Here is a 70,920-nt window from a genome sequence, read left to right as displayed (position 1 = left end):
GGCTATAATCAGATAGTGATGGCACCTGAAGACCGGGAAAAGACTGCATTCACCACCCCATGGGGGACTTACTGCTACAGAGTGATGCCGTTTGGGTTAAAGAATGCTGGAGCTACATATCAACAGGCTGCGACCACAATATTGCATGACATGATCCACAAAGAGGTTGAGGTGTACGTAGACGACATGATTGTCAAATCCAAAGAAAGAGAGGGCCACTACACCGCGTTGCAAAAGTTCTTTCAAAGGATCAGAGAATTTCGGTTGCGGCTGAATCCTCAGAAGTGTACGTTTGGTGTTACAGCGGGAAAGATGCTGGGGTTTCTGGTTACACAGAAAGGTATCGAAGTCGACCCTTCCAAAATCAAGGCCATCTTAGAAATGCCACCACCAAGGACTGAAAAGGAGGTGCGAGGCTTTCTAGGTAAAGTGCAATTCATAAGACGGTTTATCTCAAAATTGACCTTGACTTGTGAACCACTTTTTGGTCTCCTGAAGAAAGGAACGAAGTTCCAGTGGGACGGCCGATGCCAAGCTACTTTTGAACAAATCAAAGAATACTTACAGAACCCACCCATGTTGTCACCGCCAGAATCGGGGAGACCGTTGATGTTGTACCTTTCAGTAACAGAGACTACAATGGGTTGTATGCTCGCGCAAGAATCAGAAGACAAAGTGGAGAGAGCCATCTACTATCTGAGCAAGAAGATGCTAGAGTATGAGACTCTCTACACACCGTTGGAGAAAGCTTGCCTAGCTTTGGTATGGGCTACCAGGAAGCTGCGGCACTACCTGTTAGCTCACTCCGTAATGTTGGTTTCACGACTAGATCCCATCAAATATCTTTTCGAGAAGCCAGCGCTTACGGGTAGGCTAGCTCGTTGGTTGCTGTTGCTTTCCGAATTCGATCTGAAATATGTGACGCGCAAGTCAGTCAAGGAAAGGGTAGTAGCAGAATTCTTAGCCGATCACTCGGTGGGAGGGGGTGAAGCAGTTGAGTACTTATTCCTAGATGAGGCCATTTTGCATATCGACGATGAAACTTGGACGATGTACTTTGACGGAGCGTCAAACTAGTATGGGTATGGGATAGGGGTGTTGCTGATAGCACCTGACAATTCTCATATCCCTCTACCCTTCAAACTCCGATTCAAAGTCTCAAACAACGAAGCAGAACATGAGGCGTGCATTGCCGGTTTAGAAGTAACCCTAGAACTAGGGGCAAAACGGTTGGACGTCATCGGGGACTCAAACCTTGTTGTGTCTCAAGCAAAAGGAGATTGGAAAGTCAAAGAAGAAAAGATGATAATGTACCACTAGACCTTGGACTTGTTGATTCCTCAGTTTAAGAAGTTAAACTTTACTCATCTAGTAAGAGAGAACAACAGGTTCGCGGATTCATTAGCAACTCTATCTTCCATGATAGATATCCTGTTTGGAGTCCGGATGCGTCCAGTCATTATTAACCAGAAATTTGCGCCAGCTTACGAGTTGATTGCTTCTATAAATGAGGTTCAGGATGAGAACCCCTGGTATTACGACATTTGGAACTTCTTAGAGAAGGAGGCGTATCCACCAGGGGTAAATGCTAAGGATAAAAGGGCAATCAGAAGAATGGTCGTTCAATTCATCATCTATGTGGGTAAGCTGTATAAGAGAGGTCATCTGGGAATGCATAAGCTGTGCATTGAAGCTGAAGAATCGAAGCGCCTGATGGGGGCCATCCATGGAGAGAAATGCGGTGCACATATGAACAGGGTAATGTTGGCCAGGAAGATCCTCAGACAGGGTTACTACTGGTCCACCATGGAGGAAGATTGTATCGACTTTGTTCGGCGATGCCACAAATGTCAGATCCATGCAAACCGCATGAACATCCCGCCATCAAAGCTGTACAACATGACTTCGCCATGGCCATTTTCAGTTTGGGGAATCGATGTGATCGGGGCTGTCACTCCGAATGGGTCAAACGGGCATGAGTTCATCCTGGTCGCGATAGATTACTTTACAAAGTGGGTTGAGGCCCAATCCTATGCGGTGTTGAAGGCTTCACATGTTGCGAAGTTCATCAAAAACAACATCATCTATCGCTATGGGGTCCCAAATGAGATAATTTCAGCTAACGGTTCTCACTTCAAGAAGGAAGTGATTGACTTGTTGGAGAAATACAATGTGACTTTTCACAAGTCATCCACATACCGGCCTCAGACCAATGGAGCAGTTGAGGCCGCCAACAAGAATGTCAAGCGCATTTTACAGAAGATGGTGGAGACCTACCGAGACTGGCCAGATAAGCTGTCGTTCGCTCTGTGGGGCTACCGGACTTCAATTAGAACTTCTACTAGGGCAACTCCGTACTCATTGGTTTATGGGATGGAGGCTGTTCTACCTATTGAAATTGAGGTTCCGTCTTTGAGAGTGCTAGCTGAGTGTCAGATAGCCGAGGCAGATTGGCAGCAGAGCAGATTTGAAGAACTCATGCTCTTTGATGAGAGAAGACTGAAAGCACTGTACCATGTTCAAAGTTATCAGCGCAGAATTGCCCGGGCTTTCAACAAGAAAGTTAAGTCCATGAATCTAAAAGAAGGAGATTTGGTGCTCAAGGACAACCGAGCTCCCATCCATGACCCAAGGGGCAAGTTCAGGCCCAATTGGACGGGTCCCTACATCATTAAGTCAATCTGATCAGGTGGGGCTGTGGTTTTGATAGATCTAGATGGCCTAGAGTTCTCACAACCGATCAACATGGACAAGTTGAAGAAATATTACCCCTGAGAGGCTCGATAGGCCGAAAACCCAAAAGGGCAACCTAGGCAAAGTTAGAGCACAAAAAATTGGAAATTATAAAAACTGAGCTCGCAAGGTTGAAAACCCGCAAAGGGCGGCCTTGGCAAAAGTTAGAGCGTAAAAGGAGAGTGAAAATACTCGAGTGAACCCAAGCCTGAACTACGTAAGGCTTAATTCCCATCTTTGGGATACGTAGGCAATTTCATCCTGAAGCTCAGCCATAAACACTTCCTCGATAAATTTTGTCCATTTGGTCATCTCGGCCATCTTTGTCTATTCAGCATTCAAGAGTTCAGTTATGATCTCCGGTGCAGTGCTTTTCAGACTAGGGGCAACTTTCCATCGCCATGAAGTGCTGTAGTACTATTCAGACTAGGGGCAATTTTCCAGTTGCTGGGATCTGGGGTTGTGCATCTCAGTGATAGATCTCAGGCGTGTCCTGCTCCGATCCATATCAAAAATGGTTTTGAACAGTTTTGATAAAAGTTGACTTTGTTCAAATTAATCTTTTTACAACTTAGACCATTTTTGGACCAAAGTGGAAAATTTTCAATACCCACAACCTTCAATTTCATTGATTTCAATACAGAGTTCTCCTGCTCTTGCATACAAATTGAAGTTGCTTTTTTTATTACATTCATAAAGAAAACTTAAAAATACCAATAAAGCAATAAATTCGGGGCATAGATAAGTCAGGTGTTCCTGCGCCCCCTCCCAGAGCTGGTCGAAGCCTCTGATGCCAAGCTGGGCCCAATCTGTGCCTCTTCATTGAGCCAATCTATGCACTCATCGGACAAGGTGCAACTGAAAGTGGGAGCAGGGGCCAGGAGCTCTCTGGTCCTCCATGCTGTAGCATACCGGGCAAGTTGTGCGCCTCGGACCAGGAATGAAACTGGGTACTCTATCCCCTCTGGCGGGCAAATCTGATCATGGCCGAATTGGCGCTGGAATCGGAACGGGAAGTAGAAAACACAGTGAGTTAAGCCAATCAACTGAATCCCAGTCTGCCGGGACATGCTGTAACTCATTACCAGTAGATTGAGCCAAGGGCACTGCCAAGCAATGCGGTCTGCGGACAAGCTGCACATCCAATCAAACCACCATCCCTCATCAAGGGCATCAACTAGGCGTTGCCGAAAGAAGTAGCCACAAGCTGAGTATGCTGGGCAAGAGTCCACAACCTACAACTTGACCATCAACCACACCTGGGAAGAGATGAAAAATGAGAGAATAAAGAATAGAGAGATGTATAGAAAAGTGAGAAAAGGGTTTTGTGAGAAAAATCGAGCTTGAGGGCCGAGTGATGTAAGCCATACAAATGTGAGATTGGGTGGGAAACATTACCTACAGCAGTAGTGGACTCCCCGCAAATCTGGTTGTCTTTCGGCAATAAAAGGCATCCAAGCCCATCAGCGTCTCAACCAGAGTCATGGCAATTCAGCCCTTGCCCTCCTTCAAGCCTTAGGCAACCTCAATCAACCGGACGTTAGATCCTCCGGAGCCCGAGGCAAACAAGAAATGGGACAGCATGCACAAACAAAGAGCATGTCGTCGGAAGCCTTGCCAATGATGGTCACCGCGGTCACCGACATCAGAAAATCGGCGAATTAAACTCGGAACATCCAATGCCCCATCACAAATTAAAGAGCGAGCGTCGGGTATTAAAAGCCCACACATTTGTCCTAAGGCTTGGGCGTGGCCGAAGCAAAGTTGGGGCAAGATTTCCTCGTCGCGCTCAGACTCCATTAAAGTTTGGAAATCTTCGAAGGTAGGACATACCTCTTGCCCGCTAAAGCTAAAGACATGTGTTACCGGATTCCAAAACCTTGCCGCGGCGTGAAGAAACGAAAAGTGCAGCGGAGTGCGACTCAGAGTAAATAGTGCATTTATGCCGAAACCCCGGAAGTTCAGCTTTTCCGAGCCGTCCAAGTTGGCAATCCAAGCTGTTAGATTTTGAGCAAGAAACTCTTCCATTTGGAGCAAATCAGTGTGGAATTGAGAAAAACTACGAAGCTGAAGCCTTTTGTAGGGGATAAGGTTGAGTGGAGGACAGATGTCAGCATTCTGCTGGTCTCTACCATTTATGGCTGGCCGACCAAATATAGTGCCGACTGACCACCACTTTTGGCCGATTGATCAGATCTGCTGGCCGATGGCCATTTCATGAGGCCGAAGGATTTCCCTGGTGGCAGGTGGTCTTCCTTCTTATCCCCTGAGCTGTTTATATGGTTGAACATGCTGAGAATTTGGGGAATGCCACCACTTCCAATGCCCTCCGATGATGATTTTTGCGACGTCACGCCTATTTGCTTATCGAGTTGTTGTAAATTTGCTTATCGGGTTGTATGTCACATTCCTCAAATCTTTGTATTTTCTTAATCGAGTTGTACTCACGCTCGGTTAACTTATCGAGTTTCTTTGTTTTGCTTATCGAATTGTAAGTCGGCTCACTACCTGATTATTACGATGCAAGTGCTTAATTTTCAAACAAAATTTTAATTTCATTCACATTGTTATGTGATACCACACGATGCGATGCATAGGGCAACAAATGTAACACCTTTTTGAACAAAATAGCTGTTTCATTTCCATCATACTTAGTTTTGAAGAAAGTAAAACCTGCCTGAGGCAGTGCAATGTGCTTAAAACTAACAATAGAAAAGGAAAGTAAAGCAAAAAGAAGAACAGGGCAACAGAGTGCCGAGATTGATACCAGTAACCTCCCCTTATGGTAGATGTACCTCCCGCACCTTTGTTTGGGTCAACTATACGATTTGGCACCTTCGTTACTCGAGATAGTGCAAGAAAGTGTGCTTTGGAATGTTAACTGGTCTTCGTGTTGACTTCGAGCCATGTCTCCTTTGTGTGATGTTCTGTGCGTGCAAGGAGCATCCTTTCCGTATCCTTTTGTACCTTGCGGAGTCCGCAAATCGCTTTAAACATGTTGTATTACATTGCTTTGATATGACTATGATTAGCACGCTCGTTACGCGTCCTGTTTTCAACAAATGTCTCGTCTTGATTTGGTTGCATCTCAACAAATACGAGTAGCATGCCTTCACTATACTTATGTTGTACATGTATTCGAATTCCTGCCATACACATTGCTTGCATTATTGCATGCTTTACTTACATGTGTATATGTATTCTCAGGTGGTTACACATTGTATGCGTTTTGCGTGTACTTTACTTACATGTGTTCATACCTTGCTTGCCTTACACATTGCATGCGTTGTCGCGTTATGCTTTACTTACATGTGTTCAAGTTCCTTTTTATACACATTGCATGCGTTGTTGTGCATTGCTTTACTTACATGTGTTCAAGTTCTCTTTATACACATTGCATGTGTTGTCGCGTTATGCTTTACTTACATGTGTTCAAGTTCTTTTTATACACATTGCGTGCATATGTGCATTACTTTACTTACATGTGTTCAAGTTCTCTTTATACACATTGCATGCGTTGTCGCGTTATGCTTTACTCACATGTGTTCAAGTTCTTTTTATACACATTACATGCATACGTGCATTGCTTTACTTACATGTGTTCAAATTCTTCTTATACACATTGCATGCGTTATCGCGTTATGCTTTACTTACATGTGTTCAAGTTCTTCTTATACACATTGCATGCGTTGTCGCGTTATGCTTTACTTACATGTGTTTACCTTCATAACATTGTTATGCTTGTTTCAAATCGTATTGTCATGCGTTCTATTCGACTTGCATTGTCATGCACTTTCAATTGCATTGTTATGCATATTGCTAACGATATTGTACCTGTTAAGTTTTCTTTCTCTTTCAGGCACGATGTTGTATGTACGGTTCATTTGAAGCGGGTGCAACCAGACGAACCGCACAGGTATTGTATTCTCCGCGTGAAACGTAGCGAGAATTACAAAATTCTCTTACATCCTTTCTGCATTGTAATGTAGTTGGATTTGTGTTTGATTGCTTAAAACTGTTGCATGATATGCTTCGTTACAACTTTCTTTGCATGATCATAAGTTATGTTCGGTTTCTTGCATTGTCAGCTGCATTTTGCCCCTACCCTCGGGCGCATATCTTATCTGTAGCTTGTATGTTTGTCTAAGTCTTCGGCCTTGTCAAAAATGGATCGTCTCTGGGCCTTGACACTCACTCCCGTCATTGTTACGACTTTCAAGTTCTGTCAAAGAGGGGCAACTGTAGACACCCCATTTTTGACCATCCTCAAGACTTGGACGTCACCGCTTGAACACTTGGTGATCATCCATGTTCATGTTTGTTTTGAGTTCCCGGAGGTCTTGGCTACGCGCCTTGCCTCAGGATCTCTCGACTTGCTTGTTCTGTGCTTGGTTTTACACCAAGGATTTTCTTGTTTTTACACCTAAGGGTAGAGAGTAGCTTGCTAGCTACCCCTGATACCCACTGGCCATGGCTTGAGGCCACCGGCCATTGGTGAAATAGTCCATTGGCCAGTCGGCATTTTGTGTGGCCGGCCGACCACCTGTTTGGCCGATGGCCTCCTTTTCTGGCCGGTGCCACCTTTTTGCCTTTTCAGGCATAGTGCATGCTAGCTGTGCCAGCTGGAATGCACAAACCTTGCCCCCGTGCACATCTGTGGCTGTTTTGCCCCTTTTGCACCCTTTTGGTCTAGCTTTTTGAGGAAGCTTGGACCTTTGTCTTAGCTTCCTCAAGAAGCTTGGACCCTGCCTCAGCTTCCTCAGGAAGCCTTGGCCCCTTTACCTTGGCTTCTTGAAGAAGCCTCGATCCTTTTATTTAGCTTCTTTTGGAAGCTTAGCACCTTTGAGGGTCTATATAAGGAGACAAACCCTCTCCTTGTTTTGGTTTAGCAAAATCAGACCTAGAACATATATATTCTGATACATACATCTTCTCTCTCTATATCTCCCTCTCTCTCTCTTCATTTGTGTGTGTTTGAGGGCCTAAAAGGGCGATTTGTTCTTACTTTTGCACGAAAACACACACCATTACACCATACTTCGACTTTGGGAGGTGTTGAGGGTTTATTCTTGAGGTTTTGAGCTGGTTTTGATCAGAAGAAGGTAGCTGGACTTGCTGTTCTTGAGGTGTTCTTCAAGGGTAACACTTTTGCTTCAGATTCCCCAATCTTGCACTAGCTTTTTACCTGCTTTGCATACTGATTTGAGCTTCGTGTATAACTGAAAAAAGTCTTGTATTTGCATGCTTAAGATACTTCATTAAGGTTATTTTGTTGTTTGGGGTCGATCTCCCCCTCTTAGGCCTTGTTTGGCCCTTTTTGTACTCTCTTTGTTAAGTTTTGGAACCTCTTGTGTATTGACCTTCTCACCACTGAAATCCAGTGGATTTTCAGTGGTGAAGAAGGGGTTTTGAGGTCTTGCATAGGGGAGGGACACCCCTCTCCCTTTGTCTCTCTTTCTTTGCATTTTTGGCTCTTAATGGTAGCATGCATGAGTAGTTGTCTTTGGTACCATTTCAGAGGTTTTTGGATGTTGTTAGGTCACAATATGCCTCTGTTTTTGGTCAGATTAATGACCCATTTCATGCCTAATATATTTGCCTTGTATTCCCCCATTTTGCCTAGAAGTGCATCTTGCATCTAGCCTACCATGCTCTCATATTTTGGCCTAACTTTGTGAAGTTCTTTGCCATGTCTTACTATGCTTGAGGTCTGTAGGGTGCTGTTTTGATCATATTTACCATGTTTGGTATAGGCTCTTTGCATTTTGGCTTGTGAGCCTTGAGGGTGTGAGTTATGAGCATGCTTTAGTTGGGTTGTTTCAATGATTTAGGGTCATTTTACATGCCATCTCAGTCCCTAATCCATGCTTGCATGATTGCATTCATCATCCCTTTCATGCCTCGAAGAGTTGTCTTGTTGAGCCTTAAAATGAGCATTGTGCATGCTTATGTATTTAAGTTTTTGGGGCTGCCATATCAGTGGGTTTTGGGGCATATTTTGATGCAAAAAAACTCTGTTTTGGGTTGCTTAGTTCATGCCATGTTTGCTTGGGGTAGGTGTTGAGCAATGCTCTCTTTTGTGGCCTTGAATACCTTCTATTTTGCATCCATTCCCTAGCATGTCTTGGTGTCATCTTTTACATGCTTTTCAGAGTTTAACATGAGTGTTTAATGTCCAAGCATATTGCCTTTAAGTATGCTTAGAGTTGTCCCCTTCCATGCTTAGATGATAGGCCTTGGTGTGTGCATGCTTGCATGCATAAGTTGTGCCATTTTTGACCCTTTTGGCCACTGTTTTAGGGTGTGGCTGAGGCCTCCCATTTCAGTTTAAGTCCATTCTTGTACATAGTTGTATGTTTGACTTGTTGCCTCTCGTTGCATGCTTGCATTGTACCATGTTTGCATCACATGTTAAATTGCATTGTATTGCCTCTTGCATGATTAGCACATTCCATGCTTGCATTATAGATTGCATTGCATTTGGCATGTTTTGCATCTTAGCCTCATGTTGCATTCTTGAGCCATGTTCGTATACATGCATTGCATTGCTTGGTTTGGGGTGTCAAACCAAGCATGAGGATTGAGAGTATTCGTACTCCAAGTGACGTAACACGTCTCAATCCTCGGTCGCCGATGCCCTTGATCTCAAGATGATAGGGTGTTGGCATTCATCTCTTTTGTTGCATACATTTTACATTGAATGGAAAACTTGGCCTCTTAGGCCATCATGCATCAAAATGCATAATTGATGGCCCGAGGGCCGAGAGTCATGCTCCCTTGAGTCCATTGCATGATGGAGAGTGTAGCCATGCTCACATTTGCTTGAAAATTCCATGCCATACACTGCTTGCCCTCTGCTGCTGTCAACTGCAGGATTCTGCAGGAAGAAATAGCCGGCCAGCTACTTGGAGAGCCGACCGACCAAATACAATTAGCCGGTGGCTCAACCAACGGTCGATAACCATTCCCTTCGGCTGGTGGTGTTCCCACTTGGTCGGTGATGCTCCCCGGTGTTCAGAGAAGCATCCTTGGAACTTGTGCAAATTTTCAGAGGAGTAGGGCAGTGTAAACAGAGGCAACAGTGCTATGGCAGCGAGTTTTCGAGTGGGACGAGTCAAGCACGCATCATTTGCGCATTCCGAGGCAGAGCTGCGGCAGTCTCTTTAACTTCACATTTAAATTATTTTTGTGATTAATTTGTTAATTAATTAAGAGGGTCTGTAATAATTAATTAGCTAGGATAGTTGATTCATTATTCGGATTGTATTATTCTTTCGGTCCCCCCGAGTGAGGGCATATTTATAATAAGTATAGGTGCGTGCGTGCATGTCTTCCAACCCCACGTCTTTCTTCCCTTTTATTTACTAGCTTTCGATGGTTAGTTTAGGGCATGTTTCAATTAGCATACTTATGATAGCATGTTTGCATACGTTCATTCGTTTTGCATGCACCGGGCTCGGCGCATCATACTAACTGTATTTGTATTTCAATCCCAAATTGAATACGTATTAGCTATAACATTTCACATGTCATTTTAGAATAGCCGAGCCGATTGTAGTTGCATTCCTGCATGTGTTACATTAGGCATTTCTATATAATTAGGACCATGCATGGATTTCTAACATAGCTTTTGTTTTGGCTTGGAGTACTCTGTAAGTCTTTTCGCTTTAGCATCCTTGCATGCATGTGAGTGTTGCCATGAGAGCATGCTTACCATGAGACTATTTGCTTATATGATATAACTGCTTGAATACATGTGGGTGGAGGTTGAATTACCTGAATTGTAATAATGCATTAAAACTATGAGTTTTAAGCCCACTAGATAGTGGCAAAACCACGTTTTCTAAGCCCACCCGAAGGTGGCAAAATCTGCATTTTAGCCTACTTACGAGTAGCAGACCATTTTCAAAACAACACATGAAATGTTTTGTTCTAACTCAGGCGATTCAGTCTATACTTGTATGCTGTGCGCATCACATAGTAAATCTAGGGTAATAACCGGAATAAGAACGCATAATGTTTTCAAAACAAGATATCATGATTAGTAGAGGCCGATCTTCGGATCGAGCAAGAGGGGGTGCTCATAGCTGACCTTCCACAATCATACCCAAGTTCCCGAGCCGAGGCAACTTTGGTGATGACGGACACGTGGCCTTAGGCAAACGAGTCAGGGTTTCCTAAATTCTCCCAAAATAAAATATTTAGGTGGCGACCCTGTATCTGGCAAAGCAGTCCATGTTTGGCACTTCTTTACAAAAATCTGTTTTTCAAAACGATTTGCCGGATTTGGACTCTTTGGTTCAGATTAAGGACTGTGACAATTAGAGTCCGAACTATAGTGAGCCCAAAACGAACAGAACGGGACTCATCCTCCCAGGGCATTCGGGGACGTCTACAAGTAGTAGTCCGAGAAGACAAAGGGGAACAAAGGACTCTTTACTATGTAAGCAAAACCCTGGCCTATGCAGAAACGAGGTATTTATCCTTAGAAAAATTGGCATTGGCTTTGGTAATGGCTTCAAAGAAGTTGAACCATTACTTCCAGGCCCATAAAATTGTGGTGCTAACAGAACACCCCTTGAAGTCCTTACTACAACAAGGAGACCTGACAGGAAGAATAACCAGGTGGGCAGTCACCCTAGGCCAGTATGACCTGGAGTACAGGCCAAGGACAGCAATCAAAGGCCAAGTTCTGGCCGACTTCGTGGCCGAGTTCACGCCAGAATCCATCGAATATCGGGCTCCGTTGAGCTAGGGTGAACGATGTCCAAACAAGCAAGGAGAAGCTCAGCCAAAGGAGAAAGAACAAAGAAAAGAGGAAAAACTCAGACCCTGTAGCATTTGCATCGGCGACTCCTTTCGACTGTTCGTTGATGGGAGTTCAAACCGACAGGGAGCGGGAGCAGGAGTAGTGCTGATATCTCCAGATGGACAGATAGTGGAACAGTCCATTCGTTTGGGGTTCAAAGCCTTAAACAACGAAGCAGAATACGAAGCACTCATTGTAGGGCTGAAGCTGGCAGCAGCAGTGCAAGCAGATGAGGTAATAGTTTTTTATGATTCACAACTGATAGTTAACCAGACAATAGGCGAGTTTGCAGCCCAAGATGAACGAATGTCGGCCTATGCAAAGGAGGTCATCAAGTTGTCAGCCTTGTTTCAGAATTGCCGACTACTTCAGGTAAGCCGAGATGATAACAGCCACGCAGATGCGTTGGCCAACCTTGCTAGTGCGGTACAACTTGGAAAAGCAAGGACCATAATGGTTGATTACTTATCGGGCCCAAGCATCGAACCACTGACCACAGAGCACGAAGCGATGTGTTTGGACATGGGACCAAGCTGGATGGATGCAATTGTTACATTCCTGAAAGAATGAAAGCTACCAGACGATCACAAGGAGGCACACAAGATCAAATTGAAGTCGGCAAGATTCGGTCTGAGAGCAGAAGGACACCTCTACAGAAGATACTTCACTGGACCCCTTTTAAGGTGTGTACATCCTTCACAAGTGGAAGATTTTTTATATGAAATTCATGAAGGAATTTGTAGAAGCCACTCTGGAGGCAGATCACTTGCCCATAGGGCCATTACCCAAGGGTATTGGTGGCCCTACATGCAGAAAGACGCAGAAGCATATGTGAAGAAATGTGAAAAGTGCCAAAGATTCGCACCACTGATACACCAACCAGCAGCAAACCTGAACCCTGTATCCAGTCCTTGGCCATTTGCCCAATGGGGCATGGATCTCGTCGAGCAACTACCCCAAGCAACTGGGCAAAGGAAGTACTTGCTGGTGGTAACTGATTACTTTACTAAGTGGATAGAAGCTGAACCCCTTGTCAAAATCCGAGATGTGAATGTAAAGAAATTTATTTGGAAAAATATCATCACTAGATTTGGGATTCCAAGAGCAATAGTTGCAAACTATGGAACGCAAATTTGACAGTAAGCTAATTAAGAGCTTCTGTGCAAAGTTCAAGATCAAAAACTACTTTTCAACACCAAGCTTTTCCCAAAGCAATGGACAAGCAGAAGCATTCAACAAAGTAATTCTGGACGGGATAAAAACGAGGCTGTAGGCAGCAAAAGGAAAGTGGGTGGATGAGCTGCCCAATGTGCTCTGGGCATATCAGACTACGCCGAGAAGATCAACAGGGGAATCCCCCTTTGCCATAGCTTATGGCACAGAAGCAGTTATTCCGCTGAAGGTCAGCATCTCAGGAATCAGAACCCAAGCAGTAGAGAACGGAACTAATGATGTACTCTTAGCCTGAGATCTGGATCTTCTAGAAGAACAAATGAAGAAAGCTGCGATTCAGCTCGCAGCGTACCAGCAACAGCTTGCCAGAGCTTATAACAAGAGAGTTAACCCAAGGGAGTTCCAAGTCGGCAACCTGGTCTTGAGAAAAGTCGTCGGCAACCAAAAAGATCCCAGAGAGGGGAAGCTTGGCCCAAATTGGGAAAAACCCTACAGAATAATCTTGTTACTGGGTAATGGGGCTTATCAGCTTGAAGATAATGAGAGTAAAGAGTTGCCAAGGCCTTGGAACACTTGCAATTTGAATTTTTTCTATCATTAGAATTCCTTTGTTCTTTTATCATTTGTCGAAGTAAATAAATAAAGATTCTGCTTGGTTTTCTTTTCAAGATATTTGACATTGTCTCTAGAATACATATATAATGAGAATCCAAGTAGAACTTAGGTTCACATGAGGGGGGCAGAGAGAGGCGAAATCATTGTTTAACACTTGTTGAAATTTGTGGACAATTTACAAGTTGAAGTTAAACCAAAATCATTGTTTAACACTTGTTGAAATTTGTGGACAATTTACAAGTTGAAGTTAAACCGAAATCATTATTTAACACTTGTTGAAATTTGTGGACAATTTACAAGTTGAAGTTAAACCAAAATCATTATTTAACACTTGTTGAAAATTGTAGACAATTTACAAGTTGAAGTTAAACCGAAATCATTGTTTAACAGTTGTTGAAACTTGTGGACAATTTACAAGTTGAAGTTAAACCGAAATTATTATTTAACAGTTGTTGAAATTTGTGGACAATTTACAAGTTGAAGTTAAACCGAAATCATTGCTTAAACACTTGTTGAAATTTGTGGACAATTTACAAGTTAAAGTTAAGCCAAGGTTAAACACTTGTTGAAATTTTATGAAAAAATTTACAAGATGAAACCAAGGTTATGCCAAGAAAAGTACTTGGGTACTTGCAAAGGTAAAACATCAGTTTGTATAACCGAGGTGTGTCACCCCGAGAAGATTGCACGAGGATTGAAGTATATATTAAAGATATGCAAAAATATTCCAAGTATGGAGGCATACAATGCAAGCATTCAAAAGCAAAAGAGTTGTTGTATTAAAAACACATTGGCAATGTGAAGAAGTTTACAGTACTTCAAAAAAAAAAAAACAAAGTACAGGAAAAAAAGGGAAAAACAAAGGCTAAGACTCATCAGCAGTAGCAGTTGGTTGAGTTTGAAGTTCAGACGCTTGTTGGGAAGACATCTCAGCAACCTTATTCGCCGCAAGCTCGACGCTAATTTCTGCAAGAGTTTCATCCAGGCTCTTATTGGCAAGGGGAACGACGGCCGATGTCTTCTCAGCCGCAGCATCTTTTGGGACCTCTTCACCCTCCTCATCTTGAGTCAAGTCCAGGACTTGCTCATTCAGAGAAGGGGACTTGGTCCCAGTAGTCTCTTTTGATTTCCTCACCAAAACTTCCTCCTTGGCCTCATCCTCAGAATCAGATTCATTGTCAGATTGACTGGGAGGTGGAGTTGGAGGGAATAGCAGGGGAATGGCATCGGCGTTCCTCAAGGAGGAGTCCTCAGGGACATCAAGTTTCTTCAGCAAAGTCATCCAACCAAGGGAGAAACCCTTGTTGCATGCTTGCTTGACTTGCTTTTCATAGGCCTCCGTGATATCGACCATGCCCTGGGCAGACGCCTTCTCGTCGGCATCCTTGATTTCGGCCTCTTTGGTGGCCAAGGCGTCTTGAAGCTCTTTTGGGGCCTGGGCCACTTTATCCTCAGCCTCCTTCAGCTGGGCTTGAAGCACTTTGTTTATTGCCTCAGCAACTCCAACCTTCTCCTCAACTTCGTCTTTTGCTTTAATAACGACCTCGGCCTGATCCTCCAGGGTCTTCATCTTGGATTGCAAGTTTTTATTGGTTTTTTGAAGGCTGGAGACCTCCCTCTTCTTTTCAGCTAGCTTCTCATGGTTTTCAAAAGATTGAACAGAGAAAGAATGGGCGTGCTGGATGGCCTGAAAGTAAACAGAACAAAAGTTGTTAGAAAAAATTACAAGTATGGAAAGAACAAAACAAAAGAAGAAGTTGCCAGATAAAGATACTTACTTGAACGGAACGTTGAAGCATCAGAGCGTAATTTTCATGCTCGCTCAACTCGGCGTTTTGGTCAAGATTGCCGGGGAGAAGCAGAGCAGTGCTGAGGGCTACGCCGACGTTGATGTCCTCAGTGCTATCGTTGGCCATAACAGGCTTATCTTCCAGAGTGATTGCAGGGACCCAGGGGGCATCAAGCTTTTTAGACCCCGAGGTCGTTGCAGAAGATGACCTCGGCCTTTTGGATTTGGTAAATTCGGATGGAAGTGTTTCAGCGGACCTCTTCGCAGGGACAGAGGCAGTTTTCTCACTCGGAGCCAGTTTGGAAATTGGCAAGGTATCCTCAGAATCGATCTAAGGCACCTTTGCCTTTGGCTGATCCTTTTTGATTCGTTTTGGCTTTGAAGGAGGCTGGGCTTGTGTTGGCTGAGCGTCAACGTCAGAAGGAATGCTGGCTAAGAGATCTTTAGCAACCAATTTTTGGCAGCCCATCTCAGTAGTAAGAACAAGTCGTCGACGACGTTTTCGTTGAGATGGTGGAATCAGGTATGGAGCCGAGGTTGAAGGTTGCTCAGCTGGATCAGAGGTTGATCCTTGGTCTGTCCGAGATGTGGACGCGGCTTGTAGAATTGTAGCAGATGGTGGAGAAAGGCTTTTCTTTTTATTTTTTGGAACGTCGGGGAGAGCTGACTTATAAGTGGGGATAAAGTTGAGAAGCAGAGGGCCTTCTGCTTGTGAACTGGTAAATTCAGTAGTTTCTTTAAGTCTTTGCTGGGAAAGAAAGACTGACGGAAGCCCTTTGGTGGCTGAGGAAGAACTGCAAAACAAAAAAAAGCATAGACATTAGAATAGAATGTTGAAAACTTTATACTAGAAAGCAAGAAAAATGTGCAAATGGTGGCCCTTACCAGCTTCTTCCCCGAAAACTGTACGACTTAAGGGATAAAGATGGAGGTCATCATTTGGCTGAAACTCCCAGTTTCCCAAGACGATGAAGTAATCATCCCCCGCTCCCTTGTTGGAATCAGGGAGGTCGGCAATGATTTTGTATTCAGTGGACCTCGACTTAAGGTAATAGATATGACCTTTTTCCAATTTCAGTCGACACATGGTATAACAGTACTGGAAATCGGCAAGAGTTATCCTAACACTCTCTTGTTTGGCTAAAGCTATGGTACCGTTAATAACTCGGTAAGAGTTGATGGCAAGTTGCATTGGGTTCAACTTATAGAAATGAAGGATTTGACGGAAAAAAGGGTCAAGTGGAAACCTAAGTCCACACTCAATAAACGCAACCACTGGGAAAGGCATGAGGTTTTCATCGGGTATGATAGAGTCATCCTCCCCAGCCAACCTCAGATGAATGTCGGCCGGGATTTCGAACTCCTACCTAAAGTACCCTAATTTTTCCGGGGTGTTTACCCTATGTTCCCACATACCCATGACGTCGGCTTAAATGAAGATATTGGATTTTAGGAAGAAGTATTTTTGGAGGGTTTAAAGGACCTCGGCTAAAAATCTACAAATATGCTATGATAAGGGTTTGTATGGACCTAGAAGGAATTCGTTTCAGTTTTTTCTAAAAATTGTGGGTTCTACAAACAAGTCCCAAACTTAAAGCTATGGAGATGAAGATTGAAGGAACGAATCTAGAAAACAGAAAAACAGGGATCCCTTTCAGAAACAAGAATGGTGATGAAGACATCAAGAAATCAAGACAAAAAGATTGCACAAGTGTATCAGGCCAAGAACAGTGGCAGAAAGCAACAGGCATGTGAACAGTGCGAGTGTTCAAGACATGGACAAAGAGCAAAATTATGAAATAAACATGTTCAGATACATGATTCGCAAATCAAATATTCGAGTAAAACAACAATGGCGACTAAATGATAAAACAAAATTTTATGGAACACAACAAGAACTGAAAACTAGGAGGAATGGTGACTTACCAGAGAAAAGAAGTCGATGCTTGAGATCGCCGAAGTCAGAAGAACGGCGGTGGTAGAACAGATTGGCAAGAACCACGCCGGAAGAGGTGAACGGTAGCGATGGCAGAGCTTCAGAGCTTGGAAAAATTGAGGATCAGAGGAAGCTAGAGAGAGAAAGAGTTTTGAATAAAGGCAATGTAAAGTGAAAAAAACGAAAGGGGGAAACAAGTTTTGTCAAAAACTTAAAACGGCGGCAAAAGAGGGCAATTAATGCGCCTGGAACAGCGAATGCGTCAGACGGCGCATGTAGGGGGGAAACGACTTATAAGCGCGTCCAGAGTGCGATCCAGTAAGGAGAAAACACGTGGCTAAACGGTTGAGTTGTTATGCATAACAACTCATACACGTAAAGAAGCTCTTGGAATTCTTGAACTTTGAAAAAGACATATCGGCCTGTGATGATGATCTCGGCTAGGCCGATGTACTGGCAGGAAGGAATGATATAGGTTCTATCACCTCAGAATGCCGAGGTAATAGAACCTAGGGGGCAGTTGTGGGGATATATTTTCTGAGTACCAATACGCGGCTAAAGTGACGCCGATGTGTCAGCCGAGGTGCCACGTGTCCTGGTCATGACGCTGAGGTTATCTCAGCGAGGCCGAGGTTACCTCCGAAGATATCAAAATCTGAGATAAGCGGATAAGGCACAAGAGTCCTAAAAAGGGGGAAGACTACAGTTGGGAAAGGATAAGACTCTTAGGAAATTTATCCCAATCCTGCTAGGAGTCCAAGATTAATAGTAATCCTAAGTCCATTAGAGCTAGACTCTTGTTGGGACAATGATTGAGTTAGCTATAAAAGAGAAGCACCCCCGTGGGTTTAAGGTACGCAATTTTATATTCTGAACAGTGAGATTTGCACTATTGATTATCTTTGAGAGATATACTGACTTGATCGTCGGAGTGCCCCCGGATGGACGAACCACCGCTGGAATCTTCTCTTTCTGTTGCTGGTTAGCCAGGTGTTATCTATTCTGCCAGTGTTCTCCAGCTGAATACTGAATTGGGCAGTGTGATCGGAAATCACTCGCACATTTCCGAATGTCAGGATGGTAAACCGCACCCGGCCCAAACACAGGGGGTAAAGTGAAGTTTGCCCTATATAAATTTTCAGTAATGATTCAGATCCCTACAAAATATCACCCCTACAATCTCCACTCACTTGTTGTTGGTCAAAGTAAGAAAGAGAAAAAAATAATAATACAAACACATCATTGGTCCACATCACTGTGGAGGTGGTGTGGGTCTCCCCAAAAGGGGTCCCATACATTTTCCATAAATTTTAGGTATAAGAGCTCTTAACAACCTTAATTAACACCTAAGTTAATGTGGTTTATAGAGGTTTGCTTTGAGAAGTGGGTTGGCTTTTTCACTTTTTGACTATTTTAGGTTGAGCTATAAAGCCTGATTTGGGAAGGACTTTTGGTTTTTTTAACTTTTTTATGAGAGAAAAAATGTAATAGTTATGAATTGAATGTGATATTTTGTCTTATTAAGACTAAAAAGCCTATTTTATTTTTTTTAGTTATTTTAACCCCAAACCTACCCAAATCCACTTTCTAAACAATGGCAGAGTTGTGGATGACACTTCCTTATTTAGGTGGCACCTAAAGTTCGAATTGTGGTTAGTGGGTTATTTCTCTCATATTTTTTAAAATATTTTTTTATGGAGTGATTTTTTTATTGAAAATCACAACATAAAATGTATAAAATTTTGATCATGATATACAAACATAAAATGTATATAAAAAATTTAAACAAATAACGTGTTAAATTTTGAGTCTTCACGTCAAAATTAAAAATTAATTAAGAGGTGGCTTATATAACTCATTTTTCTAGCCCCTATTGTGTTGACAAATCAAAAAAAGTAAAAAAAAAAAAAAAAATCAAAATAAGTAAAAAAAATATTTTTTTAAACTTATTTTTATCTTTTCTGAACTTTTTAATATTTTTTAAAAATATTTTTACTTGTCTCGTTTAGCTAAATTTAAAAAAAAAAAAAAATTCACAAAAAATAAAAATAAGTTAAAAGAAAAAAACACCAAAATAAGTGAAATCCAAATCACCATTTAATACCATATATTACTCATAAAATAAGACAAACGTAAAAAAAACAAAATAGAAAATAAACAGGACCACCACATTATTGTCATTCGGGGAAATGTCTTGGATCCTACCACCCATTGATTTTTGATTGGCTAAAAATTATTTTTTATTTTTTGTTTTTGATTTTTATTTTTTTTAATCTTGCAGTTACAGCCCCCACGTGGAGGTGGGGGTGCTGGGGTCACCTCCACTAGGGGTCCCCAACAATGCTCTTGTCATTCTCTAGCCCCACTCTCACTCTTATCGGAGAAGTTATTGATTGATTAGGAATAACATCACGTGCTGTTTTACATGTCTATTGTGATTAATAACAAAAGTAAAGGTTCTGTTTGGCAAGTTGGTTTGTAGTTATTTTAGCCATAAAAGATAAAATAGGTTATTTTAACTGTAACAAATAAAACATCACATCCAATCCATAATCATTATACTCTTCTCTCACAAAAAAAGTCAAAAAAGTCAAAAAGCCAAAAAATCCTTTCCAAACCAAACTTTTTAATTAGGGCTAAAATAACCAAAAAAATCAAAAAGTCAAAAAGTCAACCCACTTCCCAAATAAAGGCTTATAATTTTATGTTAAGCAACTAAAAAACATAAAGAAACATATTGATTTGTAATTTGCCAAGGATGTAATCACATCATACCGTAAATCAATCAATAATTTTTTCTCCTATTGACACTCCTACATGCATACCCCCTCCAAAAAAAAAAAAAAAAAAATCGATAAATTATTAATAGGTCCTACTTTTGAGACTTTTTATTCATTAAATTCTATTGATAAATTTATTAAATGATAAATTTATCAGTCTTTTATTTTTATAAATAAATTTATAGTAATAAATTTATTAGTCTTTTATTTTTATAGTGATAAATTTATCAATTAAGACGTATAGGTAAATAAGTCTAGTTAATGGAACTAATTGGTAAGTGTCCAAAAAAAAAAAGTGATTTCAAAACTCACGGGTTAACTTTCTATTTTTAACCAATCAAATTATTTTTCATAATATTTTTTACAATAATTATGATGTAAAATCTAAAAATTTAATTTATTTAATGTATTTTATAATTTTAAATTTGTTTTTACATCTATAATCGTGTTAAAAAATTACATCAAAATTATGACATAGGATCCACATTTCCCTTTCATTAACGTACATTAATTATAATTATTATGCACTCTCTCCCTCTCTCTCTCTCTCTCTCTCATGGCATGTAATCTAATCCAATGTCCTTTCTCTTCTCTCTTCTTCTTATCCTCCACTGGTACTGGTGTGATTGATCGCTTGGTCTACTTTCATCCTCAACCAAAAAGCACGCAAAGCAAAAGTATTCCTGCTCACTAATTTCATATAAAACCCAGAAAAAAAAGAAGAAAACTGTCGAGAATTAAGCATATACAGAGAAGAAGAAGAAGAAGCTCGATCGACACAGTCTCGTTGTTTTGTTTCTCTCTAAATTCATGCGAAACTGAAAAAAAAGACTCTGAGATGAAGCATATAGAGAGAGAGATTAGTGTTGTGGAGTAGATTGGTTTTTCTGAGATAGCGCGTTTCAATGTCTGGCCATGGGGAAGGCACGACGTTGGAGTACACTCCCACTTTCGTTGTCGCTGGCGTCTGCACCGTCATCGTCGGCATTTCTCTCGCCGTCGAACGCCTCATTCACTACACCGGAAAGGCAATCTCTCTCTCTCTCTCTCTCTCTCTCTCTCTCTCTCTCTCTCTCTCTGTTTTTACTCTGTTTTTCAATTTTGAAAGCTTCTCTTTCTATGCAGTATCTGAAGAAAAAGGACCTGAAGTCTCTCTACGAAGCTTTACAGAAAGTAAAAGAAGGTATGAATTCTTGGTTCAATTTCATACTAATTAATTTTTAAAAATCTGAGTACAATAATACTTTTGATTTTGTGTATTCAATGAATGTGTGGGTGCAGAGTTGATGCTGCTAGGGTTCATTTCACTGCTTCTGACTGTACTTCAAAGTAGTATTACCAAGATATGTGTGAAGGAGGGCTTGACCCATCACTTCCTTCCTTGTAAATTAGCCTCCGAAGGAGGAGAGTCTTCTTCTAATTCAACTGGAACAACTTCCCATTATCAACGTTTGCTAGCTGAAGCAACTTCAGGGACTGGTTACTGTGCCGGAAAGGTCATCACATCACATTAACACCCTCCCTCTCCTGAATTTTACATTTATTGCATTTTTTAAAAAAAACTTTATCTATCTATGTTTATTATTTATTTATGGTCCTAATCAGAAGTTTATAAGGTTTGTTGGGTCCTTCCACAAAGATGTGAGATTGAGTTAGGGGAGGTGGCATCTGTTGATCTTGAGAATCATGAGAATCCTATTTAGCTGTCATTTTGTTCTCCTGCTAACAACCACCTTACATCCTTAATTCAATCTAATTTGGATCTCAGTCTTTATATTAATTATATAACTGTTTTGATTTGGATTGTGTTAAAACATGCTTATGGGTTATAATATGTACGATTAATTTGGTAATTTGGTTCCATGATAAGTTCATATTCTAATTGTTCACTGTATTTTTTATTTTTTTTGATCGGCGAAAGTTAGTAGTTAGTTGTTAGATTAGCACCTTATTATCTTTAATTTGTTGCGCATAAACGTCGATCCACATTGATAAGTCCAATTCTTGAAGGTTTTTGAATCTTGTTTTGTTGTCTTCCCGCAGAAGATGGTCCCATTGTTGTCTGTTGAAGCATTGCATCATCTACATGTCTTTATCTTCGTGCTAGGCTTTGTCCATGTGACATGTACTGTTCTCACTGTTGTAATTGGAACGGCAAAGGTGAGTACGATATTTGTTTCTAATTTTCTCCAAGCTAAATTTTGCAACTAGTTATTGTTGATACTTATTAAATGTATTATTGTGCTGTGCGTTATTATTTTTTTGTTTGTCATGGCATAGATACGTCAATGGAAACATTGGGAAGATTCAATTGCAAAAGTTAATTATGATACGGGACAAGGTGAGGGTTATCGCTCATTAAAACTTGACATAATTTGCTGTTTCCTTGACCATTTTTATTAAGTAGAGAACCACATGCTAGTCATGTATGCATTTTCATGATAAATGTTTATCACTTTAGGAGTATATCAAGAAAAATTGTTCAACACTGATCATATTTCAACTTAAAAAGGCCTTTAATTCAAGTACATGAGGTGGAAATGCATAATGTGTACATTTAAGGTCTAGGTGTACAGAATGATAGTTAAGACTTCTGCAGCTATGTTGTTGCTGCTGCTGTTATTAATATTATGAAAAAACTATGTGAAAGGAAGAAGAAAGTAAAGAGTGAAGTGACCTGTTATTTTTTCATAAGATCGTAAAGATAACTAATTGTTTTGAGCTGATTTGCTTTGATTCTGTGTCCTGTGTAAAACAATTTTTTATCTTGTGCATAATACTTCTAATCTAAGTACATTATTCTGCAGTTCTGAAACCAAAGCTCACTGATGTCCATCAACATGCCTTCATCAAGGGCCGGTTTCTGGGTTTTGGTAAAAATTCTGCTATTTTGGGCTGGTTGGTAAGTTCCTACCTTCACTCTCTTTTTCGGTAAACAAGTCTTTTTATGGTAGACTGTGACGGCCATTTTGCAGAAAATAATATTATGTTTGATATGCCTGCATACCTTGGTCCTATGATGCACTCATTTTTCTCCTAATATATTGCTTTAGCCTGTACTGTTTTTCTTTTCTTTTTTTAAATTTTTTCCTTCATGGTGAGATTCAACATACTGGTGTAACATCATAAGTAAGTTGAGGCTTGGATTCCATGCATAGGCGATTTGTATTATTATTGTTCTAAAGGCAATAATAGTTTACACCAACTTGTAACCCTTCTCCAAAAATATTCACCTATTTTCCTTTAACCTTGATGAAGGTGGAAGTTAGGTCTTTAAAACAAACTATCAACATAATTTACGTGGTATTTGATACCTTCGCAGACCACCAGATTCTTTTTCCCCAGTCCTTGTTCTGAGGCCTGTGGAGGCTAAATTTGTGTGCTCGAATTCTAAGTTTATCATAGTTTCATATATGTAGGTACAACTGAATAGAAACCAGCGTTGTCGAGATAAAGGGTCCACAAATGGCAACCAACATATACAATTTAATAACTGTAGCATATATTTATTGCTAATGTGTATGATCTGTCAATTGTATTACGATGTCATACCATATATTCCTATATGGTACATATGAAACATGTAAAACACAAGCAATAGGCACATCATGCAAAATTTTCAATTATTTTTGCTTTATTTAATAAAAATTAAATTCTAACTCAGCCTTCCCCTCACCAAGAAAAATAAGATTCTAACATGTTAAAGGTTAAAGTACTAAAAGGTTGTTTCTTTCATTCACAAAAAGACCAACCCTTTTCTTTGCGGTGCTCATATAATGCACCGTACAATTTTTCTGCCTTCATTATCTTTAACATAATAGTGTATTTAAAGGTGTTATAGAGGCTTATAATTAAACGTAGATTTCACAGACTTGGAATTTTAAAGCTATTTAAAAGTTTCAGTTCAAGATGAAGCTATTAGAAGTTTGAACCAAAAAGACATTGAAATATCTTAAATGTGTTCTATAACTAAAACATACTTGCATCGCATATGGTTTTTCAAACAATATTATTCATTTTATTATTTTTTCATTGGAGCAGTGAAAGGGTTCATAGATTTAGGAGACTACAGAGTTTTTAATTATTTACTCCCCATTTTTCCCCCAACATTTATAAATTTTTATTTCAAGACACAATATAAAAATGCTAAATGCCAGTGGAAATATCAAAACTATTATTTTTGGTGATAATGTGATACACAATCTAAGTATCTAACTGCTATGTCTACTTTGATGGAGGACAAAATGGAATGAGTAAACACATTAAGGAAAAATAAGTTGCCTTGGCAATAAAAGATAAGGGAGAAAAGAGAGATGGTGGAGGTTTCATGCTTTTTTGCTTTTTGAGAAGGTTTCATTGATAGTAATTTCAATAAAGGGTGGAGGAGATTGATTTCCTTTTAGCAGATAAACAAGCTGTGTCCTTTCATGTGCAGAATTCCTTTATTCTTATGCACGCATATAGACAAACACAGACATATGTATGCTAACTTACAATAGGCTCATACATTTTTTTATGTTTTGCCTTTTGTTTTCAACAAAGTAACATGGTGGAGAATGATGGGGAATTCAAGTTTTGAATGACCTGAACAGTGGGTTGCTCAAGCTCTGTTTGAAAGATTAACAAACTCGAAATGAAGATTGGACTTGGCTCAATTATATCAGGAATGATAGAACAAGCTATATAATCTGAAACCACTAGTGGCTATTATTTTGACTAAATGTGCAAGCCATTCCTGTAACACAATTTTTATTGAACTTTTCAGCATTCCTTTTTAAAGCAATTTTATGGGTCTGTCACCAAATCAGACTATATTGTACTGAGACTTGGTTTTGTCATGGTAAGTATCCAATTTCCTGTTAGTATCTGACTTTAAATTTCCTGATTTTTTTTATTGTTACTTCACAGGCATTTGTGTTAATGTTGAATTTATTCCATGTGTAGACACATTGCAGGGGAAATCCAAAGTTCAATTTTCACAAGTACATGATCCGTGCTTTGGAAGATGATTTTAAGAAAGTCGTTGGTATAAGGCAAGTTATAGCTGGGATTACCTGTGCAAATTGTACAGCTTCTTATTTATTCTTCTGTGTTCGCTGGGTGTATTGCCAAAAATAAAATTCGAAAAGAGAGAGGATGACATTTGCAGCTGCTGGTTTGTCACTACCCAGTGCTGGGAGGGGTAATCTAGGGATATTGTCTCAAAAACAAAAAACAAAAAATCTTTTTATTTTTAATCTGCATCTTGTTTAATATCTAATTTGGCTTGTTGCAGTTGGTATTTATGGATATTCGTGGTCGTCTTCTTGTTGCTGAATGTTAATGGTATGTTACTATATAAAGTTACTATGAGTCATTTTAAATTACGTTGCCGAATGTTGTCAAGTGATTTAATTATTTTCTTTTTTGCTTTGATATTAGTTTCTTTTTTTCTTTGTTTTGGGTTTAACAAGAGGTTATTGTGATCCACTCAATGCTTAGGTTCTTTACTTGAAAGGAAGTAGAGTTTTTTTAGTCTGTTTTATTGGCAACTCAACTCAAATCAATAAAGCATTTTTCCAACTTTTCTCTCTTTTTTTTTTCTTCTTTTTTTTCTTTTTTCATGTTGAGTTTATGAATAATGATAAAGTTACCCCTCTCTAATAGCTTAAGTTTTTAGATGAATTGGTGGTAAAAAAATTTATCATGGTTTCAGAGCAAAAAATAGATCTTGTGTTCGAACCTCATGGTCTAACCGACAATTCTAATACTTGCGTGTGTTTGACTCACTTTTAGAGGAGTGACCACACGTGCAAGGGCATGTTAAGTATATAAATAATAATAAAGTTACTCCTCTCTCTAACAACTTAAGTTTTTTGATGAGCTTGTGGTCAATAATTTAACAATTATTTATGCATGAGTGTAATGTCAAATTAGAGGGAAGATTTTTAACTTTACACTTACCTACAAGTTTTTAAACACAAAAGTTTGTCTTCTTCCAATTGTTTGGATTCTACTGCCAAGTTTTTATGATATTCATCGTCCTCTCTTGTAATCGTGTCGCTGTATTATTGTTTCTGGTTTTGGCAAATATATGTGTGGATCATTAGATAAAAATTGATGCATTATTGGTTTGTTTTGCAGGATGGCATACATATTTTTGGATAGCTTTTGTTCCTTTGATTGTGAGTTGTCCTAAATATAATCGCTGCACTTATGCATTTTTTCCTATCATACTTACCTGCTCATTGTTTGGTTTCACCTTTTGAAAAATATATATTAATTGGAGACATGCATGTTGTTAATCTTATGGCCATTTGCTGTTTTATATGACTTTATAAAACCCATCTAGTTTTCAAGTTTGTCACCTTAAGTTGTGTTGAAATTTGTAAATAGTACACGCTTTTTCCAAATAACATGTTTATTGTGCTTGTAACACTTTGTAGAAAGTATTTATCCTACATGTTTTCTTCTGCCGTAGCCGGTGGGTTTCACATAGAATACACTGTAGTGGCTAATGGGTACTCCATTGAAAGCGTTCCGTTTAAATACAAGTCAATTCTAATTGTTTGCTACTGAATGGGTTTTGTAAATCTCGTTCCAAGATCGATCCTTGTGCAAAATTTGTCTTTTCCTCTCATTGCAATTTCATTTGAGATGCACACAGATGAATGAACATAATATGAAACTTAATATTACATTTATCTGAGTTATTATTACATCGCTTCCATTCATTAATTTTATTTTTTTAAAATTTACTTTTCAGCTTCTACTTGCTGTGGGAACTAAGCTGGAGCATGTAATCACCCAGTTAGCTCACGAGGTTGCAGAGAAACACATTGCAATTGAAGGGGAATTAGTAGTGCAACCTTCAGATAATCATTTTTGGTTCCATCGGCCCCCCATTGTGCTCTTCTTGATACATTTCATACTGTTCCAAAATGCTTTTGAGATAGCATTTTTCTTCTGGATATGGGTAAGATGATATATGCTATCGCTGCTTGTCATCTTTTGGTAAACTAGTAATAATTTCTGTGTGGATATTAATCGCATATGCTTTTGTTGCCTGTAGTTGCAATATGGCTTTGACTCCTGCATAATGGGACATGTCCGTTTTATTATCCCCAGGCTCATTATAGGGTGAGAACCATTGCCCCATTTTCACTTTGATATTCTTTCTTATTACAGATATTTTGATGTGCAATTATTGTGATGCTATGGGATTTGTATTTATTCTGTTTATTTACTGTTAAAATTCCAAATAACATTATCATTTCGACTTTTTAGGGTATTTGTTCAAGTACTGTGCAGTTATAGCACCCTACCACTCTATGCCATTGTGACGCAGGTAATGTTCAGTTGCAACTTATCATCGGAGTTACAGTTTAAATTGGCAAAACTGACCATCCCCTTTTTTCCCTTTTTCTTTTGTGGTAATGAAATGAAGATGGGAAGTTCATTCAAAAAGGCAATATTTGATGATCATGTGCAAAAGGGTCTTGTGGGTTGGGCTGAGAAAGCAAAGATGAAGAAGCACTTGAAGACAGCAACTAATGGTTCGGGCCAAGGCAGCTCAACTGCTGCTTCTATAATGGGAGTTCAGATGGGAAGAGTTGCTGGCAAGGGATCTGCACCAGAGGAGATTCAGCCCACAGCTGGTTCTTAAGTACATTGAAATGAGCTACTGATATACTGGAATATATTTGTAGGCACAGGCTTGTCTCTTATGTATAAATCTGGTTGATTTTGTAGAACAATCGCAGTTGCGATGTAGGAATGTTTTATATTGAAGTTAATTGTATGTCACCATGTGTGTGTATTTTGTGGGCTTAACCGAGAATTATATTGTGCGAATTCAAATTATGATTTTTTGTTTTTTGTTTTTTTGCTCTTGGACTGCTGCTGAAGACACAAGTTTTAAATTATTTTCAAACTTGACTTGTTTATTTTTTAAGATCCAAATTCAAGTCGTTTAGGCTTCGTTTGGGAAGTCTAACTTAGGGTTTTTTTTAGTTATTTTAGTCACAAAAAACAAAATATGCTTTTTAACTTAATAAGACAAAAGATCAGATCCAACTTATAATCATTATATTCTTTCTTTTACAAAAAAATCAAAAAAAGGCAAAAGTTTTTTTCAAATCAGGTTTTTTAGCCTTGGTTAAAATAGTCAAAAAAAAATTAAAAAGTCAACTCATTTTTCAAACGAACCCTTAATTTTTGTTTTTTAGTGCTTAAAATTCTTATAGAGCTAAGTAATAAAAACTTTAAAAAATTAAAATATGTACCTTAAACTTATTTATGTAACAAATTTATTTTTGATTCAAATAACAAATAAACTTTACAATTTTGATATTTTTATGCTGAACTCCCATTTATTTAGAAGTAAAAGAAATACTAACAAATATTATTTTTTTGAATAATGCTTGGGATTCCCTTTTGGGGGTCACCCCCTCACCCCCCTTTGCCACGTGGCGGGTGGTGATTGGAGGAGCAGGAAAAAAAAGAAAAAAAAAAAAAAATGTAACCAATGAGAGAGAGAGGGGGTCAAAGGGGGTGGGTGGAAAAGGGGGATGAATCATTATTGTATTTTTTTTTCATAACTAATGAACTATTGATAAAAATAGAGTCAAGTGCTACGTGAGTTGTTCAAAAATTTAATATAATTATATTATACTTGTAAAATTTATTAATTTTTTTTTGAAATAGGATCAGTGTAATTTAATATAATTATGCATTTGCCAATGTCTGTTTGCCAATAAAAAAATCAAAAGAAGATACGCCACTGATGGCCAACTCATATTTTCAAACAAATCACTTGGTGGGAAAAACTCGGCAACCTTTTCCAACAAAGCTCATATCCATGGACGACAATGTCGTCACCGCCAAAAAGAAGAAGAAGGCTGCGCCGCCCATCACGACCACCACCACCAACAACAAGAGACCACGACGGGTCACGCGTACAAAACCTAAATGCAAAGAAGAAGTAGAAGAAGAAGCAACAACAGGGGTGGACATTGAAGATTTGGGTTTTTGCAGAAACGAAACCCTAGAAATTAGGGCTTCTCTCCTAGAATGGTACGACCTCAACCAGAGAGACCTCCCTTGGCGAAGAATCAGCAGCAGTGATGAAGACCATGACAAAGACGCAAGTGAGACAAGGGCTTATGCTGTATGGGTTTCTGAAATTATGCTTCAGCAGACTAGGGTTCAAACTGTAGTCGACTATTTCAACCGTTGGATGCTGAAGTGGCCTACTCTTGCTCATCTCGCTCGAGCTTCTCTTGAGGTTTTTGTCTATCTCCCTCTGTTTATGTGGTTGATTGATTAAATCTGTGTCAATAATGTTGAGATATTGGGGATTAAATGTTGGCTTAATGTGTGCAGGAGGTAAATGATATGTGGGCAGGTTTGGGATATTACAGACGGGCACGGTATCTACTAGAGGTGAGCTCTTCCTTTGACTCTTGTGCAAGACTATTTGATATGAATCTATTTCTTGTTGGGTTTCATTTGGTATTTAATAATGGCATTTCTAATGGATATGATGATTCAACACAATCTGGGGGCTTTTTTTTTTAATAACAATGTAATGAGATGATTGAGAAGGATGATCTGCTCTTCTCCACTCATTGTTTCAGTACCAAATCTGCCAATAAATAATCATCATTGTTTAGTTGATTGATAACTATATTTTTATTTTGTCGGACCTTCCAAAAGGGTAATTCAGATTTAGCGTTCAGTTCATGGAGATCACTCCTGTATTTGCACTCAAAGGAGGATGCTCGGTCCAACTTACCAATGTCGGTGAAAATGTCTTGCCAATTACAAGTGATCTTGCTCCTCATCTGAGAAATTATTTGCAGCCTCCCCATGCAACATTGCCACCTGCGACAATGATTTATAGATTTTGTAGGCAGCCTTTCCATCCAAAACTGACACTTGTAGTACTTATCAAATTACCATTTTGGTGTTAGAACAAATTGGCTGCTCAAGTTGTAGATTTCTTAGGAGTTGAGGGCTTAGAGTTCTTCTTCCAAGGCTCAGTACTTCCATGTAAAGAACCCATAAAACTTGTTTGGTCAAATGCATGAAAGCTGAACCATGAGAGAGGGTTGGTTCAATCTTTTTCGAAAACACAAAATAAAGAAGTCTTATTTTCTATATTTAAAAGATCGAGGAGTTCAGATATGAAATAATTTTCTTTACACTGCAGCATAGTATGCCATATTCTGTAACTTCTTTTTGTCTCTCTTTAACCTGTTAGGGAGCAAAAATGATTGTTGAAGAAGGAGGTGTGTTCCCTAAAACAGTTTCAGCTCTTCAGAAGGTCCCCGGGATAGGAGATTACACAGCGGGTGCAATTGCCTCCATAGCATTCAAGGAGGTGGGTACTTGTGTTAATTTTTATGTTAGTCATGCAAGGAGCATCTTCTTTTATTCCATAATCTAAAATACTTTATATTTCAGGTGGTGCCTGTGGTTGATGGAAATGTAGTTAGGGTGGTTGCTAGATTAAAGGCTATTTCTGCAAATCCCAAAGAGTCGGTGACAATCAAGAACTTTTGGTGAGTTCCCAAACATGGTTGCACATACTAATCTCTTTGTCCCCATATATAGGTTACCATCAAATAAACACTATTCTTGACACACACAAAAAAAAATAAAAAATTATTCTCTTACTAGGATTTCATAATAATGTTTTTCAAGTTTTTTCTTTTCTCACTATGCTTTATATTTTTCTGGACCAGGAAACTGGCAGGGCAATTAGTTGATCCTTCTCGGTCTGGAGATTTCAACCAGGCCCTAATGGAACTTGGTGCAACAGTATGCACTCCCTTGAACCCTAGCTGCTCTGTTTGTCCTGTCTCTGCCCACTGTCGTGCACTATCTCTTTCCAAACAACATACATTAGCACTAGTTACAGATTATCCTATAAGGGTTGTAAAGTCCAAACAAAGACATGATTTTACTGCCGTTAGTGTTGTGGAGATATTGGAAAGCCAAGATATGATAGAGGAACTTCAATCTGATGGTAGATTTCTTATTGTGAAGAGGCCAGATGAAGGTTTGCTTGCTGGCCTCTGGGAGTTTCCATCTGTCCTGTTGGGGGTAGAGACTGACTTGGCCACAAGGAGAAATGCTATTGATAAGTTATTGAAGAAGTCTTTCAATCTAGACCTTAAGAAGTCTTGTACTATTGTTTTGAGGGAAGATATTGGAGAATATGTCCATATTTTCAGTCATATTCGTCTGAAGATGTATGTGGAGTTATTGGTTTTATGTCTAAAAGGTTTGTTCTCCTTATTGACACGCACACACCCACACAGCACACAGAGACACGCATGTGGGACGTGTGTGTGCATGCCCACACACATGCACATTTTGGTGCACACGCTCACACGGATAGTAATGAGTAAGCTCTCTGTGTTATATTTAGACTTTTCTTTGCTTGTGATGGCATGAAGGTGGGACACATGTTTTGCATGAAAAACCAGACAGCAAAACTATGGCTTGGAAATCTGTCAATAGCGAGGCCCTTTCAAGCATGGGATTAACATCTGGAGTACGAAAGGTAACATTAACATGGAAAATGCTAGTGGGTGCCGGTTATTGGTTCCCACGTTTGTTTGATTTGGATCATGTACATGACTGGTCTATGTTGCTGACATTTGATATTTTATGTGATTGATGGTCTGTTCCTTTTGCCTATTGATTTTCAGCCTTTCCTTTTCTTCTTGTGTCATCAAATTATTTACTTACTTTTAATGGAGGAAACATTTATATTAGCTGTTTTGTTTTTGGATAATGTAAGGTCTGGTACTATCATTGTCTTTCACATAATAGCCCTATTAATGTATTCGAGCTGTAATTGCCTTAACTATCTGTATTTACATTGTCAATCATTTGTTGCACAAATATCTTTCTGATGCAGGTTTACTCTATGATTGAGAAGTTCAAGCAAAACAAATCTAAAACCATCCCAGGAAAAGCAAGAGAGAAAAAGAAATCATGAAACTAAAGGGTGCGTGACGTAGTCAATCAAGATGCTAATTGTGTAGATTGCTTCAAGGTTTTCTCTTCCAGAAGGCTGCACCATTTGGTTGGTAAGCAAACATCTGCGTGTAAGAGTTCACAATTCACCTTAAGATGGTTTTTATTTGCTGCATGTGTTTTCATAAACAAATGAGTATTTATGCACATCATTAAAATTTATGTTTAATGACCATTTTGCTATGCTTCTGTATTGCTCACCTTCTGTATTCCTCACCAGATATGGCATAATTTCCCCAATTTCTATGCAAATGAAGGAATGTGCCTTCAAATCCCATTTGAGGTTTTTTAATTTTTATTTTTATTTTGTGCTACAGGGCAATTTTCATTGGTCAAATTTTGGATAACCTATTGACGATATCTTAAGACACGAGTCATCTTTGCATTTACTATGTGCTGCAAGGTTGTTTTTCATCATATGAGATGATCCAATACCGTGATGTAATTTATTTGCAGTTGTAAACTAACTCACTCTGCTTTTAACATTATTGCTAATACTATTGTTGTTGATGTTGTTATTACTACCAATAATAATGATGTTGAAGGAGAGGTGGCTGTAGTGTAGCCCAATTTGCTTGAAGAGTTACTTTTGTTTTAATGCAGTCAATTTATTTATTTATTTTTTATTTTTTGGGGGGGCATCGCCACAGTGGCATCACTCTCAACGCTTTATTCTAATAGCAAGGGCATTGGTTATTCGAAGAGAGGATATAACTTCAGTGCAGAGAGTATGAATTCCCACCAGTTGGTCATCGGAGTTTGGAGCAACAACCTCTAACTCCTGCTGCATTGGTGATAATCAAACTAAACCTAACTTAATTTGTTTTTACATGTTTGGTAGTGGGCCATGTAACTTGAGACTTTTCAAAGGCAGTAACAAAAACTTCAAACTAAATTGAGCCAGCCTTTTTAAATTAAAGCATTTCAAAAAAGCCTGCCTTTGAAAACTTCAATTCTTTTAAATCGATGCTTTTTGGGTGTTTGCTTGACAACTTTTAAGCTGTTTTAACCTTCTTAAGCGATTCTCTTTTTTTTTTCTCCTAAATATTTCTTGTTTGCATTTTTATAAGAAGTTAGAGAAAAAAAAAATGAAGTTATTTAAAAAATGTTGTGAATACAATTTTTATTTATTTATTTATTGCCATATGATGCTTGTGAGATCAATGATATTGTGAGATCAATGCATTTTTATATTCAAATATTTCTTCTTAGAACGTATGATTTGACCCCATAAGCGGGACGAGACCTAGGTACTCGGTTATTTTCTGAGTAACAGCATGGGTTGACACTAGCAAGAGAGCCAAGATTTGGGGTGTGGAATGTAAATTCATGAACTTTTGGGCAAAGCCATATGTTTTTTTTATTTTTGTTTTTGAAACATGAGAAAAATTAGTGGCATGTTGTTGGCTTTTTGGCTTTCGAAGGTTATTATTGTAATTGCGAGCGTTCCAGCAAGGATCAATCAGTCCTTACAGAAATTTAATTTCCAACCAATTATCAGACAATTGTGTTTTAGTTCTCTCAGCCTTAATGAAGAAGATTTTTACTGGTGGCTTGATTTAGGAGAATTAAGCAAAATATCAATCAAATAAAGAACAACTGAAGCATTTCATTAGAATGAAAAACTTACAATGATTCAAACTCAGCCTCGTAGAGGTTTACAGCGACAATCTACTTGAAACTACTCCTATGAATGAAGTGCAGTGCAGAATTTAAAGTACTGGAACGTAAAGAACAGGAATGTAAAGAACAGGAAATGTAAAACTAAATAAAGTAGAATAAGACTGGTTTTTTGGATTTGAGTCTGGGGGCTTTTTCTGGGGCCTTCTCTGCTATTTATACTGCTCAAGGATGACCATCGAACTGTATTTCCAACCGTCGAACTGCTCCTCCATGATCGCTAATCATGTTGCCTCAAGATTAGCTCCATTACGCCATCACTTGCAGTTAGGCTTCCCTCCTAAATTTGAATTTAAATGTGAGTAACCGTTGATGCCACATCACCTTGTATCTCTTTGTTGATCCACTGCTACTCAGATCTCGTAACAACCAATACTAACTGTCACGTGTACGATCAGGATCGAAGATTTGAATAGTCTTCATGTACTACCCCTACTTTGCCACGCGTCGAATTGTAACTGGCTTGTACAAAATATGTAGCCAACATTACCCCCCGCACTAATATATCCAATACTTGGTGATATTAGTGGATCAAGGTCTTTTTCCCACGTCTTAGAACGTGCATGGGTTTTGCATTCTCCCAGAAATGCAACTGTCATTCATCATCTGCATTAAACTCTCCTTCAATCTTTTGAATAACCCCACTACCTTAGTATTCGAACAGACTGATACATTTTTTATGGCCGAATCAATTTTTCCCTCCATTGATCGAGCACACGAAGAGTCATATGATGACGCTGTTCTTCCTCGAAAGAACCTCCATGCATTAATTAGCCACCTTTACCCACCTTTCTATATTCAGGTCATGAATGCCTTTGCAAATTATCAACCCTTGGACTTCGAACATATTGCCCTTAATCTTTCGATTCAGAAACTCACAAATATGGACATGGGAAGTTCTTCTTCTAACTCACCCTTGGACTACGAACAAACTACTCTCAATCCTTTGATTTAGAAAGTTGCAAATATGGACATGGAAAGTTCTTCTTCACAACCCTCTGTATGGGACAAAGCTGCGACTTCTTCCTCTTCTGGGGCTTCTAACTGGACAAGCTGGTCAAAACCTAAGGCTTGTGATTTGAGGGAATGAATCAACAATCATTTTGTCGAATTTACTGACCCTTTAGAGTTCCCCTCTCATGCGCGAAGCTCGGTGGTCTATCCCTACATGCCCATTGACCATCGACGCAGTTTTGAGGAGAATCTACTTGTGGCATGGTATACATCCTCTATACCTACAAAGATAGTGCACGCCGCCTGATGCCTAGAAGAGGCACAAGGGTACAATCCATCATTCTTAGCCTAGAAGGCGAAGATTTGTTCTTCTGACTGGCTCGATTATATTAATGCCCTTGTTCCATCTCCTGAAATAGAAGCATCCACACCTTCCCCTCTGCCAAATCCTTACTGGACAAAGAGATTGAGGCTTGCCCTCTCCGCAGATAAGATCTTTCCACCTTATAAGCCTCCACATTCCCCTACTCCAGCTGAGCGGAAGTAAGCTCAACTTCTTCTCGCGACTTTCTCTCACTTGTCCTTCAATGTTCTTGAGGACGAAGTCCCTCTCAATAACCTTCGATGGGCTTGTGATATTCTGACTCGGGGTCATATCCTCAATCCCCTCGCCCAAGCAGAGCTTCACATGTTTTTGGACCAACTTTCATTGCTTCTCTACTGGCATCGGACCTCTATGGCCACCACACAATCTTTAGATCAACTTTCGTCCCTTCGAGTTCATGCCCAGTACGAAGCGGAGAACTTCATTGAAGAATTCGATGATTTCAAGAATAAAGATTCTGCGTACTGGGATGACTTAGAGATAGACGAATTGGAACAAGGATTGAGAGAAACAGCATTCGAAATAAAGGCTGAAGAGCTCTTTTACGAAGTAAGAGCACATCAACTCATGCAGCCAATGTTAGAAGAAATAGAGGATAGAATAAAGAAAGAACAGAAATTCATTGATCATTGTTGGACTAAATTTCATGATCTTGTTATTTATTCCATTCCCTATTTTTATGAGCTGGAGTTTGTACCCAAATAGGGTCATTCGATGTAATTGCTTTGGTTTTAATACCACTAAGACTTTTTCTTTGTTTGGTATGGTTTGATCTTATCTCCATTTGTCTTTAAAAGCAAATTCAGAGCTTCGAACTGAACAAGCTTATCCTTCGAATTTGGACTCGATCGTTTTAAATGAAACACTAAAAGAACCAACAATGAACCTGTCCAATTTATGGAATATAGTTAACAATTTTTGTTGATTTTCATTTAAAATTGGTGCTTCGAATTTAACAATCTTACCCCTTAAAGCTTGTTTCGATCATAACCAACATATAGTCATGGTTAGTATGATCAATCAGTTTTAAATTGACGATTTTTTCCTTAGAATAACAGTCCATACTTTCAAAAATATGAAAGCTCCTTTTTAGGGCTGCACTATTTTAGTCTAGAAAGAGAACCTTTCTTAAATACAAACCAATTATTGGTTTTGATGTTTCGAACAGCAATTCCCACCCTTAAGGGATCTCAAGTCTTGCTTCGAAGGACATTACTTTCCTTGAGAAATCTAAAACAGGTCTTTAATTTCTTCGAAGTAAACTAATACTTGAGCATTCTTTCATCCATAAGTATGAAATGTACTTCGAAGCTGGCTTTTTAGTTTCGAAGCCGTTTATTATTTGACTTTCGGCGCCAAAATTTGGTTTCGAGGCTAAATACTATATTTCGAAGCTGGCTTCGACATCTGGGATGTGTTTTTCCCTCCAAAAGTATCAATATTGGAGAAAGCTCTTCGTGTTTGTATTTTTAGTACTTAACGAATTACGCGACATATCTCCCGGACACAAAGGTTTTTCTTTTAAAACCCTTTTTATTTCGTGCTCTGAAATCATTCGCTCGCTCAACACACAAACCCTTTGCCTCTATCGATCTTCCACTTCTCTCTCTACTCCCCTTCTTAGCTTCATCCTCCGAAAAAGTGTTCTATCAATGGCTTCTTCTTCATTGAAAGTGCCAGTCATAGAGTGTGTGAGCCCATCTGTAACCCTGAAGAGGATCATCGATGTAGAATGTGAGAAGTACAAGGCTGGAGAGAAAAGTGCCATCGATAGATGCATCTCTATCCCTCGTCGTCATGAGCAACAAGACTATGTGCTTAGGCCAATATTCAAAGAGGTTCTTACTGAGCTTTCAGTTCTATATCCTCGTCTAGAAGACCATTGTCTCATTTATGAAGGTGGCCTTGATTAGAGGAACTGGAGGACGAATCGCCCCCACCGATGTTGGCCCACAGTGAGACCAGAGTGGCAGGAATGGTATGATCGAGTTGTCCCTAATAGGACTTTGGACCTTCAAGAACTCTGCCTCCTCGATGCCCTCCGATTATCCAGGGTAACTATTCCTGAAGACCCTTTATTAATTCCCGCTGCTCTGTGCTTTTGGAATTCTGTTTTTAATTTCTTCCAATTTAGATGTGTGATGATGGCCCCTTCTGTCCTTGACATTTGCCATCTGTTAGGATTATCTCCCATTGGAACCCCCATTGGACCGAGTTATCCTGACCTAGCAGTCTCGTTGTCCCTCTCTTCTCTTAACTCATCCTATAGTGACTTTATCAAGGCTGAGAATAGAAGGGAGGGTCCTGTGATCAATAGGGAATTCTTTTCTTTCTTATTATATTGGCTTTGCAAGTTCCTTTTCTGCACCTCTTCTCAAAGAATCATGCCCGAATTTGCCCCTCTTGCTAAAGCCCTTGTTTTTACAGAAAATGGTGGCTTTAGCTCCATACGTTCTAGGTCACGTATATAGAGTTTGTTCTCTTTTCTGTGAGAAACCCTTAGATGCCAATCAAGGGGGGCCATTTTGGATTCTTCAGCTTTGGTTTTTTGCTTATTTCACTGAGTTACAATCCAAATGCCTTAAATTTTTTGAACCCAACCCTCCTACTCATGGCATGAGGCTAGCCAATGCTTCACTTTATCCTTCTACTTTTGCTTTTTACTTCTCTTTCTTCCACCAACTTCCAGTTTCTCCTCCTTCCTACTACTTCCGTCCTTTCGAACCCATCACCATTAGCCCATCTTGGTTGAAGAATTTCTTAAGTGATAGGCTCTGTGCTTCACCTACTCATAAAGACATATGGGCCTCTATTTTAATCCCTAGAGAATTATTCATTGGGACCTTGAACCCCAAAGCTTACAAATGCATTGCTGAGCCCTACTGTCCTGCTCAATTTGCTAGACAATTTGGCTTCTCACAAGGGGTCCCAATACCTCTCTGCAGTAACACTAATTTAAGTCTTACCACCAGGGATTTGAAAGTTCGACGGTTCAGACTAGAAGAGGCAACTTCTAAGTTTATACAAGACTTGATTGATTTTGAGTATACCCATTTTCTTCCTCAAGGTAACATGTTGAAGAGGTACCACAACTCGTGGGCGACCAATATGGAAGTATACCTGGCCTTTTCTTCTCAAGGCCTACTAATGGTGTTGGATGTGCCCAAGCCCAAAGGAGCTGGAATTGTTGCTTTTTCCACTGCTCTTACCACTTCGGTTTCTGTGCCTGCTACTACACAATCTGCTCCTGCTGCCTCAACTCCTCCTAGAGTTACGCGAGCCGCCTCAAAGAAAGGTATGCCCCCTTGTCTCTTCTCCTTTTACCTTCTTTATAATGCTCTTAGCCTTATCTTTAGTTCTTCTTTTGCGAAGGTGGTGCGGATGCCTCACATGGAGATTCTCCTCAGAAGACCCGGGCTCTAAATCTTCTCAAAAGCAAACAGCAACAAAAGAAAAGGAGAATTTTACTTGAGCCTAAAAATGAAGTACCTGAGGTTCAAGCAGAAGAAGAAGAAGAAACTCAAGAGCAAGAGTCACCCCTGAAAAGAAGGAAAAGAGTGACTGTCCCTTCTTCTGACTTGGTTCAAGATGAGACAACAATACAGAGAACAAAGAAAATAAAGATGACTGTCTCTCCTTCTGATTTTGTCGAAGATCCTGTATATGAGGCAGCTGCCAAGGCAGTAAAGCAGGAACACTCTAAGGCCATAATCGTTTTCGAGAGAGCTGAGAAGAGACAGTAACAACAATTTCTGAGAGATGAAGCTGATACTGCTGCTGCTGATGCATTACAAAGGGAAACTGAAAGAAGGCAACAAATTGCCAAACATTACTCCCTTCGTAGCTCTCCTATTATTACCAACACTTCTGAAACAAGTAATTTCTTTTATGCTTCTGTTGTTCTCCCTTGTCAAATTTTGGTATTGAAACTTGACATTACTTTACATTTCTTCCTTTTGCAGCAACAACTACTGAGTCGATTCTTCCAATGAGGACTCCCTCAGTTTCAGTTGAGGTTGATCAGCTACAGAACGTGAGGACTATTCAAATCATCCTTCCACTTCCCAAGCCTGCATTTGATGTACCCTCCTTGAGACCAAGCATTCCTAAATTTCTTTCTTTTGGTTTGACTCCATATCTTCCCCATCTGACCTTTGACCCACCTCAATTCGGTTCTCTTTCGAACCTTGCTCTTCCTCTTTCTTCCAAGGAAATTCCAACTGTCACCCCATCTCTGATGGCAGTTGATTCTCCTATAAAGGGTACTGGCAGCTCTCCAACTCATGGTTTATTACCTCTGCCTTGTTCCAGTTCCTCTTCCCTTGACCTACTGGTGGCTAGGACCATAGAGACTGCTGAAGATGCTCCACCCATTTCTCCTATCCCTATGCAGTCCTCTGTGCCTTCCACCACAGCTCTCTCTGCGCCCCTCATGTCTACGGAGGAGGTAGATATCTTCGAAGCAAGACTAGCCAGTCTATTCGACATACCCTCTACCTCTCCAATAGCCAATGATGAAGCTGAGCCATTAGTCTTAGCTAACTCCTTGCTAGAAATTCTTGAAAGCTCCTCTTTCTCTAGTAGCAAGCCTTCTGAACCTCTAATGGACTTAGACACCTGCCTGGAACTATTAATCTCTTTTTCGAGGATCCCTTTTGAGGCTTTACAAAGGCCTATAATAAGAAATGGGTTCCTTCAGTGCTGTAAAGTTACTGAGCAGTCCGGCATAAATGTCTCGAATCATCTATCTCAGGTAGCAGCTACCATCGACATCTACATCAACATTTGTCATGCTGCCAGGGCTGCATAGGAGAAATTAGTGAGAGACCAGGGCTTTGTTTCCACAGTACATGCTGAAGTCTCAGGGCTAAAGGAACAACATTCCTCTGTCTCCCATTTTCGGACTCAACTACTGAAGAGGAAAGCTCAACTTGAAGAGGAGCTATCTGCAGTAAACCAAGCCTTAATCTGAACTGACACCAAAATACAAATCACCAACCAAGGATTGGCCGATCGAAAGGAAGAAATGACTACAGCTATTTAGGTGTTTTCATCATTTAACAATAGGAAATCTGTTGTAAAAGAACAATTAAGACATTGTAATGATTTTTGGGCCAATTTATGGCAAAATGTACTCAACTCTTTGTGAAGGATAAATTTTTATTTATCATTTGAGTATTCTTGTGTTCTTGTACTTAGTGTTTATTTTATTCCTTGTGTTTCCCAAATGGTTGGAAAATAAGGCTTCAAATATCTGCCGTTAATCTTTTTGGGATGTACATAACCATTTAAATTTCTCAAATAGTATGTTCCAAAAGACAGGACTCTATGAACTTGATATGGTATTTCCCAGTTAGGTAACCATTTGCCAAACTTATGGCTTTTATTTCCTATTGGGAGTATTGTCTTCCATACCAAATCACCTTCATCAAAGCCAATGTGTTTGACTTTCTTATTATAATTTTTGGCTGCTTTCTTCTTTTTGCAAAAGAATGCTATTTAATGCCAGAATTCTAACTTCATCTATGCTTTCTAACTCCAACCACATACTCTGATGGTACTGCTCAGGATTTAACTGGTCTTGGCATCTTACCCTCAAGGACTTAATATTAATCTGCACAGGTAGTACTGCATCATGCCCATATACTAAGGCATAAGGAGTGACTCCTGTGCTTGACCTTGCGGAAGTTCTATAAGCCCACAACACATCCAATAATAAGTTATGCCAATCCCTAGGACTGTCTTCCACAACCTTTTGTATTCCCTTTTTCAAGGACTTATTGGATAATTCAGCATGACCATTGCCTTGTGCATAATAAGGGGTGGAATTAACAAGGCTAATTCCAAATTCTGCCACAAAAGACTTCACCATTTTCCCATCGAACACAGTCCCATTATCAACAGTTATAGTTTGTGGGATGCCAAATCTATAGATTAAATCCTTAATAAATCCAATAACCTCAGTCTGGTCTACAGCTTTGTATGGCTTAGCTTCGACCCACTTAGTGAAGTAATCAGTGGCCACTAGAATGAAACAATGATGCTTCGAAGAAGGTGGGTGTATTTTTCCCATCATATCCATGGCCCATCCTCTGAATGGTCAAGGCTTCACTACTGCATGTAAGTCAGTTATGGGTACATACCTTGTGGTGCCATGCTTTTGACATGCCTCGTAACCCTTTGCCATATTCTATGCAATCTTTAAGGGTAGTTGGCCAATAGTAGGAATGCTTTCGAAGCAACCATTTCATCTTCACACCGGGCTAGTGAGCACCACAGATGCATTCATGAACCTCAGCCATAGCTGTTAATGTTTCTTTTGGGCCTAAACATTCCAGCAATAAACCATCTTCCCCCCTTTTGTAAAGAGCATTACCGTATATGATGTATTGCATAGATTGCAATTTAATTTTTCTGCTGGCCTTCGAGGACGGGCCAGCCAAGTACTGCATTATTGGATGCCTCTAATCCTGTTCCTGTAAGTCATTATGATTGACTTCCAGGACCACATTCCTTTTATTTAAAGATGGTATTGATTTCTGGTATGTTGTTTGGCTTATGTCCCTTTGAATATTATCCCTTCGCTTGAAATTCAAAACTTTCTAAGACACATCATTAGCTCTATTATTCAAGAATCTTGGGACATGAGTTACATTTTCTATTTGAAATTGAGAAAACAGATGTAATGCAACAACATAGTATGGTAACATGCTTATACTTTGACATTTGAAAATCCCTTTTACTTGGTTAACCACCAATTAAGAATCTCCAAATATGTCATCTGCATGAACTTGTAGTCCAATAAGAATTTCCAATCTCACTATTAAGGCTTCATATTCAGCTTAATTATTAGAACAGGTAATTTTATCTACTCTGAAACCATGTGTGGTTTCTATTCCTTGTGGTGACTTAATCACTATACCAATTCCAGTTAGGCCATTGGCTTTCGATCCACCGAACCACATTTGCCATGGCTCAACACTAGTCATACCAAATTCCATTATCTCTTGGCTTTCTGTTTGAGATGGATGATCTGCCAAAAAATTGGCTAAAACTTATCCTTTTACAGCCTTTTGGGGAACATATTCTAAATGAAATTCTGACAAGGCTAATACCCATTTGTCAATTCTTTCCCTCAACATAGGTCTAGATAACATATACTTAACCAAATCTGTGATTGCAATTACCAAGACAGTTGTAGGCAAAAGATAATATCTTAATTTCATTGCAGCAAAATACAATGCAAGGGACAGCTTTTCTACAATTGAATATTTACATTCACAAGAATTTAAAAACCTACTAAGGTAATAAACAACTTTCTTCTTGCCTTCTTCATTGTCTTGGGTTACGAAAGCTCCCAATGAATCTTCTGCTGCAGCTATGTACAACTTCAAGGGCTTATCACCCTTTGGTGGCATTAGCACTGGAGGGTTGGCCAAGTAGGCCTTGATTTTTTCGAAAGCAATTTGATGCTCTATTGTCCATACAAATTCCTCTTCATCTCTTAACCTTAACAAAGAAGAAAATACTTTAGTTTTCCCTGCAGTGTTAGAAATGAATCTTCGAAGAAAATTAAGGAACTTTTATAATTCCTTCTTACTTGATGGGGGCCTGGCTTCAATGATGGCTTTGGCTTTATTCTGGTCAATCTGTATTCCTTTCTTGTGTACTACATAGCCCAAGAAATTTTCAGATGATACGCCAAAAGCACACTTAAGAGGATTGAGTTTCAACTTGAACTTTCTTATTCTTTCGAAAGCTGCTTCTAAGTGAAACAGATGCTCCTCCATGGATTGGGATTTAACTACAATATCATCAATATAACACTCTAAATACCCTCCAATGAGGTCGTGAAAGATAGTATTCATAGTCCTCTGATATGTAGCCCTAGCATTCTTCAGACCAAATAGCATTTTAACCCATTCGAAAGTGTCAATATTTCCAGGACATCTGAATGCTGTTTTGTGAACATCCTCCTCTGCAATGCAGATTTGGTTATAACCAGAATGCCCATCCATCATTGATAAAATTTGATGCCCTACTGAACTGTCTACCAGCAAATCTACTATAGGCATAGGATACTCATCTTTTGGAGTTGCTAGATTTAAGTTTTTAAAATCAATGTATACCCTCATTTTACCATTCTTCTTAACTACAGGCACAATATTAAATAGCCATTCAACATACCTGGCTGTCCTAATAAAGCCTGCCTTGAGTAGTCTAAGAATTTCCTCCTTAACTTTCTGAATCACTTCTGGACCCATTCTTCTTGATTTTTGCTTGTATGGCTTGAAGTTAGGCTTCATAAGGAGCCTATGTTCCACTAATGACCGATCCAATCCTGGTAGTTCATTATAAGACTATGCAAAACAATCTTTATATCTCCTCAGAATAACCAACAACTGGTTCCTGTTAAGAGCATTCAACCAAGCACTTATATAAATGGGTTGTTGTACAGAACCTTCCCCTAAATTTATTTCTTCTAAGTGGTCTTGTATCTGAAAACTTACTGAAGCTCCTTCTTTAATTCCTTCTGGCTTCGAAACAATCTCTTTGCTGTGTTCTGTTCCTAGGTTCTTTGATTCGACCTCTTTACCCTCCTCCTCATAGACAAAGTCTGTCCACAAGGCTTCTTCTTCCTGTATTTCCTAGACTTTTGTTAGAATGTCCAATGCACAGTATTTATCAAGGGCCAAAACTCTGGCTTGTTGCTGCTCCTGTTTGTAGCCAATTATCATGGCTTCTTTCTCTTGCTCCTGCACTTTTTGGACTATTGACTTTACATCCAATATTGAAAACTTAATTAGAGCCAAAGACTTGGCTTCTGGTGCTTCATCGCTTTGCCTACAACCAGGCATCATTGTCATCTTTAACGATAACCTCTTCATCAGCACTCTCCTAGACTAAGTGCTTCAGGTGTGTCACTTCCTCATCAGCCGTCACTTCGGCTGAGCCATCAGATTTTCTCAGTATACTGAGCGGTGTCACTCCCTCAATATACAACTTGGCCTCTGCGAAGTCTGCGCAGGCTATGAAAGGTTGAGGATCTGCATCAATTTCCTCTGTCTCTCCATTGCCTAAGGCCATCATTATCTTCTGATGCAAAGAGGAAGGCACACATTTGTTAGTGTGAATCCAATCTCTACCAAGTAAAGCATTGTACTTAGCATTACTGTCGATCACGAAGAGCGCCGTCATGCAGTCCCTGGTTCCCACACTCAGGTTGATGGATAGAATTCCCTGAGCCATCTGTATGTCTCCAGCGAAACCAGCAATGGTTGTACTGGTTGGGATTAACTTGGGATTCTTTTTCTCTAATTTTTTCAAGGAAGATTTCGGTAGTAAGTTCACCGCTGCCCCATTATCCACCAAGACTCGGTTCAACTGTATCTCATCGAAGAAGGCCTTAATATACAAAGGCTTGACATGTTGTGTCATAGAATTTGAGGGATACTCAAAAGGATATGAGAGGTTAATACTCACAACTTTTTCACTCTCATATTCAGTTTCCATTGGGCTAACCATTCCGGAATTATCTTGCACCATACTCACTTGTGAGTCTTCGCTAGAGATTGGAATTGGGTCAATTTCTTGCCCCACTGGTTCTCATCTCCAGTTTGGAATTCATGCGGTAGTATGTGTACCATGTTCACGGACACTGAGCCAAATTGGATGGCTGGTTGTGTCTGTTTCTCCTTTTGGCCACCGTGTTCAGTTACTCCAGAAGCATCCTCCATGCTGCTCTCTGGCACTTCATCCTTCGAATGGTCTGTCACGACTGGTTTTTCAACCAGAAATGTTTGTTCAGCCATGAAGGCTTCGAACATTTCTTCCTCAACCATTTCTTTCTTTTGGCCTAAGCCAACTTCTTTCTCCGTCTCGCTGTCACTCTCCATCAATGCCTTCTCCAATCCCGCTAAACTAGACTTCTCTCTAGCTTTTAGTTCAGAGTGAACTTTGGCCAACTGTTCTCTGCTGCAACCCATTTTGCCTTGTAGAGTTGGTTTTGGAGTATGGTCTGACTTTGGATTCTTCTTTCCTTCTGTCTGTACCAATGAAAAACTCTCTCCATTCTCTTTCAGGTCTCGCTGGTACTGAGTGTACCTACGCTGAATTTTTCTCCTTTGTGATCTAGAAATTACGGGGACCATATCTAGTTCTTTTGTTTTTGGGTGCTTAAGCAACACCCAATTGTTTGGAGCCACCAAAGGAGGCTTAACCATCCTGCCTTGATTTTCAATTACACCTCTTTGGGTAAACATTTCCCTAGGTTTATTCTGAATCACAAACCAATCTGGGACCCCAGGTACCCATGAACCTACTGACCCAGCCGTTGAACTGCTTCTTTCCTCCTTCGAAGCCATCTTCGAAGCTAGCTGCGAAGGCCACTGCTTGGTTCTGACTTCATGCTTGGGGTCTAACTCAGGCCTTCGATGAAGATGTCCACTTTCTGTCTTGCATGAGGCTGGTCTAGGGGGCCAATCTCTGGCTTTGATCCCATAAACTGAACCTCTCCCCAATCTCCTCTCAGAATGACAGCTCTTCATTCTGTAATAATTAGGCGGCCTGGATTCATGTAAAGGCCTTTTGCCTTTGGAATGCATCCTATCAGCTGTTGGTTCAACCCTCAATGGCTGCTTCCTGACACCAGATGGATATGGCCTTTTATTGTAAGCATTGGTTGGTTTAGGACGTCTCTGCATATCCTTGTAGTATTGCTTCCCATCAATTGGAACTCCTTTCAACCACTTGTAGCTTAGTCTGCACCTACGACACATCCTCTGCATTACAACTGCTTCTAAGGAATCGTCATCCAGTGTTTCTCCCTCAGAGTCTTCGCTCTGGTGTGAGAAACCTTGTCCAATAGTTGGTAGATTTCCAGTGTCTTTCTTGATAGTTGTGTGGTTGGCCACATGCATCTGCACATTGACTTCTTCCAATTCTTTCAAAGACAGGTTCTGAAAATCCGGCATAATGACATTGGCTGCCACCTCTCTAATTTTCTGGAAATGGATTACTGTCGATCCCCATGGCCTTTTCAGCTTTGGCTGGGAATTTCAAACTTCCTTTTCGAATTTGTTCTTGGATCCTGTCTCGAAAAACAATACAGTTCTTAGTCGAGTGAGACCAAGAATTATGTCATTTACAATATACTTTTCCTTTAAGTTCTTCAAGAGATGGAATTTTAACCCCTTTTGGTAACTTAAGGAAGTTGGCCGCAAGCAAATGATCAAAAATGTCATCTGCCTTAGTTAAATCGAAAGAGTATTTCCTGTGAAGGTCTTTCTTTTTAAACTGCTGGTCAATTGTTGTATCCTTATGAATTAATGCTTCACAGATCACAGGTTCTTTCCCTACAATCTCTATTGCATCAATCTCATAGCTAGGATCTTTGTAGTATGTCTTGTATAATGCATTATTTCGATCTTGTTCCTCTTTTGGTAATGATTCATACCTAGATACCTTATAAGTCAGTTACACTAAGTCCCTGAACTCTGTTGAGTCAAACTTCTTTCGAAGCCTAAACTCTAAGCCATTTTGAGCCAATCTTACGAATTCTGGCTCTGGCAAGATGACTCTACATTTATTTCGAGCCCTTTTAAATCTGGCAATAAACTGAGTAACCTTCTCTTCAGGCCTTTGACTCAACTTTGCCAGGTCTGCCATGGAAACCTTTGGCTCCGATTGGAAGAATTGGGCATGAAATGCCTCTTCCATTTGTTGCCAAGTTTGGATTGAGCCAGGTGTAAGGTTAATGTATCATACAAATGCTCCCCCAGTTAGAGAGTTTGGGAACAGTCTCAGCTTCATATAGTCATTATTAGTAAATTCACCAAATTGAGCAGCAAACCTAGCAATATGCTCCACTGTTGATTGGTTTCCATTCCCATAAAAAAGGGCGAAATCTGGTATCCTGAAACCTCTTGGGTATTCATGTACCCTATCTACCCATTCTGGGTATGGTTTTCTGTACACAGGAGTCTGGACCCCCCGAGCCATCGGTTCACACATCTCCCTAACGATGTCAGCAATTTGGTCCCTAGGGACCATATTTTGTGCCTACCGAACCACTACTGGAGAAACAAAAACAGGATTTGGTGGGCAAACTTGTGCTTGTGGTCCTCTTGGTCCATAAGGTGGTATATTTGGGACTGGTTGTCCCTGCGGTGCAGGTTGCTGTTGGGGGTGTGGGTAACCCCTTTGAGCCTATCCTGCGAAAAGTGCTAGGACTGGTGTTGTGTCTCTTCCATTTGTAAGAAAACCTTCCAACCCCCCGGGTATAAATTCAAATAAGGGATTAGTGAAACCCCTTGTGCCGGGTATGGCTTCGAACATGGGATTTGGAACCATTCTTATGTCATTTTCTTGTACTGGACCAGATCCACCAAATTGCATGGCTTCACTGTTAAGTACTGAGGCATTTTGACCTACTATAGGCCTCGGAATAGGCTCGTACCAAGATTGAGGTGATGGTCTTTCACAGTTCTAATTACTAGTTTGACCATTAGAATGTCCATTAACTTGCATAGGCTGTTTATCTCTAGTCAATCTTTGCTGAGGGACATTCGAAACTTCCTCCATGTGTCTTACGTTTGTTAATTGGTGGTTATTTATTCGATCCAAAAAGGATGTTGCCCACCTTTCCATTGTGTTCATTAATTACTGTGCCATTGCATCTATTAAGCCACCCCATGGATTTATTGGCTGAGTAGATAGGACAGTGGATGGTCCAATTCCTTGGTCTCGTCCAACATTACGAACATGTTGTACTTGTTCTGAAGTACTGGTCTATTCGACCATAGGTTCTAATAAAATGGGAATTTCCACAGGATGTGTTATCACGTTATCCTCTGAATTAGGTATCTCTACCTCTCCTTCCAGGCCTTCTTCCAAGCGTTCATTTTCTCCTTGTCTCCTACGTCTAGCCATTTCAATTAGTCCCACTGGGCGTGCCAAAAATATATGTTGGTTTTTTGGCTTTCGAAGGTTATTATTATAATTGCGAGCGTGCCAACAAGGATCAATCAGTCCTTACAGAAATTTAATTGCCAACCAATTATCAAACGATTGTATTTTAGTTCTCTCAGCCTCAATGAAGAGGACTTTTACTGGTGTCTTGATTTAGGAGAATTAAGTAAAATATCAATCAAATAAAGAACAACTGAAGCATTTCATTAGAATGAAAAACTTACAATGATTTAAACTCAGCCTCGTAGAGGTTTATAGCGACAATCTACTTGAAACTACTTCTTTGAATGAAGTGCAGTGCAGAATTTAAAGTACAGGAATGTAAAGAACAGAAAATGTAAAACTAAGTAAAGTAAAATAAGACTAGTTTTTTGGATCTGAGTCTAGGGATTTTTTCTGGGGCCTCTCTGCTATTTATACTGCTCAAGGATGACCATCGAACTGTATTTCCAACCGTCGAACTACTCCTCCATGATCGCTGATCATGTTGCCTCAAGATTAGCTCCATTACGCCATCACTTGCAGTTAGGTTTCCCTCTTAAATTTGAATTTAAATGTGAGTAACCGTTGATGCCACATCACCTTGTATCTCTTTGTTGATCCACTGCTACTCAGATCTCGTAACAACCAATACTAACTGCCACGTGTACGATCAGAATTGAACATTTGAATAGTCTTTCCGTACTATCCTTACTTTGTCACGCGTCGAATCGTAACTAGCTTGTACAAAATATGTAGCCAACACATGTATTTGTTTGAAAGAAGCAGCATGTGGTTCAAAATGCCTTTTCTCTTTCTCTCCCTCGCTCCCTCCTCTGCTTTTGATGTTCTCTACTTTCAATTGAATTCAATTCAACCTCTCTCTCTTGATTGATAACTGAAAGCAAAATATGTATATGTCCCACTGATTATAGAAAAGAGAAAAGGCATTCCCAAAGTTCTGTTTCTCTCTGAAAATGGCGACAGGAGGATCGATAGCGATTTCGAGCTCTCTGTCGTCTTCATACTTGAGCCGTAAAATCAGCATCTCCACACTCCGAATGGTATTTACAAAAACACTTATATTGGTGTCTATATAATACGTATGCATTTGTTTTGTGTGTGTGTGTAGGTATAGATATATCAGTTTTACTGTTGTAGTGCTTGTTGGAATTGTTTAGGTTTCTTTGGGAACACTTGTTTGCTACTTGACCAAAAACAAAAAAAATGATATAAACATTTATTGATCCTGAAATTTACATTGGGAAAATGGTGGTTTCTTGGGTTATTTTGGAGCTCTAATTGATTGAAATTGAACCCAGTTTTTGTACCTGAAAAGGGTAGAAGATGTCCAATTTTTATGTTACAGTACTTATTAGAAAACCCACAAAAAAGAAGAAGTTATGTATGTGTAGGCAAGTAGTTCTAGAACTACTACCAAAATAGCATAATTTTTCTTTTTTTGATAACCGGATGTCTGGGCCAGTTTACGCGCATCTCAACTAATCTCGGAGCCTTGAAGTTAACGACCGGACAAACCTTCAATGGCCCCAAGATTTGGATGTTTGACCTTCATGAGATTTGAACTTGCGACCTCTTGGCTGGTAAGCCCATTGGTTGTTTTTTCCTCCCACTAAACCAAACCCTTGGGGTTTACCAAAATAGCATAATTAAAGAGAGTATGCCAAAAGATTGTGAACTAGCTCTTCATGTGTTTGTGAAAAAGTTTCAATGGAAAGAAATTGAAGTTCACATTCCCAAGTGCTTCCATTTTTTGGGTACAACCAGAACAAAATTGTAGACTCAACCGAGCTTTTTGAATCAACTACAATACAAGGATCAACTGAGCTTAGTTTTAGCATTCTTGTGACACCAACATTTTGATTTTCTTCTTTTCATTTATTTGAAATTATACTGCAACCGTGATGCTAACTTCAATTATAAAGCCCTTGATATGTAATATTTACCGTATTTGCAGACAGTTGGTAAATTGGTTACTTCACGCCAAAGAATTGTCTGCTCTGCTGTACAAGAATCGTCTACACCTACAAGTGGCTTTGTTTTATCTCTTCAAATCTGTCTAATTATGACTTACAATGTTGAAAGTGACAGTATTGGTAGATTTGGTCTTATTGCCAACATTTATAATTGTTAAAATTAGTTGCTGCTGAAACAAAGGAGATGGAGACGGCAAAGGCAGCTGAAGTTGCAGCTCCTGAAAAACCAAAACCTCCTGCAAAAGCTCCAGCCAAGGCGCTACCTGAGCTAATGGAGGAAGAGGTGATCCCTTTGCTGAAAGAAACTCTTGGATCTCAAGATGATATCTCTGAGCTTGAGCTATCTTTTGAAGACAACAAGGTTAGTCCTATGTTTTCGATATTTCAATCTTTACCAAAATTGTCATATATACACACACCAAGAAACCCAAAACAAATAGATGCTAATTGTTGTGTGGTGTTTGATTACGTTATAACAGCTAGAAGGTTCATTTCTGAAGAGGGGCTATCTATCACGCCCCACTTTTTATTACTCGAAGTATTACCAATTTCATTAACTTAATTCTATTTCAGAGATAACATGTGGAAATAAACTAGTATATTCAACTCGTAAAAGTGAATAACATTGCTCTCATTCATATGTAAGTAAATACAACATGAGTATAATAAATAAATTGTCCATGGGCTTACATCATTAACGAATCAAGAAAAATGGTACAACCCTTTTACACATATGGCATTCTGCCAACACAAGAGAGGCCCGGTGGCCAACAAATAAGAAGATTCAAATCTTGCAGCACATTCAGCTCAACACCTGAAAAAGATTCAACAACGTGGGATGAACATATAGTCCAGTAGGGGTCTCAACATGGCCCTCAACAATAACAACTTACAGATAGCTATGTTCATAAATGCTCAATCTCATACTAGGATAGTAATGTGACAGTTTGTACCAAATATACATAAGTATGAACTTTTCTCGAAAACAACCATTTCAATCAACGACATAGGCGATTCGATTTTTTCTTTCTTTTCATTAACCCCCGTTCCCAATCTTTCATAACATTAACAATTCCTTAGGAAATAAATTCACTAAGCCCACTACTCTCTTCCATTTTCCAAACATACACAGATGTGCCTTTTCAAAACATATATTTCTTTAAAATATCCGCTCTCCTTCACATTTTCCAAAAGACAGAATGACATTTTGGCTTCTTCCCGATACAATCAAATCTATACATGCACCGTTATAAAAAGGGAGATAACAACTCACCAGCATGCATAAGATAAACCAATGAGGCAACTCAGCCCTCCAAAACTGTGACCGACACAATCCATGATATTCCCAGACACACTGAAACATCAACAACAACACTTTGCTCTACTAGCTATGTGCGTAGTAAGCCAAAGATACACCTCTCACAACAACATTACCAGTTTACCAGGAGCTAATTGGAAGGGTATGATGCCTTAGATTCTCAGCACAGTCAGTTCTGCAGGCGCTAGCTGGAAGGTCACGGTACCTCTGATTTTTAGCGCAAGGTATAACACCACCAACCAAAATACAACAGGGCATAACTAACATGTATAACACATATACATAAACCATCAAGATACAAGCAATGTGTTAAAGTATATGAACACATAACTACCTCCTCCCGAGCAAGTATACATATATAATGTATCTAAACACTTCATCACATACGATGTTCAATCAACAATGGTATAATACATACACGACAATTCAACACAACCGTGTCATCCTCCACCGATGACCAAGGACAAAACCTCTAGATGTAAATATTTAGTACATCTATTAAAGACTCAATTGCTATGAGACCATAAACCTACCAACAACACTAACACGATAGTTAAAGATACAACCCCTACGTGTGTGTGTTTAACACTCAAGAAACAACAATCCAATTTTCATACTTATCAAAGATACTTTTCTCATTTCATAAAACAAATTCCGTTTCCTTTTGTTTTCACAAAACCAACTCCATCCCTTTTGTTTTCACAAAATCAATTCAATCCCTTTTGTTTTCACAAAACCAATTCCATTCCTTTTGTTTTACAAAACCAATTCCATTGATAATAGAGCCATAACTCACATTAATCCACTACATTTATTTCAAAACCATTACAAAAACCAAAGTTAACTCCTTAGGCATTAACACCTTCACCCAATTCACATTAACAATAGAGATTTACAACATAGGTTAACTACCCTCCATTTTAATTTACCAAATCAAAATATAATTTAGGGCTTTTTCTTCTTTCAACTATAACATGCTAATTTACACTCCAATTAGCCCAAGACAACCATCAATGATAAAATAACCATTTTCAAACAACCAACCCTAGGTCCTTTCTCATGATTTCAAACAAATCCAACATGGATATGATTTTCATGCAATACAAAACTACCACATGTCTATCAATAGACGAAGTATTGAAAAAGAATAAGGAAATCCCTACCTCAAACGTAGAAGCTCAAATGGAGAAGGAAGAAAAACTCAAAAGTCGACGGAAGAGAAACCAAGCTTTGCTCCGATCATAATGAAGCCCTCGACAAGCTCTACACTTTATCTCAAAGGAACAAGGTGAGTAGAGGTCTTCAAACAAGTAGATCTAAGGATCTTTGAGTAAAAAGTACCTTTTGAGAGACAGAGAAGGTGTTTCACGGTTTGGAGAGAGGAAAGGGAAGAAAAAGTGAGAGAAAATGTCAAGTGAGAACCTTTATATAGTACTAGGTCAAAAATAGATATATGCTCCAAAATCCACTCAAAATATTTAGTCAAAATATCCCCAAAAAGGTAGGTCCAAACCGTGAGAAAATCTGGAAAAAAAGTCGCAGGTGTCGACCCTTCACAACACAGGTGTCGACACCTAAGAAGAAATCTGGAACACTAAGTGAGACTGCACTGCAGGTGTCGACCCTTCCCTAGGCTGGTGTCGACACCATAATGCAGTGGGCAATTTCAGAACAAGGGTCGACCCTTCCACAGATTGGTGTCGACCCTTGCGGCCAACCAAGAAGAGAAGGTGTCGACACAACCAAGGCTGGTGTCGACACCAAAATGCAGTGAACAAATTCAGGACAAGGGTCGACCCTTTCAAGCTTTGGTGTCGACCCTTATGGCAAACAAAAGAGAAGGTGTCGACACCACCAAGACCGGTGTCGACACCACCAAGACCGGTGTCGACACCACCAAGACCGGTGTCGACCCTAGAACATGATTTTCAAGTTTCCAAACAATTTTTCAACGCGAACAAGCGTGAACGAGCAATCCCAACATGTTTAAATAAATTTTCACTCATCGAAAACTAAGGTACAACAGCACCAGAGATTCCCAAAACATAATACATGATTCAAATACATTTCCCAAAAGTTTTAAAGGGGCCCAAGTGCTACACTATCCTTATTCATTTTGGGCCTTCTTCCCTGATGGAGTTCTCATAGGTAAGTCTTCTGTTGAGAAACTTGAAGTTATGCCCCTATTGCTGCCTTATTGCACATGTAAATTCACTGTTCTCCACTGGCTGTGCAGGTCCTAAAGGATTTTCTCTGTCCTCCTACGGGTATGAAGCGAGCACTGTTGAGCCATTTCTCATTGATGAGAAGAAAATAACAGCAAAACATGTTGTCTTCTGGGTTGAGAAGCGTTTGGCTGCTCAGGGAATAATTCCCGTTTGGAAAGAATAATTAGTTGTGAGGTTTCCATTTCAACCAAAATAGTGTATACATCAATTTTTGGTTTCATTGTTGATAATATATATAGTATTAAGTCCACAAAGGTATGCAATTATTGATATATCTAATTCAATTCAATGGCATTTGTTTATACAGTGAAAGAAAATCATCTATCCACTGATCTACTTGTATATATACTGAAACATCTGAGATAACATTATATTTGCTTTTCTATCGATTGCCCTAGTCTATGTTTTTCTACAATTCATAGATTTGTGACTAGCTTCATAATATCATTCAATTGTACATCAGTTGTTGGAATACACTAGGTTGGGGTTACTAGAAACATACTGCAAATATGGATTTCCACCTAGCTAGATGACTAGGTTGCCAGATGTTATTCCAAAATATTAACATCAAATTTTAGTGCTTCAACTGTTTAGAAGTTTATAGTTGAGAACCCCATGAATAGTTATTTGTCTGAAATCTGAATAGAAGAATAGTGATTTCACACAGCAAAGTGTTCCCCTTCTTTGTAGTTGTAATGAGAATGTTGTCTTTTAACTTCCTAGGGCTACGAGATCCATGCTGACATCCAGTACTCTCATTTCAAAGCCCGATATAAACAAGCTGCCAAGAGGAAGCTAGGGTGCAGATGAGCTGCTTGTTTAGGGGAAATCATTGTGCTATCCTCGGCGTCCAAAGTTTCTATGTCGAGAATCAAGAAGTCTGGCTTGGATCTATTTAACGAATGAGAGAAGTTACTAGGAACAGAAGAATGGATAATAAACACACTGTTTATCTACTCATTCTTCTTCTTCTTTTAGTATTATTATTATTATTATTATTATTATTATTATTTTCATTTTTTAGCTCTGAGAATAACATGTATGCACAACCCCCATTCTAATACACCAAATGTTGATTCTCACAAAAATAAAAAATCAACAAAATGTTTTGAAAGTTATAGGTAGACCTTATGCAAGTGATATCACCCTCTAAAAATGAAGGTAAGATTGCATACATTTTGTACTGTGTAAAGGATAGCTACTTCATAACACATAAAATTGGGGAAATGTTTACCATGTACATTTAAGAATTTCATGTTTGCTTCTCCTATCTACCCTTTTGAGTACAATGCTCATTAAAATAGCACATAAATGGCACTACGATTTATCTTCCTAAAAGTATAGACTAAGACCTCGTTTGAAAACATGCTAATTTAATAATTTTTTAATTATTTAACTAAAATATAAATTAAAAAAAACTAATATGTTTGAAATGACTTTTTGATTTTTTATGAAAAGATGTGTAAAAAGTAGAGAGAAAAAAAAAATCTTGACTTTTTGGTATGAGTTGTTAATTTTTTGACTAATTTAATAACTTTTTGACTTTTTAACTAAAAAGAAAAGTTCCCAAACGAGGCCTAAAGAGTGGTTTATTACTGCAAATGAAAATGCATGTTAAGGTTTCACATATGGATAAGCCCGGAGTTTACTCATGAAACTGATACCACAAATGCCATACTACGTGGTAGTCTAAACCCTCCTCTACTCAACAATCAAATTCAAGGACACAGCATCTTGTACCGAGCATCATTGTAATTTTTTTTTTTTTGTTTTTAGTTTTTTTTGTTTTTTTTTTTGGGAAGGGGGGGGTGGGTATATCTAACCCACTTAGAGCAGTTGAAATGCAGGGGCAGATAGCAATGTGCACAAACGCGTACTTCTGTCCAATTAGAAATTGCCTGAAGTATCACACATCTGGAGTTAACGAACACATACAACACAGTGGTTCTGATTACACAGTCTAAAGGATTCTGGAAGTCCAAAGCCAAACAAAAGCTTTAAGTTCCGCGATTTTAATCTTAGGCGTCAGAGCTGGCATTTGCATCTTGCATTGCACACCGAAGTTCACTCAAGAAATCCATTTGCAAACCAGAAGGAGGTCCACCACTGCTGGTAGGAGTAGGAGACATCAACTGAAGACATTGGTCCAAAAGCATACTTAGTATGTATGTATGAGAGAGAGAAAGAGAGGGAGAGAATTTTCTATTGTCACCTGATGAGGAAGTCTGAATTGCCCCCATGGTGATGCACCACTCCCAGAGTACATAACAGGTCTGTCTGAAAAACAGAAGAAAAATAAAAATATCAATCATGATTATAGAGAGGTCATGTACATGGATTTTATGCTTGGACACTGCATTTCAACAAACTTAGAGGTGGGGTCACAGCAGGAGCTTTACACCTTATCAGGAACCAGTAGAGTGAGACTTTCTTGGTCAAGAACATTACTTTTATTTCATCTGAAAATGTTATTGGACAATGATAATAGAAACACATGATTTTCTATGTGGAATAGTTCCATAGCCAAAATTTTCATGTCTAATTGGAGTTTTAAACCCAAGTATACTAACAACTTCTTAGTGTCTTGTGTAATGAAGAAAATGGCTTTTCAGTTGTTGAAAGGAACACAGAACACAATTCCAAACCAAAGTAAGCTGTGTATCCCAATCAAATGAGGTCGGTTATGTGAACTCTTTTCGTCATTGGGCTCTGTCAAGGGCCATATGGCCAGATAAATTAAATAAATTTACATATTTTTTTAAAACCACCTTCATGTCAGTTTAGATCTTCTCCTCCCCCTAACATTTCTATTTATGGTGATCCTACAATTTGAAATTCTACGGAATACCTGAAATTGTACATAATCTATCAACACTATGCAGCATAAAGTGAAGGTATTGAAGCTCAGAGTCCAAAATATAACGAGTCTCAAACTAAAATAGTAGCAGTATCCATATTGTATACTTCTCCTATAGAAACTTGTAACACAATCAAATCGATCAATGTTTTAATCTCCAGAACAACTAGTTAGTTTAGCTGACACCACAAAAAGAAGATTACTTGTTATCAATGAATCACTAACGTCTCATCCAAATATTTGGGTCAGACTTGGTTGCATGAATCCTCATCTGATCTTTAGCACCAATACCATTACTTTAGCAGCAAAAAGTTTCCATCCTGGTACCTAATAAGCGTATTATTCCGTCCTGGTACCTACAGGGGCTTACTGACCAGATTCCTCTGCTGGTATTATCAAGCATATGAAAGTACATTTGTAGAGATCCATCCCTCCCACTGATAGCTATACAAGAATGCAAATACTTTTACATGGACATAATTTTTGGGTCTAATTATATCCTCACCATATATTGTTATAATCATCAAACCAAATTTCATTCATGATTATCGTCTTGTCTAGTCAAAAAGAAAGAAGGCATGCAAGGCAACCCTGATTCAACAATATTCCACAAGTAGAACCCATCAGCTGGTCTTGGCTACATTCACCAATATCATTGGATGCATCTTACCTTAACTAATCACACTTCACTGTCGAAGTACCACCTGGTTTACTTGAAATGCATATTAAGTGTTTTAAGTAAGGAACAATATGCTAGTACTATGGTTTTCATGCAACATCAGAAGAAAAACTTCTAGACAAAACACTTGAAAGATGAAACTTGTTCCTAAATGGAGAATCTCATGCACATGTGATGAAACCAGTCACAGCAAACAAACATTTGCATATATGAGAAGTCCTTTACTCACCAGCTAAATCAATTGACGGATCATTATATGCACTTATAGCAGCTACCCAACCTGCATTAGAATATTCAAGATAGAAATGATTATTCACAGAATTGAATTAATTCAAAACTGATTTGCTATATTATTTTGAAGCCCTAGTGAATCACCAAAAGGATTAGTTTAATACTTCCATTTCAATCCAAATTATAATTATGGCAGTTTCAATAGTGGTTATTGTGAATACCCGCCAATATAAGTTTACTGAAAGAAGAATTAAGAATACATAATATTTACAAACTATGATACTGACTTGCAACTCAACTAAGATTAATCACCACAAACTGGGGTTTGCACATGAATCATGCTTTTGCATTCCAATATAGGGCCCTTTTGGGGAGAAAAATGCTTGATACCCAATATTATTATTATGTACACTCCTATGAATTAATATATATTTCTCATTTTGATCTACAGAATCAAGACAAAAAAATTTCAATCAACGGATATTAAACAGAACTAGGTTGTTAGCAAAAGATTTAAATAGGTGCAATGAGCAAAGTCTCATACCAAATAAATATAGTCAAGCACAAAAGAGATAACAAAATCTAACTCATCTGCAGTAAACAAGAAGACTGGATAACCATAGTAAACAAAAGTTGGAGGTAGGCACAAAAGTTCTATAAGAGGATTCTGAAGAGGTGAAATTTTTAAGTAATCACCACTAACCATCTTCAATTAACAACTCTAATCCCATAACGTCATGATTTTACATGTGACCATGTGGGGTGGCTGTCCTATTTCAGCATAGTGTTCCAAGGAGGTATGTGAACACATTATGCTGCTCTTTAAAAGAACCAAAAATTCTAGTTAAGAGAGGAAGAATAAAAGAGAAAGGATGAATGAAAAAAGGGGGATTTGGTCAAAACAACCTCATAATAAAAATTTAATGCACTGAGGATAAGAACATAAGGTTTTTCTTGAAAAATCCAACAAATATCACTATTATCAAAGTATTAAACTTCAAAATAATACAACTTTTGATGTAGATGTCGGTTTTTAATAAAATTAATATTTTTAGAATTCTCTCATAAAGATCTATCAAATAAGATCTATGTTGACTATAAAATTCTTCATAAAAAAAAAATTATTACTGTTGAAATTGATGTAAACAGTAATAGTAACATGTTACTCTTTTTTACAATTAATCTATTTGACAGTAACATATTATTCTGTTTGACAGTAACATGTTACTCTAGCAATATTGTCCAAGAAAGGAAAAAAAAAAAAAAAAAAGCTATTTTACTTTGTCCTTAATCAATTATGTATTTTCTCCTTAGGGGGTTTATGAAGAAAAATAAATTGAGTTGTTCTTTTCACCAAACAAGAGTCCAATGGAGGTGTTTTGACTAAATTCCCCATGAAAAAACGGATGTCCTTCCAAAAGCTATGATCTGTGCCTAAGTTCATTTTTATTCTAATGTCACTATACCACTTATTTGTATATGCACGTCCATGATTTATCACATCGATTGGAAATAACAAAGGTACTAATTACTAATAAAATAAAGTATTCATCAAAGAAAAAGTAATGCAAACATACGGTCATTCAATAGCTGAAAAGCTTTGCTCCTAGAACACCCATGCAAGGATATTAACCCTGAATGAGGATTGTCATTAGCAACATTGCTGCCAACTAAATCCCCATGATCAGCAACATGAATGTTTCTTGAGGTGGCAACTTGATTCTTCTCTCCATCATTCATGTAATTGTTGTTTGTTCGTTCAAATCGATCTGCACAATGAAATGGACAATCTTCAGCATATGCAACATGGTACAATTGTTTTGCATGTAATTTTCCACATAATGCAACACTAAATGTTCTGTTTCCTTGGTCATTTGGTAGTAATTAGCACACAACTTGTATCTACATACAAGAACAAGTTTGGAAGGACGACAGTTTTAACTGTTTGATCCATGGACTATTTTTAATTTGTTTGTTCGGTAGTGTGATAATATATAAAGTGCATCCTCTAATGATAAAATCATGATATCAGTCATATAAATCTTTCCCTTTTCATTTTATAATTAGCAGGCAGCCTAGCATCATTAAATTAGACGCCACCTTGCCTAAAGTAACTGAAAATGTTTTACCTTTTTTTTTTCTTTTCTTTTTTCTCTGCACTAAAAATTAATGAATAGAGTTAATGATCATGCAACACAGAACATCAATCAGATTTTGGTGATTTACAATTAGAGTTAATGAGCATTGTAGCGTGGATTCAAGTCGCAAGAATCAACCACTCCATGAAAAAAGCGGGGTTAAAGTTGCCTACCTTCTCTTCCACACCCTACTGTAAGCGAAAGCCTGATGCACTGGCTATGACCTTTATACAATATACCATTCCTACCCCAAGTAACTGGTATACGCGTAAAGTTAAGTTCATACAATAACATTCCTAGAGAAATAATATGGTTCTAAGAAGTGAGGTGGGAGTCTGGCATATTCATGTATAAAAGGGCATGTAAAATGGAGCACTAAATAGGCAATAAATGTAGCACGGGAAAAGTGAGCTTCAGATCATTATCAGTACATATGTGGTAAACCAATGCAATACATACAACACTTGAGGAAAGAAAACTTCAACACTCGCAATCTACCAGGAGGAATTTTACCATTAAACATGACTATTCCCTAACTTGGCATAAAAGCATATATAGTACCAGATTTTGATGCACAATGTCAGCTGAATCGCATGCCTTCAAATCTTCACCGGTAATTATATTCAGCAAAATATAAAATCCAATGAATTTAAAACTCCATTTTAGCTCTTATATTTCATAAACTGCTATGCATACATGGGACACAAATGAGCCACATTTGATCCCATCTATTGCGACGACGACTTGTTGAAATCATTTTGTATACAAGGAGAAAAAAAGAAAAAGGAAACAACAGAGCTCAGGCTCAGATTGTTGTGTTCAAAGAAATAAACTTGGATAAAGGGAACACCATATTACACAATCATCAAAATAATCATTATTAAACCCAGTGAGTGAGTACAATCCATATACATGTGTAGATGGGTATAAATATGCATATAGTTACCATAACAATAAAGATTAAGGTTATGATTACTTACCTCCTCCTGATTTGCGCCTGCTGAGAGAACGATTCCTGCACAAGTTCCCAATTCACAAGCAACCAATCAATATCAATTAATCCACACCCACCAATCAATCAATCAAGAAAGAAAGAATGAGAGAGACAGGGAGACCTCTGATTGGGAGGAGCATAGCGCTTGACGGTGGTAATGTTGGGTGTGGAGGACGAGTCGGTAGGGTTTTCCAGCATTTTGATTATTCTCTCTCCCTCTCCACCACCTCTACCACCTCCACCACCACTTGGAATACGATTATATATGTATATATATATGGTGCTGACGTGAAGTGCTCAGGTGCAGAGCATGGAGAGCAATTCAGAACCCTCGATTATACAATTGTCATCCAAACATTAATTTTTTCCTTGGTCTCTTCGTCAATAATACACAAACCCTAGAAGTTTTACCTAATTTGATAGAGAGAGACTCCTTACTCTTTTTCATTCATCTGTATTTATTTGACGATAATTTTGTCTGCAGGAGAAGCATCATCACCACGCGTCTTCGTGGCGCGTGTCTTGCACTTGCCTATTTTTCTGTTGCTATTTCCACCCAGAAGAGGTTGCTACCAATGAGTTTGGATCCTCGGCCGCGGTTTCCTTCTGTGCTTCCTGTGTCGTTTCAAAACGATATCATTTTGGTGTTAAATTCAAACTCCGTTTGGAAAGAATTAGATTGGGTTTTTTTGGTTTTTTTTAGTCACAAAAGACAAAATAGATTATTTTAACCACAAAAAATAAAACATCACATCTTACTCATAATCATTACACTTTTCTCTCACAAAAAAAATCAAAAAGTCAAAAAAATTCTTCCCAAACTAAACTTTTTAACCCAAGTTAAAATAGCCAAAAAATCAAAAAGTCAACCCACTTTCCAAACCAACCTCAATTTTTTTCCCTTATTTTCCTTTTTCCCTCTTTTTCCTTGCTCTCTTGTCGATGTAAACCCTAACCATCAAAGAAGAACATGAACAGAGGAGAGAAGAGAGACAAAACGGAAAGAATAGAGTCGGAGGACGACGACGGCGGGCGAGATGGCGTCGATTCAACAGTGAGGCGAGGCGAGGTAAGATGTGGTCCCTTCAATCTTCATTCTCACCTAATCTTCAATCTTCATTATAATATATATATATATAGGATTTCTTGAGTCCGATTTCGTGTTGCTGCCATAAATGGGGTTGATTTTATAGGGTTTAATTTCTTGGGTTTTATGAGCTTGATTTCTTGTTGCTGCCATAAATCAAGTTCTTGGTAAGATTTAAGTGGTAATTTCATGAAATGGGAGAGTTCAGAGGAGTAATTTTCTTCTCTTCTATGTTATTGGTTTTTACATTTTATTGTTCCATATTATCTGGATTGATTTCCAAGGAAAGAAACATGAAGGTGTTTGAATTTAGTTTGGTTGAGGGAACACACTACAGAAGATAAATTGACCAATACTTCCTAGTGATTTTATGTTTAAGGAAGGGAGGGTGGGTGGGTGCGCAGATTGCTTTCAATTTGAAGGTCCAAAATGCTTATCTATGAATAAAATTCTTTATTTTATCATTGATAAATGGACAGAATTGAGGACAACATTGAAACAAAGCAAAAATCTGATTTTAGATTTGTTAATTTCTTGGGTTAGATTTGTTGTTGATTTAAGTGATTTGATTTATTGGATATTATTGTTTTGTATAAAATTGAAGTTTTGAAGCAAAAATATGTTATGGTTTGGTCAATTTGAAGCAAAAACCGGTTTTGCTTTGTAATAGTAAAGGCAAAAAAGAATGTAGAGAGTTGGTAGATCATTTTTTATTATTACTAGTGGTGTTTGCCCAACTGATGTGTTTGCCCAGCTGCTAGCGTGTGTTCTACTTCTGTATTGCAGCTGCTATTGGCAATATTAAAAAATCTGAAATAATGCTTATTTGTGAATAAAATTCTCTATTTTATCATTGATAAATGGACAGAATTGAGGACAACATTGAAACAAGGTAAAAATCTGATTTTAGATTTGTTGTTGATTTCTTGGGTTAGATTTGTTGATTTAAGTGATTTGATTTATTGGGTATTATTGGTTTACATAAAATCGAAGTTTTGAAGCAAAAGTATGTTATGGTTTGGTCAATTTGAAGCAAAAATCTGTTTTGATTTGTAATAGAAAAAGCAAAAAAGAAGATAGAGAGTTGGTAGATCATTTTTATTAGGTAGTGGCTTTGGTCTAGTCCAAGATCGGATTAGATCGTGCTGTTGGGCTCGTGGGGGCCCATCACGGGTCCCGTTTTGATAATTAGAACTGTCAATGTGTAGAATTCATCGAGTACTATATGCTTGTAAAAAATCACGTTGATCGGATATCGATAGCTATGTGAACAAAACAGTTTTTTATCAACCGTTAATTGTTTCACCGTCCATTTTTTTTTATAGAAAACTGATTTGATCACATAGCTATTGATATCCGATCAATGTGATTTTTTTTAGGCATGTAGTACTTGAAGATTTCTACACATTAAACAGTTTGGATTATCAAAACGGGCCAAAAAAAATGGGCTCCATGGGTCGAACTGGACGGGTCTAGCCTTGATCTCAACTTGAGACAAGTTTTTGCCTAATTGATGTGTTGTCTAGCTGCTAGTGTGTGTTCTACTTCTGTATTGTAGCCGCTATTGGCAATATTAAAAATTCAGAACTTTTATTGATGCTCTTATTTTGTCTTCTACAGATTTTGGATGTAGAAGGGGAAAAATGAGAGAGGTAAAGATGAAGATAGAAAGATAAAGCAAAGGCCAAAGATTTTGACAAAGATGAAAGAAAACACAAGGATGAGGAAACTTTAAAGTGAGAAAATAAAATTGAAGTAACAAATTTGGTTGGACTATTGAAGTGGCTCCTTTGGTTGGCATGAGTAGTGACTTCATTGCCCGCAATGAAATTGGATCAAAATGAATGTAGTTAAATTAATCTGAATGTTATAGATTAATATTTGCAATGACAATATTGATTGAATAAACTGATATGCTGGTTGATTGAATGAAACAGCTTGTGTATCTTAGTTGAATGAAATGATTTAGCAATTTTGATTGAATCAAATGGTTTGAGCATCTTAGTTGAATGAAATGTTCTTGATTGAATGAAATCCTATGTTGTCCTTTGAAACAATCAACTTTTCTATTTTTTTTTTTTCGACGTACCTTGAAGCTTGTTACGAGCATTGCAAATGACTCCCCTTTTTTTCTCCTTTTTTTCTTTTTCTTTTTTATGGTTTTGCCTTTTCTGTTCTTCTCTTTTCTTTTTCTTTTTTTGTTCATTCCTCTTTTCTTGTTTATTTAATTTTAAAACATGGACCTAAAACATGTTTTACATAATTTATAATAGGGTTTGTTATATATCACCTCTTCATTTTTTTTGCTCTTTTTGTTGTTTATTCCTCACGAATGATATGAAATAAAACAATGATACATAACAAACCCTGTTCTACAAATCTCATTCAGTCACAATCAAATTGCATAAAAATATATAGCAGACTAAATTTTTTTTTATCAAACAATCTCTTAGGACTCATTTGATCTATACAAAATGACTTTACCGATCTCTTAAAAGACTGATTAGATCTATATAATATAACCATCCTCAAATTTGCAATTCCATGAATACAATAGAAGTAGAAAAATGAGAAAAATAAAAACTATAAAAATGATATTTTTCAAAACTGCTTCATTTCACATGAATATCATCAGAAGATCATTTCAACTAGTTAGAATTAGTAACTTGAATGAAACATGCTCGGCGATTAGCAACGACGACGCTTGATCATGAAATGAATTGATGACGATGAATCGTAGTTGATATGAGATACAGCAATCCATATGCGGGTCCATTTTGTCGCTATCACGGAGCTGTCAGGACTATAGAGAGAAAAGAAACAGGATTTTCATGGCCGCATAGAGTATGTTCCACTATCAAATTACCTTGGTTGGGCACATGTATTCAATGATCGAAGTGAAGACAAGTCAAAAAATGAAAATTTTCAATGATCAATGATAATCATTTCTGTTTTATATATATATATATATATATGGGTTAGAGTTCTGCTGAATTATAGCTCTATTATGACCACAATTTTGTGTTGCACTGTGAGTATGCTAGTTTTTGGAAAAACAATTTATATATATATATATATATATATATCAGTAGAAGTCGAAATGAAAGAACAATGGAAAAAGAGATGAGAAACAAACCTTGAGATGACCATGTGGACATTGCATAACTCGAACCTCTTGTTTCATTGAGGTTACCAATAGATGTTGCCGGGAATCGGATGCAGTCCTGAATTCATTCATCCACACTTTCACAGAAACAAACAAACAAAAAAATTATGATTAGAGGAAATTAATAAGGAAAAACAAAGAAGATTGAAGGAAATGATTCAAAAAACAAAATGACAAATACAATAATCCATAGTAATTTGAGTGAATGCTTGGTATCCATTCTTCATAAGCAATAGCCTTTTTAGGAAAAAAAAATTAAAAATTAAATAGAGAATTTTATTCACAGATAAGCATTTTGAACCTTCAAATTGAAAGCAATCTGCACACCCACCCACCCTCCCTCCCTTCCTTAAACATAAAATCACTAGGAAGTATTTGTTGGAACAATCTTCTGTGTAAATAAAATAAATAGAAATAAATCCAAACAAATAAATAAATAACGTACCGAATTTATTTATTAAACTGAATAAATAATTTAAGACCAAGTCGAGTGTGTGACACTCTGTCCTTAAGACAGATTCACCCCGCTACGGTGCTTACGGTTGAATGGCGTCTATCTCCCAGGATACAATGATCTTCACAAATTTATAGAAGCACTTCAAATAAATTTGTTCGGCGAACCAAACCTTGTGTTCTAATACTCTCTTTAATTTATTCTAAAACTAAAATGAAGAATAATGCAAAAATAAAAAATTTTGGACAGCACAAAGGAACAAAATTTCAGACTATTTTTCTGACTGGTTTTTTCGATGTCTCTACAAAGAAAAAACAACCTCTACAGATTGCTGGAATTTCAATTCTATTTATAGGCAACAAAAGTGTCCGTTTGAATAGTCAATAGGTGTCTTATTCAAATTAACAGATTTGAATGTAAACTTGACCGTTGCTTTCAAACAATTTGAAAGGTTATGAGGTGCAACAGTTACAAAAACTGTTTGAAACATTAATAAATAAACTATTAGAATAGTTAGAAAAGTTAATTCATAAAAAATCTATCACTTGAAAGAAATAACTTTATTAAACTATTTAAATAGTTTAATCAAATTTTTAGGAAACCAATTAGGAAATAAAAATTTGAATTAAGAATTAAATTAAACTCCCAAAATTACAAACCTTAGGAAACCACTCATGAACCCAAAATTTGAATTTAAAATTAAATTAAATTCCCACAATAATTTTTATTGAAAAATTCAAATGAATTTTATCAAAGAAATTAATGTTAAACCCGAAAACGACGTCATCTTCCCATTCACTCATAAATGGTTTTGACGTTCCGTTTTCACCACTACTATCTGTCAAATAGCATATAATCACTATTCATTTTTCCAACCAGAATATTATTTTGTAAATCCACAGAAAATAATTTTCTTCCGAAATTATTTACGAAGAATGAAAAAGGAAAACAAACGAAAAATTTTGTAAACAGAATAATTCGAATCTGTCTTAAGATTGTTGGAACAATCTTCTGTGTAAATAAAATAAATAGAAATAAATCCAAACAAATAAATAAATAACGTACCGAATTTATTTATTAAACCGAATAAATAATTTAAGACCAAGTCGAGTGTGTGACACTCTGTCCTTAAGATAGATTCGCCCCGCTACGGTGCTTACGGTTGAATGGCGTCTATCTCCCAGGATACAATGATCTTCACAAATTTATAGAAGCACTTCAAATAAATTTGTTCGGCGAACCAAACCTTGTGTTCTAATACTCTCTATCTCCCAGGATACAATGATCTTCACAAGGTTTGGTTCGCCGAACAAATTTATTTGAAGTGCTTCTATAAATTTGTGAAGATCATTGTATCCTGGGAGATAGACGCCATTCAACCGTAAGCACCGTAGCGGGGCGAATCTATCTTAAGGACAGAGTGTCACACACTCGACTTGGTCTTAAATTATTTATTCGGTTTAATAAATAAATTCGGTACGTTATTTATTTATTTGTTTGGATTTATTTCTATTTATTTTATTTACACAGAAGATTGTTCCAACAATCTTAAGACAGATTCGAATTATTCTGTTTACAGAATTTTTCGTTTGTTTTCCTTTTTCATTCTTCGTAAATAATTTCGGAAGAAAATTATTTTCTGTGGATTTACAAAATAATATTCTGGTTGGAAAAACGAATAGTGATTATATGCTATTTGACAGATAGTAGTAATATATTGTCTCTTTTCTTTGACAACAACTAGTAGTACGATACTGGTGTCATTAACAATTCAGAATATATTTTTGTGGAATTTTTTCAGAAATTAATTTTGAGTTTTAGAAATTATTTTATGAGTTTTCATTAATTAAAATTCTGTTTCAGTATTTTAATTATTGAAGTGTTACTGAAATTAATTTTCTTGTGTGGAATTAATTTGGTTGAATAAAATTTTATTTTATTTCCAAATTAATTGAAAAATAAAAGTTATAGTTTTTATTTCTTTTATTTTTACAGAATTTAATTTCTTGTGTGGAATTATTTTGGTTAAAAAATTTTTTATTTTTTTTCCAAATTAATTGAAAAATAAAAGTTATAGTTTTTATTTCTTTTATTTTACAGAATTTAATTTTCTGTGTGGAATTAATTTGTTTAAATAAAATTTTATTTTATTTTCAAATTAATTGGAAAATAAAAGTTACATTCTTGTTTCTTTTATTTTTACAGAATTTAATTCTGTGAATTTGGTTTAATTTTCTGTGTAGTGTAAATTCTAATTCTAATTTTGTTTTATATATTAGAATTGATGGCTACTGAAACAAATGCCCAAACAAGTACTACTGTGGTGGCTGCAATGACGCCAACCCCCTCTCCTGTTGTAACAGTACCGGTAAATCACGGTGAAAAGCCAGAGAAGTTCTTAGGAACTGACTTTAAAAGATGGCAACAGAAAATGTTGTTCTATCTTACAACTCTAAACCTGGCTCGTTTCCTTCGTGAAGATGCTCCTATCCTGAAAGAGGATGAAACCGACCGGCAAGTGGTTGCTACGGTTGATGCCTGGAAACATGCCGATTTCCTTTGCCGGAATTACGTCTTGAACGGACTTGACAACACATTACAGTCCAATCAAGACTGCAAATGAACTTTGGGAATCGTTGGAGAAAAAGTACAAAACGGAATATGCCGGCTCAAAGAAATTTGTGGTTGGCAGATTCTTGGATTTGTAATGGTTGATTCAAAAACTGTGATCAGCCAAGCTCAAGATTTCCAACTCATTCTGCATGACATTCACGCAGAAGGTATGTCTCTCAGTGAATCCTTTCAAGTTGCAGCCTTAATTGAAAAATTACCAAAAGGCTGGAAGGAATTCAAGAACTACCTCAAACATAAGCGCAAAGAAATTTCTATGGACAAGTTAATTGTGCGTTTGAGGATTGAGGAGGATAACCGCAATTCTAAAAAGCGGGCTGGTAAGCTTCCTATGGAGTCTAAGGCAAATGTGGTGGAACATGTTTCAAAAACCAAGAAACGAAAGTCTTCTGGAGAAAGTTCATCACAAGGCTCTAAAGGAGGGGAAAATAAAAAGTACAAGTTTAATGGTAAATGTTACATCTATGATAAAGAGGGACATTGGGCCAAAGATTGCCGTAGCAAAGGCAAAAACAAAAGAAGAACAAGCAAGAAGCCTGCTCAAGCCCACATGACCGAAGTGGATAATATTTCCAATGGTGTCGATGACATCAATCTTTCTGCAATTGTTTCCGAGGCAAATCTTGTCAGAAATCTTAAAGAATGGTGGGTGGACACTGGTGCTACTCGCCATATCTGTGCCGACAAAAAGATGTTCACATCTTATTCTACAGTGGATAATGGTGAACAACTTTTTATGGGCAACTCCTCAACTTCCAAAATTGAAGGACAAGGAAAGATTATACTCAAGATGACATCTGGAAAGGAACTCACTCTCAACAATGTGCTGCATGTACCGGACATTCGCAAGAATCTTGTTTCCGGATCTTTGTTGAGTAAGAATGGGTTTAGGCTAGTATTTGAGAGTGGTAAATTTGTACTTACTAAGAATGGGATGTATGTAGGAAAAGGTTACATGTCTGATGGCCTTTTCAAATTAAATGTAATGACCGTTGTACCCTCAGTTATTAATAATACTACATCTTCTTCTTACTTGCTTGAGTCTTCAAATTTATGGCATGGTAGACTAGGACATGTTAATTATGGATCTTTGCGTAGATTAATTAATATGGAATGTTTACCTAAATTTGACATTGATTCAAATCATAAATGTGAAATTTGTGTTGAGGCAAAATTATCTAAAACTCCTTTTCATTCAATTGAAAGAAGTACGGAACCACTTGAATTAATTCATAGTGACATTTGTGATTTTAAATCAATTCAAACCAGAGGTGGAAAAAAGTATGTAATCACTTTTATAGATGACCATACTAGATATAGTTATATTTATTTAATTCGAACCAAGGATGAAGCTTTGGAAACTTTCATTCAATATAAGAATGAAGTTGAAAATCAACTTGGTAAGAAAATCAAAAAACTTAGAAGTGATAGAGGTGGTGAATATGAATCACCTTTTGGTGAATTTTGTAAAGAACATGGAATAATTCATCAAACCACAGCTCCTTACTCACCTCAGCAAAATGGAATTGCTGAAAGGAAAATAGGACTTTAAAAGAAATGATGAATGCCATGTTAATAAGTTCCGGTTTACCTCAGAACTTGTGGGGGGAAGCAATACTTTCTGCTAATTATATTTTAAATAAAATACCCCGAAAGAAAGTAAATCAAACACCTTATGAATTGTGGCATGGAAGAGTACCATCCTACAAATACTTAAAAGTGTGGGGGTGTTTGGCTAAAGTAACTATTCCTAGTCCTAAAAAGACTAAGATAGGTCCTAAGACCATTGATAGCATTTTCATTGGTTATGCTAAGAATAGTAGTGCATATCGGTTTTTGATTCATAAATCAGAACATACCGAAATGCATGTAAATACTATTATTGAATCTCGGAATGCATCTTTCTTTGAACATGTATTTCCGAATAAGATTGGACAAGAGACTAGTACTAATAAAAGATCTTTTGATGCTATTACTAGTCAAGATCAAGAACATGATCAAGAACAAGAGCAAGAGTTAGACCAAAATGAGGAAGAGGAACCTAGGCGTAGTAAACGCGCTAGAACCTCAAAATCTTTTGGTCCAGGTTTCCTAACATATTTGTTAGAAAATGAGCCTTTAACTTTTAAAGAGGCTATGTCCAGTCCTGAAGCTCCTTTATGAAAAGAAGCTGTCAACAGTGAAGTTGAATCCATCTTGCAAAATCAGACTTGGGAATTAGTAGACTTGCCACCAGGTTGTAAACCTCTTGGGTACAAGTGGATTTTCAAAAGAAAATTGAAAGCGGATGGATCAATAGATAAATACAAGGCAAGACTTGTAGTCAAAGGATTTAGACAAAAAGAAGGTCTTGATTATTTTGACACGTACTCACCGGTTACTAGAATAACATCCATTAGAATGCTAATTGCCATTGCATCTCTATACAATCTAGAAATTCATCAAATGGATGTTAAAACCGCTTTCTTAAATGGTGAGTTAAATGAAGAAATTTACATGGAACAACCAGAAGGGTTTTCTGTTCCAGGAAAAGAAAAGAAAGTGTGTAAATTGGTTAAATCATTATATGGTTTAAAACAAGCGCCAAAGCAATGGCATGAGAAATTTGACAAGGCAATGATGTCAAATGGATTTAAAATTAATGAGTGTGACAAATGTGTTTATATTAAAAACACAGATAAAGGTTATGTCATTGTATGTCTTTATGTAGATGCTATGCTCATCATAGGTAGTAATAATGATATGATTAAAACTACCAAGAAAATGTTGAATAAACATTTTCACATGAAGGACATGGGCATTGCTGATGTAATTCTTGGTATGAAAATTACCAAAACATCAGAAGGATATGCTTTGTCACAATCTCATTACATTGAGAAAATACTTGACAAATTCAGCAAAGATGATGATCATCTAGCTAGAACACCTGTAGATGTTAATTTGTATCTTTCTAAAAATGTACAGGAAAGTATTTCTCAATTAGAGTATGCCCAAATTATTGGAAGCTTAATGTACTTGATGAACTGCACTCGCCCAGATATAGCTTATGCAGTAAGTAAATTAAGTAGGTATACGAGTAATCCGGGAGTAGAACACTGGAAAGCAATTATAAGGGTTCTAAGATATCTCCGATTTACTCGTAACATTGGGCTGAATTATACTAGATATCCAGCAGTACTTGAAGGATACTGTGATGCAAATTGGATATCGGATACAAGAGACTCGAAGTCTACCAGTGGGTATGTCTTTACTCTTGGTGGGGCGGCTGTATCTTGGAAATCTTCCAAACAGACTTGTATTGCTAGGTC

General features: G+C 38.0%; 4 protein-coding genes and 1 long non-coding RNA gene across 9 annotated transcripts; 4 read left to right on the top strand and 1 right to left on the bottom strand.

Moving 5' to 3' along the window:
- The first annotated feature begins 20,304 nt into the window (after window positions 1–20,304).
- On the top strand, window positions 20,305–27,692 carry LOC114296330 (MLO-like protein 1). Of its 2 annotated transcripts, none has more exons than XM_028240630.2 (14): window positions 20,305–20,863; window positions 20,961–21,018; window positions 21,117–21,331; window positions 21,879–21,995; window positions 22,116–22,176; window positions 22,643–22,737; window positions 24,601–24,675; window positions 24,780–24,868; window positions 25,111–25,160; window positions 25,959–25,999; window positions 26,581–26,790; window positions 26,887–26,954; window positions 27,102–27,162; window positions 27,262–27,692. In XM_028240630.2, the coding sequence occupies exons 1-14, from the start codon at window positions 20,741–20,743 to the stop codon at window positions 27,478–27,480; spliced, it is 1,482 nt and encodes a 493-aa protein (XP_028096431.2). In that variant the 5' UTR covers window positions 20,305–20,740; the 3' UTR covers window positions 27,481–27,692. The 2 variants fall into 2 exon arrangements, with proteins under 2 accessions (XP_028096431.2, XP_082760208.1); XM_082904082.1 differs by having other exon boundaries at window positions 20,478–20,884; window positions 20,915–21,018.
- A 732-nt stretch (window positions 27,693–28,424) lies between these two features.
- Window positions 28,425–32,447, top strand: LOC114296332 (HhH-GPD base excision DNA repair family protein). 2 transcript variants are annotated; one of them, XM_028240633.2, is made up of 8 exons: window positions 28,425–29,100; window positions 29,199–29,258; window positions 30,079–30,198; window positions 30,282–30,379; window positions 30,563–31,104; window positions 31,280–31,386; window positions 31,747–31,918; window positions 32,183–32,447. In XM_028240633.2, the coding sequence occupies exons 1-7, from the start codon at window positions 28,600–28,602 to the stop codon at window positions 31,825–31,827; spliced, it is 1,509 nt and encodes a 502-aa protein (XP_028096434.2). In that variant the 5' UTR covers window positions 28,425–28,599; the 3' UTR covers window positions 31,828–31,918; window positions 32,183–32,447. The 2 variants fall into 2 exon arrangements, with proteins under 2 accessions (XP_028096434.2, XP_028096435.2); XM_028240634.2 differs by having other exon boundaries at window positions 31,747–31,936.
- A 16,132-nt stretch (window positions 32,448–48,579) lies between these two features.
- On the top strand, window positions 48,580–54,414 carry LOC114303573 (uncharacterized). 3 transcript variants are annotated; one of them, XM_082904081.1, is made up of 6 exons: window positions 48,580–48,896; window positions 49,811–50,190; window positions 50,309–50,339; window positions 53,254–53,295; window positions 53,384–53,544; window positions 54,099–54,414. In XM_082904081.1, exons 2-5 carry the CDS (start codon window positions 50,014–50,016, stop codon window positions 53,536–53,538), a joined length of 405 nt encoding a protein of 134 aa, XP_082760207.1. In that variant the 5' UTR covers window positions 48,580–48,896; window positions 49,811–50,013; the 3' UTR covers window positions 53,539–53,544; window positions 54,099–54,414. The 3 variants fall into 3 exon arrangements, with proteins under 3 accessions (XP_082760207.1, XP_082760206.1, XP_082760205.1); XM_082904080.1 differs by having other exon boundaries at window positions 53,384–53,549; XM_082904079.1 differs by lacking the exon at window positions 54,099–54,414 and having other exon boundaries at window positions 48,581–48,896; window positions 53,384–53,762.
- Window positions 54,415–55,237: 823 nt separating this feature from the next.
- Window positions 55,238–60,864, bottom strand: LOC114303574 (uncharacterized). The gene is made up of 6 exons (XM_028248711.2): window positions 60,396–60,864; window positions 60,261–60,295; window positions 58,720–58,911; window positions 57,141–57,191; window positions 55,588–55,652; window positions 55,238–55,507 (listed from the first exon to the last, which is right to left on the bottom strand). Exons 1-6 carry the CDS (start codon window positions 60,470–60,472, stop codon window positions 55,394–55,396), a joined length of 534 nt encoding a protein of 177 aa, XP_028104512.1. The 5' UTR covers window positions 60,473–60,864; the 3' UTR covers window positions 55,238–55,393.
- A 145-nt stretch (window positions 60,865–61,009) lies between these two features.
- On the top strand, window positions 61,010–63,297 carry LOC145806655 (uncharacterized). Its single transcript, XR_014349975.1, has 2 exons — window positions 61,010–61,343; window positions 62,982–63,297. It is a non-coding gene; the product is annotated as an uncharacterized LOC145806655 (long non-coding RNA).
- The last annotated feature ends 7,623 nt before the right edge of the window (window positions 63,298–70,920 follow it).

This window comes from Camellia sinensis, chromosome 14 (genome assembly GCF_055761805.1).
Source record: "Camellia sinensis isolate YWXY chromosome 14, ASM5576180v1, whole genome shotgun sequence".
Taxonomy (NCBI): domain Eukaryota; kingdom Viridiplantae; phylum Streptophyta; class Magnoliopsida; order Ericales; family Theaceae; genus Camellia; species Camellia sinensis.
This window is presented reverse-complemented; position numbering and strand designations above follow the sequence as displayed.

Bases quoted from the DNA above. Each gene is read 5' to 3' on its own strand.
- LOC114303574 (XM_028248711.2), bottom strand. From the start codon at position 60,472: ATGCTGGAAAACCCTACCGACTCGTCCTCCACACCCAACATTACCACC. The intron at 60,296-60,395 runs GTCTCCCTGTCT...GAACTTGTGCAG, and splicing joins TATGCTCCTCCCAATCAGAG to GAATCGTTCTCTCAGCAGGC. The intron at 57,192-58,719 runs GTATGTTTGCAT...ATTCTAATGCAG, and splicing joins TTTTCAGCTATTGAATGACC to GTTGGGTAGCTGCTATAAGT.
- LOC114296330 (XM_082904082.1), top strand. From the start codon at position 20,751: ATGGGGAAGGCACGACGTTGGAGTACACTCCCACTTTCGTTGTCGCTG. The intron at 20,885-20,914 runs CTCTCTCTCTCT...CTCTCTCTCTCT, and splicing joins CAATCTCTCTCTCTCTCTCT to GTTTTTACTCTGTTTTTCAA. The intron at 27,163-27,261 runs GTAATGTTCAGT...AATGAAATGAAG, and splicing joins TCTATGCCATTGTGACGCAG to ATGGGAAGTTCATTCAAAAA.
- LOC114296332 (XM_028240633.2), top strand. From the start codon at position 28,600: ATGGCCAACTCATATTTTCAAACAAATCACTTGGTGGGAAAAACTCGG. The intron at 29,259-30,078 runs GTGAGCTCTTCC...TTAACCTGTTAG, and splicing joins GGGCACGGTATCTACTAGAG to GGAGCAAAAATGATTGTTGA. The intron at 30,199-30,281 runs GTGGGTACTTGT...TTTATATTTCAG, and splicing joins CCTCCATAGCATTCAAGGAG to GTGGTGCCTGTGGTTGATGG.
- LOC114303573 (XM_082904081.1), top strand. From the start codon at position 50,014: ATGGAGACGGCAAAGGCAGCTGAAGTTGCAGCTCCTGAAAAACCAAAA. The intron at 50,340-53,253 runs TATCACGCCCCA...TGCTACACTATC, and splicing joins ATTTCTGAAGAGGGGCTATC to CTTATTCATTTTGGGCCTTC. The intron at 53,296-53,383 runs GTAAGTCTTCTG...CTGGCTGTGCAG, and splicing joins CCCTGATGGAGTTCTCATAG to GTCCTAAAGGATTTTCTCTG.